Source organism: Vicugna pacos, chromosome 6 (assembly GCF_048564905.1).
Source record: "Vicugna pacos chromosome 6, VicPac4, whole genome shotgun sequence".
NCBI lineage: Eukaryota > Metazoa > Chordata > Mammalia > Artiodactyla > Camelidae > Vicugna > Vicugna pacos.
The window spans coordinates 90,445,975-90,513,385 of record NC_132992.1 but is presented as its reverse complement, the minus strand read 5'-3'; the positions used below and the strand labels follow the sequence as shown (position 1 = coordinate 90,513,385).

General features: G+C 45.8%; 1 long non-coding RNA gene across 1 annotated transcript; it reads left to right on the top strand.

Moving 5' to 3' along the window:
* The first annotated feature begins 13,951 nt into the window (after positions 1-13,951).
* On the top strand, positions 13,952-27,048 carry LOC140697198 (uncharacterized). Its single transcript, XR_012074048.1, has 4 exons — positions 13,952-14,021; positions 16,104-16,205; positions 18,379-18,513; positions 25,640-27,048. It is a non-coding gene; the product is annotated as an uncharacterized lncRNA (long non-coding RNA).
* Positions 27,049-67,411: the final 40,363 nt, after the last annotated feature.

Sequence of the window (67,411 nt, the reverse complement as noted above, 5' to 3'; positions counted from 1 at the left end):
TGCCCGAGTTCATAGCTCAGTCCCGCCGCTTATGAGCTGTGGCCCTTGGTTCAGTCACTTAACTTGGTTGTGCCTTATTCTGCATCTGTAAAAATGGGGATAACTGCAGTGCCTGCCTGCTATGGACTGAGTATTTGTGTCCTCATGTTCATAAATTGAAGCCCTACCCCCACAGTGTGGTGGTATTAGGAAGTGAGACCTTTAGGAGGTTATTAGGTTTACAGGAGGTCATGAGGATGCTTTCACGATGGAATTAGTGTCCTTATGAGAAGAAACACCAGAGAGTTTCCTCGTTTCCTCTCTCCGTGTACACAAAGAAGGTATCACGTGAGCACAGAGCAGGGTGGTGGTCCCCTACGAGCCAGTCCAAGCTACCCTGAACCTTCCCTGGCCAACACTGTGATCTTGGACTTCCAGCCTCCAGAACTGTGCGAAAAAAACCTTTCTGTGGCTTAAGCCCCTAGCCTATAGTATGTTTGTTACGGCAGCCAGAGCAGACTAAGACACTGCCTCATCGAGTTCTGATGCAGATTCAGTGAATAACTATTTGTAAATGTACCTGCATATCTAGTGAACCAACCACCTGGAAAATCCTGAGCGCCAGTAACTGGGCATTCTGTCCCCTTTCTCAGTGAGGACCAGAGCTCAGACTCTCACTAGAGTCTGACCATGTGTAGCAGTAAAGATAGCCCATGGGACCATCCAGTTCTCTCTGAATTTCACGTTCCACCGTATTTCCAGGCACAACGTCACAAAGATGTGCTAGAGTGGAAATCAGCTTCGCTCTATGGCAACACCTACAAGGTGCACTGTAATGTGACAATTTCACTTGCCGTGGATGGTCATTTCTGGGGCTGGCTACAAAACCAATTATCGTCACCTAGCAATTCACTCAACCATGGGCAATGAAAACAAACTGAAAAGTTGTTATGGACACTTTCTGTTACATTGTTTGACATCCTTTGAACTCAGTAGTTTGATGGTTTTGCTCTCCTCTGCAGGATTCCAAGTTCTCTTGTGTCTGTTTCCTCTGAGGACTCTCGTGGTTCTGATTCCTTGGTGGTTTGTGATTTTAGATTGTGAGTTCATCTTTGTGGGTTCCCCCCTGGGTGAGTCTGGTGACTTCTGGCTGTAAAAACATCCTTCAGAACACTCTTGTGGCTGCTTCTGTGGGACCCCAGCATCTTCAGTTGGTCTAGAGAGGGAGTGCAGACCTGGGTCCCACACATGCTTGGCCCTAATGCTTTTTCCCACCCGAGGCCCAGAGCGGCCACACACTTCTTCACTGCCTCTGAGTGGGTAAAGTGTCTCTTGTCTTATTTTTGCAGACAGAGCAACTCTTCAAAAGCTGGGCTTTAGGCAGAGGGTTCTGTTCTAGGTGCCTAGCCTCACATGGACTGATGCGAGAACTCTGGTCTAGTCAAGAACTCTAGTTCTAGGTTCTGTTTCTGGGCCTGCAACCCATGAGATGTGGGGTCAGTTCTCACTGCTCTGGCTTTGATTCCTTTTGCTTTCCAGGATTTCCTTCTTTTGAGTTTAGACACACACACACACAAGGTGTATATAACTACGTACCATAGAGCTATATACTATATAATTATACAACTACTATATACATATGTATGTATGTATATACAACTGTATGGTTGTACACTATGTATACAATTATATATATAAGACTGTAATAGTAATATAGTTATATATACAAGTGTATATAACAAGAATACTGTTATATACACACGTTTTATATATGTAGTCATATAGGGGTGTACAACAATATAAAAAGAGAAGCATTTGCAACATTTTATTCATTTGGAAGTCTTATCCCTGGTTTCTCAGACTCAGCTTTGGGAAATAAATGTCTCATTTGATGTCAGTATAGTTCTCTTGTATTTGAATCATGTAACTTGTTGCATTTCCCTTTTTGCCACAACTGCCGGGAAGCTCCGTGTACATTTAACGTTCAATCACAGCATCCCTATTAGTTTGAGATTTAAAAAAAATTCTTCCTTCCATACTATTTTTGAGTTTCTATTTTGACAGCCTTATTCTATATGTGATCTTATTGTAACCTCCTCAATACTTTTTAGAAGATGGTGAGGTAGATAATTAAATAAATAAATAGATAATTTCCTCCACCCCATGAAGCCATCCCAAGACCCTCTGCTGAAACTAGTCTGCTTTTCTCCAGACTCCTGCCGTGTCCGAACCTCTTCATCTATGATTGGTCATGACTGCCTTGTGATGGTTCTGGTATTGCAAACTTCACTGTTTTCAAAATCTTGTGTATTGTTCTTTATCTTCTTATGAACTTGGAAACTTTTATACAGTAAAAAGAATATGGAATTTAGAATTGGATACATCTGAGAGTGAGTAGGAATCTCAGCTCTGCCTGTTGCCGGCTAAACACTTGGGGTCTCTAGCCCCTGAGCCTCAGTTTCCTAACCTGTAACGCGGGGACAAGATCTCTACACCGAAGAGCTGTCATCAGGGTCAAACAGGAAAAGGTAGGCAAGGCACCTGGAACAAGGAAGATGCCCAACAAAATTTCACTTGCTTTCCTTTTCCAGGTGTGACTCACGTTTGCAGCAAGCCCGCGGGCCCACCCTGACCACTCCAGGCGCTTTGCCCCCTGTCTTCCCCCGCCCACCGCGTGCCCACCCTGCAGTCTGCAGGGGCCCCGCCGCCTCGTGCCTGCCTAACCCCGCTGTTGGGGCTGGCCTCCGGGAAGGCTCGCCCGATCCCGCCCCCCAGCATGTGTGCGCCGGGGAGCCTCGCCTGGCACAGTCACGGAGACACCCACTTGGCACAGCCCTGAGCGCCTGGCAGCTGGGCAGGGGGTGGCTGGCATGTGGAGCGGGGGCCCGCTCCGGAGGTGGCGCGCTGATCCGGCCCGGCCTGCCCTCACTCGAGGGAGGGGTTTAGAGGCCTGGCAGATGGGGGTGGCTCACGTCGCACTGCTTCCTCTGTCTTCTAGTCTCCCCCTCCTCCCTCGCCCTCCACTTTCTCTCTGTCTGTCTGTCCTCTCTGAGTCTCCCTCGCCTCTGCCTCCCGCGCAGTTCCTCCACCTCCTTATGCTCTTGAATCTCCGCTCCCTTCCTGGCCCCCTGCAGGGCACATCCGGCGCACTTGCCCCGGGAGATCTTCCTGGGCAAAGAGGCTGTGCTGAACCCGCCGGGTTGTCCTCGGGAACAGTGAGCCTGTCCAGAGGCTTGCTTCCTCCTGGAGAGAACCCCACAGGCTCCTCAAAGACGTGGAACCCCCAACCCTGAGTGGTCTGGTGGTCCTCACACTTTAACTAGCAGAAGCATCATCTGTGGAGCTCGTATTTAAAATACAGATTCCCAGTTCATGCTGCTCAGAGATTCAGAGACAGGAGTTCAGGGGCCTAGAATATGCATTTTAAACATTAATCCCACAAGATTCTGATGCAGAGTTTTTTTGGGCCACATGCGAGATGCCCTGTGTGAGTCAATGAATGTCTCCAGAGCTGACCTTTCCCCGGTCCACATCCCCGGCAGCTCCCACCTCCTGGCTCCTTGTGCACACTCCTTCCAAGGCCCTGCCCGGGACGACGGTCCCTTCACTGCTCAGCCTATTTCCTTCTGTGCAGGCTCGGGTGGCCGAGACCTCCTCACCGCGGGGCTGGGAGGATTGATGACGTGGTGCATGAGGAAGGCAGGCTCTGCAGAGCTTCTGCTCCCAGGCATGAATCAGGAAGCGATGATGAGGTAAACAGACAACCAGATGAACGATGGAAGCCCCAAGCCCACCTCACCCGCCGCACGGCATGCCCCCGATGAAGCCTCCTGCCCCGGGAACGCTGCCAGCACTTCCCAGACATCCAGCCTTTCTCCCTGCTGTCCCCTCCTTCAGGAACACGTGTCCCCTCCCATCCACGTCCTACAAGACCTATGGTTCAAGGTCCCCTCCTGCCCTACCTCCTGGACCTCCTGCACAGACCATGTGGTGTTTCTCACCTGTGGACACATGTGCCCTGGCATAATCCCTTGTGGCTTTTAGCATCACAGGTCCTGGAGGGTGATGAGGTGCGGAAGGAGGCAATGTCCCATTGCGCTCTGTGGAGGGAACACCCACCTGCTGGGGGGACACAGAACCCTGGGGAATCAGCTGCCCGCTCCTCACAGGACTGTGGGAGCAGCAGGGCAGGGAGGAGTCTGAAGCCAGGAACAGGAGCATCAGATGCTTGGTACCTCCTTTGCTGTGGGAGCTACTTCTCTGAGCCCCCTCAGATGGTGGAACTCTTTGGGGCCACCTCCAATCAAGCCACTGCCTTCCTTCTGGGTCCCGACAAGAGCATCCCTCGTGGGTCCTTGGTTTTGGCCTCAGAGGGGCTCTGGAACCAGCGACTTGGGTCGGAATCTCACTCAGCCTCTTTCTATATGTGTGATCGCCCTGTGCTTCAGTTTCCCCGTCTGTAAAGTGTGGGCAATAATGCTACCTCCCTCCTTCGGGAGTTGAGATGATTAGATAAGGGACAGCGTACGAAGTGCGTGGCCTGGTGCTGGGTAAACAGTAAGCACCAGGACATCAGTCAGGATCATTCATACCACGGCTGGGACAGTCTCAGCACCCCAGTGTCTCAGTGTGACGAAGGTTGATTTCTTGCTAATGCCACAGTCCCCTAAAGTGAATGCTGGGCAGCCTTCTATGGAGAGATTCAGGGAGTCCAGCCCCTTCCGTCTTGTTTTGCTCTCATTTTCTAGAACCGTGCTGCCCAATATGGTAGCCGCCAGCAACTATGTAAATTCAAAATAAATGTACAAGTCAATAAAATTAAAAACTCAGTTCCTAGTTGCACTGGCCCCTTTCAAGCGCTCAGCAGCCACCTGTGGCGAATGGCCATTGTATCTGGCAGCACAGACATGGCGTGTTTCCACTGTCGCAGGGAGTTCTGCTGGATAGCGTGGATCCAGCCTCCCTGGGTGTGTCTGCCGGTGCACGGAGAGTCCCGGGCATGCGTCCTGCTGGGCCAGGCCTGGGGGCGGTGGATATCGCTTCTACCCCATCCCCTTGGCCAGAAAGCGACGGCACAGCCCTGCCCTGACTTCAGGGGAGGCTGTGGAGGCTTCAGCGTGGCATTCAAATCCCTCACACCTGGATTCACTGTATCTGCCCCACTGCATCTTCTTCTGTTCCATTTCCTGCCCTCGCCACACTGGTTTCCAGGCGCTCTCCCAGAAGGGGGAGAAACCCCCTTTCCTGGAATTCCCCAGCTGAATTCTCTTCTCATTAACCTCGCTTCTCATCAGCCTGAAATGAACCACGCGGCTATTCCTGAAAAAATTCCTTGGCCTGAAGAAAGCCAAGTGCCAACTGACTCCACCCTGGTTTTCTAAACCAGCCAGTGTGGCAAGGGCCCTAGGCTTGGAGAGGGGAGGGGCCCCTTCTCCCTCACCCCGATCTCTAGCTGCTGCCCAACACAGGAAGGGTGGGAGGGACGCTGGGGAGAGACCACAGAGCCCTCCGGCTTGCCCTGCTTGGTGCTGGGGGCTCTGCTGGGCACTGGGGGGGTTGACTTGACCTGCGCGTGATCTCTGCCTCCAGAGGGTTCAGGGCTGCGCAAGGAGTGATGTGGGAGAACCCGGCACAGATGAGCATCAGAGTCAGGGCTCTCAGAAAGATCAGAACAGCACAGAATCTCCACACACATCCCCTGGGGTCTCGGGAGCCTTGCTGGGTGATGGTTAGATGCTCTGACTTTGGCGCTTTTAGATTATTGGTCATCTCAGATTTTCCCAAGGGGTGACCACAAGTCAGCTTGGCAGATGCTTAGTTCTCTTTGCTCTTGGGTTCTGAGAGTCCTTCCTCTTCTGCTTCGCCCAGACTCGCAGCCTTGTGTCTGTCGGCCTCCCTCTGCCTGGGTTTTAGCATCCCAGGTAGCTTCTCACATGTTTTCCCTCTAATGAATGCAGAGCGCTTTATTTATTTATTTATTTATTTAGTCAGAAGGCGCCCAAGCATTTAGCAGTTACCAATGATCAACAGTACATTTTGCAAACAAGTAATAAATTTCAACAGCAATTTGTCTACAAAATTGTGACCTTTTGATGATGTATTTGATTTTCCCTGAGAAGTTGAACTTCTTTGTCATCCAGGTTTGATTCATATTTTAATTTTTTTAAAAGCAAATGGTCTGTATAACACATGGCAACATTGAGCTGATTGCAAGTGCTATTTTGGTTGCAGTCAATATTTTTAATTTATGCCATTCAAGATACAAGGGAGCCCCCCGGCCCACTTCACCGACAGCTGCTAACCCACACATCTCTGCCGCTGACATTTCATACTCCGTAGTTTTCTTAATGTTCTATGGATTTTTTATAAAAAGGAAGGATAATTTATGTCAGTGCCTTTTAGTGATGCACCTTTAAACAAAGATAAAACACGTTCTTGTTTCTCCAGATTCCTCCCTTTCGGCCTGAGTGTTGCAAATCAGTTTCCTACCGAAAAGGTTGTGGGCTCTTTGAATCCCCCAACTGGTGCATTACTTCATGTTAATTACCTCCGGACGAGGGTGGCTCAGAAGCAATCATCTTTGTTTGTTAACACACCCTCGCTCTGCCACCACTCCCCATAAATAAAACATAACTGCGATTACAGTGTCACGTTTGCCGGGACTGCAGACCCTGGTAACTGCTCTAGAAGAATGCACGAAGTGTTCCCCAGCAGCTGGCTTCTACTGCGATGCGGAGTGGTCAGGACTGCTTCTCAATCACCTCATGCCCACCAGGCCCTCCCTGGCCGTGTCTGCAGTTCCCTGAGTGTTCTCATGCTGGGATGTCTGGCAGAAAGCTGACTTTGAAGAGTTAAGCTTGGAAGTACGCAATGGTATTTTCAGCCGCTTGGAAAGGATTTCAGTGGCAAATAGATTGCAAGACTGAGGTCAGGAATTTTGCATGCACGGATGGGGGAATATCTGAAGCGATCCCCAGACAATCATGCATTTATTTATTCATGCCCGTGCTTTGTTCAACACTCATGCAAATGAGCATAAAAGATAAAGAGATGGCTGATAAGAAATGTGTTTAATACATTGGAACAATATGAATAATATGATTAGGGCAAGTGCCACTTTAAACAGAAGTGAGAATGAAAACACTCAAGGCACGGGGTTCTCAAGTTTGATTTGCAAGTTTGACTCTGAGCTTCCTGGCTGGCAAGGAGAAAAGGGATACAAAGAGTATCATCATCAGTGTGAAAAGAACCATTGTGGTGCTTCAGGGCAGGCAGAGACTTTCCTGGCACTTTAATTTGAAAGCGGTTTCTCTAATGAATCCTCATAGGGAGTTGTGTTTCTCAATGTGTGGTCCCCTGCCCACTAGCGGGAGGTAAGGGGCTCCTGGAAAGTCACAAACTCACTAGAAGTGCACGTTCTGAGTCCAGTCCTTCTTAGTGAATGATGCACAGTCCTATTTATTTTTGTTGTTATGTGAGGCTGATGTTTCCTTAGTAGTAGCTCACTGAGTTATCAAAAGTTAGCAAACATAGTTCTTATAAATTAAATCTAGTGCATTACTGGAGTTTACTAAGAACTTTATTTTAAACTTCCATCAGGGAGTCTAATTTCCTGCCAATACTGCAAAATTCCTGTAGATCAAATGCATAGATAAAAATGTGAAGTTTCTCTAACTTGGGGGAAGGAAACTTTGTTATTAGGGAGTTATCAATGTGTCTTGAATTCACGTGGTCTTCACTGGTTTCTAGTCTCACAATGCTAAGTAGATTGGTAGAATAGCTTTTAGGTTTTCATTTTGTTAATTTTTTTTTCTTGGTAATTGTTTTGGAAAATGGAAATAGGTAGGGTAATGGACTTTAAGATCATTTGCTCCACCTAAGTGAGCCTCAGACAAAACAGTTGAGAATCACTTATAAAAGGGACCATGATAGGCAACAACAGTGTACCTACAGCAATGTAATTTATGAAGAAGGTATAATAATCCCAAATGCGTATTTAATAATAAAACTTTAAACCGTGTGTAAAAAACCCTGAAAAAATTAAGAGGAGAAACAGACACATCTACAATTGCAATTGGAGATTTCGATACTCTTCTCTTGATACTTGATGGAAAAAAGGATGTAGAAGACATTACTACCAACCAACACCAGCAACTCACTTGACCTAATTGACATTTATAGAACGCTTGAACAGCAGAAGCAAAGCACACATTATTTTTAAGAATGTAAGGAACATTCACCAAGACAGATGGTATTCTGGGCTGTAAAAACAAGTCTTAATAAATTTAAGTGGTTAGAAATCATACTAATATGTTCTCTGATTGCAACAGGATTATACCGGAAATCAATAACAAAAGAGATCAGGAAAATTCCCAAAATATTTGGAGAGAAAATATCACACTTCTTAATGATTCATGCACCAAAGAAGAAATCACAAGGAAATTTAAAAAATATTTTGAACTGAATAAACATGTAATCAAAACATAAAAACTTGTGGGACTCAGCTAAAGCAGTGCTTAAAGAGAAATTTATAGCATTAAGTGTTAATATAAGAAAATAAGTTCTCAAGTCAGTGGTTTAGTCATCCATTTTAAGATACTAGGGAAAAAATAGAGCAAACTAAACCCAAAATAGTCAGGAAAAAAGGAATAAAGATTAGAGCAGAAAGCACTGAAATAGAAAACAAAACAAAAAATAGAGACAATTAATAAAACCAAAATCTAGTTCTTTGTGAGATCATTATAAAATTGGTAAGTCTCTAGCTAGACCGATCAGGAAAAAGAGAGAAGACACAAATTATCAATATCAAGAATGAAAAAGCAGGCATCACTACATGTTCAATGGATATTAAAGCAATAATAAGCAAATACTATGAACATCTTTATGCCAGCGTGTTCCACAACTTACTTGAAGTGAACAAGTTCCTTACAATACAAATCACCAAAACTCACTCAAGAAGAAACAGAAAGCTTGAATAGCTCTATATTTGATAAAGAAATTGAATTTGTAGTTAAAAACTTTCCCATAAAAATAAAATAAACCAACACAAAACCCTCCAGGCTTAGCTGGCTTCACTGGTGAATTCTATCTGCTATTCAAGAAAAAAATAATATTAATTGTACACCAACTCTTGCTGCAAATAGAAGAGGAAGGGATAATATAGCTCATTTAATGAGGCTAGCATTGCCCTGATACCCAAACCATACAAAGATATTACAAGAAATGACAACTACAGACTAATATTCTTCATGGATATAAATCTTAAGCAAAGTTTTAGCCAGTTGAATCCAGCAATATATAAAATGATAATACATCATGAACGAGTGGGTTTTATACCAGGAATTAAAATATCAGTTAATGTAATTTGCTGTGTTAGCAGACTAGAAAATAAAACCATATGATTATCTCAATGGATGCAGAAGATGTATTTGACAAAATTCAACACTAGTAATGATGAAAAACTCTTAGCACACTAGTTATAGAAAGAAACTTTCTAAGTCTACAAAAGCTTATAGCTAATATTTTACTTAACGGTAAAAAAAATGAATGCTTTCCATCTCCAGTTGGGAGCTAGGCAGTGATGTCTGCATTTACCACTTCTATTCATCATTGTATGTGAGGTTCTAGACAATAACATAAGGAAAGAAAAAGAAATAAAGGGCATATAAACTGAAAGGAAGAAGTAAAACTGTCTTTCTTCCCAGATGGCATTATCTTCCACATAGAAAATCCCAAAGAATCTACAAAAATCTACTGATAAGTGAATTTGATGAAGTTGCAGAATACAAGGCCATTATGCAAAAGTCAATGGTACTTCTATAAATAGCAATGAATAAATATTTAAATTTTAAAAAGCAATACAAACATACCTTGTTTTAATGTGTTTCACTTTATTGCGCTCTACAGATACTGTATTTTTCACAAATCGAAGGTTTGTGGCAACCCTGCACTGAGCAAGTCTATAGGTGCCATTTTTCCAACACATTTGCTCACTTCCAGTCTCTGTGTCACATTCTGGTATTTCTTACGTATTTTGAACTTTTTCACTGTTATTAAATTTGCTATGGTGATCTGTGATCAGTGATCTTCAGTGTTATACTATGACTTGATGGTTCAGATGATGGTTAGTATTTTTCAGCAATAAATATTTTTAAATTAAAGTGTGTACTTTTTAAAGACATAATGCTATTTCACACAAGACTACAGTATAGTATAAACACAACTTTCATGTGCATTGGTAACCCCCAAAATTCACATGACTCACTTTATTGCAATGTTCACTTTATTGTGGTGGTCTGGATCTGGACCCACAGTATCTTCTGAGGTATTCCTGTACAATTTACAATCATGTAAAAAAAAAAAAGGTATTTCAAAAACTAAATTAAACAAAAAAAATACGTGTGTATGCACTGAACAGTACAAAACATTGCTGAGAGAAATGAAAGAAGACTGAAATAAATGAAGAAACATACCATGTTCATGGATTGCAAGATTCAATGTCAAGTCTCCCTATATTTATCTATGTATTCAAAACATCTTAATTGAAATTCTAGCAGGATTTCTAAAATAGAAATCAACAAACTGATTTTAAAATTTATGTAGAAATACTAAGGACCCAAAATAGCCTAGATAATAAAAATAATAAAATCGGAGCACTCACATGACCCATATCAAGACTTACTGTAAAGTTTAATAATCAAGACTATTGATATTGCCATAAAGGTAGATTTATAGGTCCATGGAATAGAATATAGAGTTCAAAAATAGAACATACATACCTGTTCACTTTGACTATGGTCTCAAGTAAATGTGCATAGGTCAGAAAATGAATCTTAAGCCTTATTTCCCACCTCAAAATTAACACAAAATGGATCACAGGCTTAATGTAAGAGCTAAAATGATAAACTTCTAAAAAAAATAGGAGAAAATCTTCGTGACTTTATATTAATTAGGCAAAGATTTGAAAAATAACACAAAGCATACAAACTAAAAAACCTAAAAAAATCAGTGGACTTCAAATTTAAAAGATTTGCTATTCAAAAGATTCCATTAAGGAAATGAAAAGGCAAGACACAGATTGGGAGGTAATATCTGCAGAACACACATCTAATAACTAACTGGCAGTCAGAAAAAAGAAATTTCACAGAGATGACACGTTCAGAAGGGGTGACTGCAGAACGTTTAAGGAAAGGACATTTACAAAATTGCGGGCAGAGCTAAATGAAACCAACAAGGGCTGGTGAGTGCCCCAGGACTGGCACCAGTGGTGAGCTATCCCAGCCAGGCCTGAGAGGACAAGGGGACGTGGACCTGGGGAGAGGGCCAGATAGACAGGGGCTGTGGCCTTTGGCAGAAGAACCAATGTACCAAAGTGAGGCCTTTGCATGTGCTGTTCCCCCTGCTCAAAATGCCCTTCCCATTTCCCCCCAGGCTCGCCCTTCTCAATGCTCTCTCGTCTGGGAGGTGCTCTGCTCTGTAGTCATAGTCCATTTGGGGTCCCTCTAACAGTGTGGGTCACAGCTATTCTCCACTCACTCACAAGAGCCAGTGTCAAATTCACAGCATAATTTTTTTTAAAAGCACAAAAGTTTTTATCATTTTTTAAAAAAGAAATCTGATATGGAACCCTAACAGCTAAAACAGATAGCAGTGTGATTTATTAGTAGACATTTAAAAAATATATTATATATACTTAAATATATATGTATGTGTGTGTGTGTGTGTGTGGTATTTACCAATCATAACTCTGCAGTGTGAGTGGGAATGAGAGAGTTCTGGACACCATGTCACACGGCCTCCTTCCAAGACTGAAGTTGGAATTGACCTTTTCTTTCTTCAGCTGGGACTCAGCTTGATGGAGGTGCTCTAATGGCCAGGAGGTGCAGGAGGAGGACCTGGCTAATGTTTGCTGAAGGTTGTTGGGGTGGGGCTGCTGGAAGAGTAGTGATGGTGCAGATCCCTGCAGGATGAGTGGGACTTGCCGAGAGAAGACAGGGGATGGGGTAGCATGGATAAAGGCACGGAGACCTCAAGGACATGGCACTGTCAGAGCGCTGCCCAGTGCTCATGTGGGCTGGAGTGCAGGTGAACGTGGGACAAGACGGCAGACAAGGGAGCAGTCGGATTGTGCAGGACTCTGACACTTCTCCTGGGCGATGGGGTTCATGATCTTGATAGAGAGCCATTGGCTGGCTCTTGAAAGCACATGGATCTGGGTCTGGTGTCCCGGGATTGCCATGAAGACAGGATTTCTTTGGGAATCTCAGTGTGCATTCCTTTGATGGCAGCTCCGAGAACCTCTTTGCCATGTGGGCGACCCCAGGTGGAGGTTAATTAAGGTGCATCAAGCTGCCTGGTGGTGTGATGCTTGGGAAAGTGGGGAGCATTTTATAGACACGGCCCTGAGGCTCTGAATCCGTAACCTACAGAACTGTCTTGAAAGGAGTCTGTGAAAGGCAAAACCTGGAGGTGCCGAGGGAAAAACAGGACCTCTGAGCTGAGTTAATTACCGCCTTGTAATGTGGCAAGAAATAGGGCCCCGAGGTCCAATTCCACCCTCGGTAACATTTGGACATTTTATGGAAGATGCCGTAGTTTACGACAATACACAAAACAGGTAATTGTTTAGCAAAATGTGCCTGTCAGAACTCAGTGACCTCTGTGAATCATATTCTGCTCTTGGTGTCTTCTTATGGTAATGAAATGCACTTGTGTTCTTTCCCTTGAACTCTACTTGTTCTCCCAGAATAACTGGCAAAATGAATGGCTGGGGAGGTTTTGCTTTTTGTATGCTGCGTGCCGGGAAAATGCTTAATCAGGTTTTCAGAGAAATTTCCAAAGTTTGGGATAAATAAAATGAGGATGGTGAGACCTCTGAAAGATCTCCAGGGCTTGGTCGAAGACTTCCACAATCGTAAGCACCTTGAGGGCAAGTGATGTTTCGAGATGCTGAAGAGCACTGGGGTAGGGGCCTGGAGGGGCTGTGACCCCAGGGCCGTGTGTGCTATACCTCTATTCAGGTATTTATATTTTGTACCTAGAGGTGTGCAATGAATAGTACCAGAGAAAACAATTAGTAAGGGAGGAATCCAGGGTAGGAAGATAAGGAAAAAGCGAAATGCCAGTCCACGAGATGCTGGAGTGTGTCCTTACTTTGCTAGAAATTTGGCTCTGAGCTTCTTAGCTGCCAAAGCGGAGATGGCAAAACAAGCCATCCACAGTTTACAGTGTCACCCCAGGTTAAGATCAAAAGTAAGAAAGAGTTGCTCAGAGACCCAATACTAAAATGCCATTTCAGCAAATACCGTTCAGTGGGGACAGCCTGGGAAAGCCAGAAAAGCCTGAGCTCTCTGGACTCAGATCTGCGTTCAAATCCCTGCTGTGACGCTCTGTGGCCCTAGACAAGTTTCCCTTCACTTCTCTGAGCCTCTGTGGCCTCACTTCCACCATTCAAGGTGTTAGATTTTGCTCTTTTCTTGCTGTGACAGCTAAAACCCCTGTCTCATGACTTGGAGACTCTGTTCTCCCCAAGTCAACAGCTGTTGAGCCCCTACCACAGGCAGGCACTGTGTGAGGCAGTGGAGGTAGGTAAGAGCCATCCCTGCCTTCCAGGGCCTCATGCTTTAGTTCGAGTTCCCAGTAGTGTGAGGGCCAGGGAGCATGGGAGACAGAATGGGTGACTCCGACGGTGCGTGGCGCAAGATGCTTCTCCGAGGAGGTGAAATCTGACAGTGAGAAAGAGAGATGGGGGAGGGAGGGGGGAGAGAGAGAGATTGGTATTGTAGAGGAATGAAAAGTGTTTGGCCTGGCTAAACAATTTGGTAGGCATGGAGGAGTAGAGATGAGGTCTGGAGGCGGGAGCAGGTTGGGGGGAACCTGGAGAGCCTGGGGGCCCTTGCTCACAGTATTGGTGGGAAATGGTAAAGCCGTTCCCCGGGGAGGGTTAATGATGTTACACAGGAAGTGTCACAGGAAGCTGTTGTGCTATGGAGCACCCGTGTCCTGTTTGGACTCCAACCAGGAAGTGGTTTACCCTACCTCAGGTGCCTGAATGTGCCCCTCCCATCACTGCAGAGGGTGGGGCACCGAGGGCACAGATGCAGCCAGGACAAGGGACGTTAGGAACATTCCAGTTAGTGAGGCTGACCTGCAAGATCTAGTGGCCAAGGCCACAGCCAGATGCTTGTTAGAAATGAAAACTCTTTTTTGTAAATAAGTTCATTTGTATCATTATTTAGACTCCACATATAAGTGATGTCATATGATATTTATCTTTTCTGACTTACTTCACTTAGTATGACGATCTCTAGGTCCATCCACATTGCTGCAAATGGAATTATTTCATTCTTTTTTTTTACAGCTGAGTAGTATTCCAATGTATAAATATACCAAGTCTTCTTTATCCCGTCATTTGTTGATGGACATTTAGTTTGCTTCCATGACTTGGCTGTTGTAAATAGTGCTGCTGTGAATAGTTAGGTGCATGTATGTTTTTGAATTAAATTTTTCGTCTATTCCAGATATTTGCCCAGGAGTGGGGTTGCTGGATCATACGGTAACTATTTTTTGTTTTTAAAGGAACCTCCATACTGTCCTCCATAGAGGCTGCACCAATTTTCATTCCCACCAGCAGTGTAGGAGGGTTCCCTTTTCTCCACACCTTCTCCAGCATTTACTATTTATAGACTTTTTGATGATGGTTATTCTGATTGTTGTGGGGTCACTGCAGTTTGGATTTGTATTTCTCTAATAATTAGTGATGTTAAGCATTTTTTTCAGATGCATGTTGGCCATCTGTCTGTCTTCTTTGGAGAAATGTCTATTTAGGTCTTCTGCCCATTTTTTGATTGAGTTGTTTCACAGATATGAAAAACAAACTTACAGTTACCAAAGGGAATGGGAGGATAAATTAGGAATTTGGGATTAACAGATACCTACTACTATATATAAAATAGATAAACAACAAGGGCCTACTGTATAACACGGGGAACTATATTCAATATATTGTAATAAGCTGTAATGGAAAAGAATCTGAAAAAGAATGTGTGTGTGTGTGTGTGTGTGTGTAACTGAATCACTTTGCTGTACACCTGAAACTAACACAGCAGTGTAAATCAACTATGCTTCAATTGAAAAAAACAAGAAATTAGCAAAAAATCATCACCCTCTAATATGGTTTCCCGTCTGGAAAGGCAAGCAGTGGGGGAAAAAGGCATGAAAAATCTAAGGAAAAAAATCTCATTAAAAGAGTTCCTTAGGGGGAAAAAAAAAGAGATACAAATTCTTGGGCTCCATCTCGACCTAAGAACCCAAGTCTAGGATGTCAGTGATCTGCCAGGAGACGCTGGGAGTTGAGAAGCTGGTATAGAGCATGTTTGTGGGCAGGTAGAGCTCCTGCGGAAACCAACTGAAGACTGGAATCGTAAGGAAGTGCCTTAAGCACGTGTGAGACAGAAGGCCCTGGACACTGCTGGCGGCTGGCCAGCCAGACCGGGGCCCTGGGAAGTGAGAGCCTCTTGGAAGAAGGGTATGAGTGGAGGGGCTCCCTGGTTTCCCAGTGCAGGCTTGACATTGGTCCCTGGGGGCGCTTGGGACACATGGGTTCCGGCTCGCTGGGAGACGGGCGGGAGCTGCTGAGACTTCCGTCCCAAGTCCGCATGCCACCAGGCGCTTCTCAGGACTGACCATAATGAACATTACTCCACGTGTACGTGCGGTGAATTTTCTCTGGTGTCTGCAGACACTGTTGATAGAGAAAAAACACAAATTCATCGAGAGAGTTTACTGAATTCTTTGTGTGTTTTTTCAGTCACGCTAAGGATAAGACGGGGCAGGTATTATTTTGTCGGGCTTTGTGAGGTTTTTGGACATTATCAAGGGGTTCTCATCCTCAGCAGGGTTGGGAACCAGTGACCCTCCAGTTCACTGTGAGGGTCATGATGTTGGGTGGTTTCTGGTCCAGCGTTTGCACACACATCTTTATGACATTTTCATCAAGATCAGGTTAGGAATCCCCCAGCGAATATTAGGTAGAAGTCTTTTGATGCCAATGACAAAACCCAACACAACTGGGTTTGAACAAAATGGGAATTTCTTGTCTCCGGTAACTGAGATATCCTATTTAGGCCTTCAGGTGTGGCTGGATCCATGGCCTCAGGCATCAGTCAAGTTCCCCACCCTTGTGCACCTCATGGTTCTGCTGGCCACTTCTTGACTTCACCCAGCAGGTAAGATGGTACTTACCTCCACAACATCCCCCAAGTTTAGCAATCCAGGCAGAAGTCCATGATTGGCCTCAGGTGGCTCATGTATCTCTCCCTTAACAAACTGCTGTGACTAGGGGTGAGGTACTCTGGCAGCCTGACCCCTCTGATGGATGGGGGCACAGGACCCATGACTAATTTTCTAACAGTACTAAATGGGGTTGGGGAGTCTTCCCAAGGAATGCCAAGGCGGGGTGGGGCAGGTGCTACGCAGACACAGCGTCAGCCGGCCCTGTGTACTCAGAGGTCCGGAGGGGGCTCTAGGTGAGCAGGATGCCCTGCAGGATTCTGGCTCGGTGAGACCCATTTCCACAAAGTGTTACACGTCCAATGTCCGGCCCCAGGAGGTTCCCCACGGAGGTGAGGGTGGTGACCCCAGGGCTGCGGCTGGGCAGGGCGCAGGGCTCCAGGGGATGGGACGCCGCCTTCCTAGAGCCAGAGCCAAAGGCATGCTTGGTCCCAAAGGTCCCCTGGTCCAACCCACTCACATCTCGTGACAAGATGCTGACCTGCAGCCTGTATCCTGTGTATGGGATGCTCGGGGCTGGGGTGGGCGGGAGAGGTGACAGGACCTTGACTGGACAGTGGCCTTGAGATCCAGATGCCTGGTCCAGTTACTGGCAACCCATTGGGTTGCCAGCTCTCCACCTCCCAGCCATGTGCAGACTCCCCTGGGGGGCCCTCCCAGCAGCTCCAAGCCTTGTGGCACTCATTCTTCCCACCTTCACACTGGGGCTACAGAGACAGTGACACCAGCCCGGGCTCTCCTGGAGCCCAGGTGGGGACGGCTCCCACCTCCTGGTGGTCTCACCAGCCACGCCTCATTAGGGAACCTCTCCCCATCTCACGATGTTGCCAGAGCATTCCACCCCCTAGGACCACACAGGGACACCCACACCACAGCTGGCCCAGACTGCGGTCTATCAGCCCACAACCCACCCCGCCCCCGGCTGGGCTTATCTTCCACAGCCGTGGAGCAGCGCAGGGGGGCCTGGGCAGGACCCCGAGTCCCTGGGTGGGAAATTATGCTGTCTTCTGTCTGCCTAATCAAAAGCACAGTTCTTTGGAAGGGAGGAGAATGCAATTCCATGATTGGTTTCAATTAAAGATTTGCTACTATTTGATTAAGATGTATTATTGATTTGGGATTGTTCCAAGCAAGCCCAGGCTCGCCTCCTGAGGGGAGGGGTTTGGGAATTGATCGGCGCCAGAAGGGCTGGGAGCTCCGGGGGCCAGCTGCTCCCTGGCCTGCTCTCCTCCACAAACTCGGTTGTCACCACATCGCTGCTCTGGCCAAAGTCAGGTTGCTGGTCAAGCAGGGGCGATGCTGGCCAGCCTCACTGGAGTCCCTTCCTGATCTGGGGCTGCTGACAGACGCCCCCAGGCCGGGCCTCCTGCCCTGGGCTCCAGCCTCCCCAGGCCCCAGTGCCAGCTGCTCCGTGACCGCATCATCCTTCCTCCCGCCTCCTCTCTGAGATCCCTTCATCCTCGTTCCCCTCTCTGGAGCACCTTTCCTGTCTGTCTCTGGTTATTCCTCCTTGTTCTTAAGCTTTCAGGTAGAGTGTAAGCCCCACCCCTCTGCAACACCCGCCCCCCCGGCCCGTGTGTGGTCTCTCCTCTCTGTGGCCCCAGGATGCCGCCCAAGTCTGGGATATCTGGGAGCATGGAGGGGACACAGCTCTAGCCTGCCCTTCTGGAACCAGAGGTGGTTAGTCAGGGAGGAGGGACCTTCACCAGCCCGGAGACCCTGTGGAAGGGCTGCCTCAGATGAGAGGGGCTGGCGTCCGGGTCTGTGCTGAGCCCTGAGGTGGCAGTGCAGGTGAGGGCGCCCTGTCTGTGAGTCCTGTGTCCTCACTGCCTAGGGCTTTGGAGACACCCAGCAATGGGTGCAACACTGAAGGAGCCTCCTGCCCTCCAGAGCTTCAGTTTCCTAATCTGCAAAGGGAAGGCGGTGACTAGACCCCTCCTCCAGGGTGGCTAGGAGGTGTGTTAACGGACAGTCAACAGCCTGGCCCCACGGGGAGCATGACAAAGCATTGCAGGCCGAGTGCCCTGGAATCCAGCTCCCTCCAAGTCCAAGCTCTGCTCTCGGAGGCCATGTCTGCTATCTGACGGTTCACCATCACACTCTCCGCAGGCAACTGGCGTTTCTATCCTGGCATCCACAGAGGGAGCTGCATGTGCCAAGGTGTGGAGAGGAGCAGGCTGGTACATTAAGAGACCTTCAAGGCTTTCAGCCTCCTGGGAGCACAGGGAAACCGTGTGGGTGGAGGTGAGCCACACCCGTCCAGAGAAGTCCTTATGCCCCAAGTCCTTATGGCCTCATGCTGCATGGGGGTGGGGGCATAAGGGGAGGGGGTATGGTTTTGTGAGATGACCAAAGTCTACCAAGAAACACCCTTCCTCTCCCACCACGTGGTGTTAGGACTCAGGTGAGGCGGCTCACGGAAGAACTACATTTCCCAGAAGCCCCTGCATCTGGGTGTAGCCAGGTGACACAGTATGGAAGGCGTGGGTCTCTGAGTCACCACCGGCAGGCAAAGCACCTGCGTAACCAGGAGCACTGGCATTGGCCCCTTAGCTACGTGAGAAATAAAGAGCTATTATGTTAGACCTCTGAAATCCTGATTTTTATTTCTAACAGCAGTTGTCATTGCCTTGGGGAAGCAGTGGGTCTGTTGAGGGCAGGAGAAATGCTGGGAGCTGGGCTGCAGGCTGATGGAGAGAGGGCTGAGGGTGTGTAGGAGGTCAGGGGTAAGACCACAGCTCCTGGGCTGCACACTTGGAGGTGGTCCTGGCTGGCTGGAAGGTGGGACCGTTAACTGAACCAGGGGAAGAGGGCAACTTGGGGTGGGTAGGGCTCAGGTGGCAAGTTTGATCCTGGCCACGCTGAGTTTGAGGCACTGGTGGACTGTCCAGTGGAGCTGCCTAAGAAGCAGTAAATTATCTGAAGCTCAGATGAGAGGCTGGCAGAGCTGAGAGCAGATGGGAGGTTGATACAAGAAGTCCAGCCTTCGCTGAAATGCCATGGCCTTGCTCTTGGAGGTGTTGAGAGGGTGTTGGTGGGCCTTGAGCTGGGAGAGCCATGGTTGGATTGGCGTGTGTAGTAGCCAAGAGGAGGCTGGAGCGGAAGGGTGAGCCTAGGGGCAGGGAGGCCCAGAAGGGTGCGGCTGCAAGAGATGATGTGGAAGAGGACGGAGGTGGGAGAGATGGACGGAAAATCCATTCTGAATATCAGGCTTTGTGGGCTGGGGCGGGGGCTGCGGGGAAGGGGTCAGGGTGGAGAGGAAGACTTCGGGCTCACAGACCACTGGGTTTTAATCCCTTGGAGGAGGCCTTTCCTCAGAGCCCATTCTAATACCCTCTAGGTGTTTATTTAATATGGGTTTTTCAGGCATCCTGGCAGAGCACAGCTGTTTGTATATGTCATACTTAGAGCAATTTATTCCTCCCTCCAAATCATAGAAGTTTGCTCATTTCACTTTGGGAGAGCAGAGCATTGGCATTTTGTGACTCTAATGGGTAATTATTCTCTCGCAACTGATGGGAGCCATATTTTCTGAACGAAAAAAGCAGTGCTCCCAGGCTCTGTCCATTGAAAACAGCTCCGAGAGCTCGGCTGCGGGTTTTAGCCTCCACCCCTTGGCTATTAATTTGTCTGGCTACATATTGATTTTCCGTCCTGTGGTTTGGGGGCTGGGTTGAGTTTGAGATACAGGAGGTGCTCTCTTGTCTCCTCTGTCACCTCCAACCCTCAGGTGGGGAGGGGGCCTGGAAAGTCATCGATGGGACCCCAGCCACCTTCCTGCCGACAGTGAATTTCTTCATCCAGAAAACTCTCTGTTGCCTATCCTGTGCTTGACACTGCAGGGTAAGCCCCACCTGCAGGAGCTGACCTCCTTGGCTGGAGGAGCAGGTTTTGGGTGTGGGTGATGAATTTCTTCTTTAGGTGGCTGGGGTTTCCCACAGCCTCCTACCATGGGGTGCCTGGAAGTTGGAGCCCCCCTGTTGTGGTGGCAACAGGACCCCATGTGACCTTCTCCAGTTGCCTAAGCACTCTGTGCCTCAGTGTTCTCATCTGTCAAATGGAGCCACGCATCCCAACCTCCACAGGGCTACTTGCCATGGCCTTCTAGCTGGCTCTCTGCCCACTCTCTCCTTATATCAAGCCAGGCTTTGAGCTGGCTACTCTAGGCTCTTTTGGTTTTGGCAACTGCCTGTCACTTCTCTGTCTTCAAGCCCCCGAATCCCCACCTCTATCACAGCAGACTTCTCACCACTTCCTGGGCTCATCCCTGGACCTCTTCTTGGCAGAGTTGCCATTTTACATTTATTTGTATGCTTTTGATAAATACCTGTCCCCACAGGAGACTTTAAACACCATGAGGACAGCTTTTAATTTCCACTGCACGCCCAGCGGCCAGCACGGGGCTCGGCACCCAGCAGGCTCTCCAGAGGCAGGACTGAACGACCGGCCAACTAACGGATGAACCAACACTCCTGACTTTCTCTCCTCCTTGTACCTGCTTTGGTTTCAAGGCTTTTCTGGGTCACAGAACTCTCTGAGAACTTGACTGCAGCCGTCCGGGAAGATGCACAATCACACATGGGGACTTTAGTCCCCTCTGAAGCCGTCCACAGACCCCAGGTCAAGGGCTCTGGTCTAAAAGCTCCCAGGCTCTCTGGGTTCAACCCCTGTTGACATCCTTCACGACCTTTGAGTTCCTGCTCATTTTGGAGGAGGAGGGAGCATGGCCAGGGCCCTGCAGGATGATATCCTAATAGAGGAGCAGTAGGCAGAGGAAAGAGCAGATGGGAGGGGAGAGGAGATCACAAGAAAGGAGAAAGCTGAGGCTCCTTCCAGTGTGAAAGGCTGGAGGTGGGCAGCGAGAGAGGCTTCCTGGGAGATGTGGGCTGTGCCTTTGCTTGGAAACAAAGGGCTGAATGAGTCTTGCCCTGGACTTCACTTTGGGTTTCACTCTGAGCCTGAGTTTTAAAACCATCCCCTCCTGGCGCCGAATTCAGAGGGCCGAGTCTTGGAGGTTTTACATTAGAAAGGAGCCTCAGACATCATTCGGCTGAGCTGCTCTGGAGCAGGCACAGACTGTGTGGTCCATGGATGGGATGGGGCCCGCCGGGGGCACAGAATGAGGCTGAGAAAGCAAGCAGCCCACGTTCTGTTCCCTCCAGCGGGAGGAGCTTCTGTGAGCACCAGTGTCCGAGTGTTCAGATGGACTGGTGGATGCCAAGGTGCACTGCAGAGGCCATTCAGCTGGAATTCTCTGAGCGGCCTGGCTTTGCCCAGTGGGGTGTGAATTGTGACTGGAGTCAGGCAGGATCCACTGGGTCCAGGTAGACGTGGGCAATAATACTGGTTAGGATCTCAACCTGGGGGTTTAGCAGGACTGTCTCATGGATGGGCGGACCATGACCAAACCCACAGTCCAGAATGAGAACTTCCTACAGTTCTGACGGGCCCCAAAGGGGCTGAGGGGCTCCACTCTGACCTCCTGCCTGTCTTCACTGAGGGCCTGGTGAGTCCTGCTACCCGAGGGCTGGGGAGACTGCTCTGGGCCCATCAGGATCAGTTCTGTGGCTTTGGCCTCCAGCTGAGGGGCTGGGTCTGCCCTTGGACCTCAGCTTTGCAGCCCCTGCTTCCTTGCACACCACGGTATCTCAGCACGGAGGCTGGAGGGGCTGAGTGATGCTGCAGCTCCCTGCCTCCTGGAGCCGAAGGCCCTGGCCCATAAGTCTGGAGCTTCGCTCCTGCTGCGCTGGCAGCAGTGGCTTCTAAACCCTTCCTTGACTGGGAGGGGCATTTATTTCATTTCCTGCTGGGAGTTCCGTCTGGAAACTCATTCCCCACTGAGTACAAACAAGGCTACCATGCCACTTCCTGTGTAACACCCTGAAATGTCCCCCCGGGAGCAGCAACCCAGGGGCAGCTCAGGGCCAGTGCTGTTTCATCACTTCACGGGCAACGCTATAAAATATCCTGTAAACTACAGCCGCGTCTGAGTGCTTTGAGCAGCTACGACTGGCCTTGGAGAGCACTGAGGGCTGGAGTGCATTTCAGGTGTGCCCCACAGGGGCAAGGCAAGGCAAGGCTCGCAGTGGGAAGAGGCAGGCACCTGGGGGAGACAGGATGTTGTGCAGACATCTGGATGCGTCTGGCTCTGGCTGGGAGGTGGAGTGGCTAACAGCCGGGTGTCCTTCCCTGATTGAAATCATGTGGAGTCTTGCTTGGCTCCTCTTGGGAAATGCTGTCCTAGTTTGACTGTGGGTCTCCCTCTCCACCCCCGCCGGCTTCCTTCCAAGAAGCCTGTTTTGTAACAGTTGGCCCTGGCTCTCCTGTTCTCACCCGGAGAGGAGAATGTCATCCTTGAAACCGGGCCTCATAAACCTGTAGCAGAGACAGGACATGATTTTAACTGGAGCACTGAGCATGGAGGGAGGGCGGGGAGGCTGCGCTGGTGACAGCAAGATCCACTTTCCCTAGAGAGAAGTCAGTTCATCGGGAGACGGGAAAATGTGCCTAGAGGAAGAAATTCTTCAACTCAGCTGCCACTTCTGGTGACGGCAAAGGCCACTGTTGGCATCTCCCTTGTTCTTGGTGTGAACACACTCTTGTGGGAGACATGTGACAAGTCCTTTTTCCCTCCCAAGAACTTCCTATGCAAATGGAGCCATGATCATAGTCAAAAGCTCCCCGAATAAGGAGCTACTTTGGGAGGAGGCAGAGGATGGTTTCACAGCGCTCATGTCTTTGATACCCTCCCCTGCCCAAAAACACAGGCTGCTCCCCACTCCGCCATCCAGCTGTGACTCCCAGCCTTGGCTCTGTCTTAGGAAAATGAGTAAGGACTTTTCCCTCTGATTATGAGTAAAGGAGGTAGGACTCCGATGTTACCGGAGCTCTGTCTTCCTCTGTCACTCCCAGAAACACCCAGAGTGCAGTGACCATTGTGACCACGAGGCTTCCGGGATGATGGATCTAAGAGATTCTTGGACCCTGCCCTTTGGCTGGGGATGAGAGAGGTGTCTGAGTCACGGCCTCATTATTGTGATTTTATTTTGTCTTTCTGCGGAAAAGAAGAATGGAAGTGGAGAATGCACTGAGCTGAGAGCCAGGAGATGGGACTTCCCTACCACCTGGAGTGACGTGGCTCCTGGGGTCTCTGTTTCTCATTTTCGTGGGGATGAGGCCCATGACCCCTTGCCTCTCAGGATGGCTATCAGGGTAAAAGGAAGAGATCACTACGTGGGGCATCCTCTCGAGCAGTGGGTCTCAGCTATCCCTGGGGATCAGCACCCCTGTGCTTCTTTTTAAGTGCTGATTCAGAAATCCAGACTCTTCCTTCATCATTGGCCCTTTCAGATGGCAAGGCGTGCGGAAAGCTCTGAGGTCTAAGCCTGTCATTTCTCAGAGGGAAGTGAGGCACAGAGAGGTGAGGGCTGTGATTGAAGGGACCCGACTCTGTGAGGCAGACAGACCAAGCCTGGGGTAAGAACCATTACATCTGATTCTAGTCTGTTTGGGGACCACACACCCACTCATCTCCTGCATCTTCATGGGCTCACACAGGAGCAGGGGAGGTACCCGCAGTGCTAAGCTCTGAGCCAGCCTCTTTCTAAAGGGCATTTTGTTGAACATCGTCAGCAACCCTGTGGAAAAGGGCCTGGTGTTATCCCACTTCACAAAGGAGAAAAGTAGGACTCAGACAGAACAAGTGGCTTACAGACCCGTGAGTGCAGGGCTGGGATCCAGAACCAGGTCTTTCAGCCTCTGACTCCCTGGGAGTAAAACATGAGGAAGCAGCCGTTCCCAGCATCTTTCCCTACAGCCCTGGTACTGTCTGCTGGTGCCAGGTTCATTTCCGTGACCCCAGTTCCCCCACTGTGTTCTGATGATTCTATGGGGATGAACTCATTCCTGGCTGCTGGTGTTGAGCGGGGAGCTTGGTGTGGGGTTGTCAGTGAGGCAGAGGGCTCCCGTCTGGTGTCACTGCCAGTGGCTTCCTCCCCGGCAGGGTGGATGCTGCAGCCAGGCTGACCATCCCCACACTGTCTGGGTTCCAGGTAGCCTGAAACCCTAGACTTAGAACCAGAAGGCCAGGCGGGCAGCTCCTGATGCTCCTGATGGTTCCTCTGCTCATCTCCATCCGCCCTGGGCTCAGACCCACCCACCCTTTAACGGGTGCCCCAGCCCACCCCAGCGGGCCAGTTGCCAAGACTGAGTGCACGGTCTCTGCACCTGCCTCTCCCAGACAAGGCTCCTGCTTCAAGCAGCTCCGATGGGTAGCCCATTCGCCTCTGCACACACTCTTCCCATGATGGGGAACTTCCTACTTTTCAAGGTGGTCAGTGACACTTCCAGCCACTTTATATTGTTACAGTGTTCTCATTTGCAGTTTTTTATATGCCTTATATATAAATATTTATAAATCATTTATATAAAATTATATATGCTCATATATAAATTTAAAATTATATATCATATATAAAATATAAGTTATTAGCTATATATGCTCTATATGGCCTTATATGTTATATATATTAATATATACACTTAGATATTTTATGTATTTTATATACTTTTATAATTTTAAATGCCTGAATCCCAGCTCCACTCCCTACTAGCTGTGGGTCTCTGGGCAAATTACTTAACCTTTCTGAGCTTATGGAAGTTACTGACACAGTAAGTATAACATAAGATTTTTTAAATAACAACTGAAAGCATCTTTTTATAATTATTTTGATAAAAATTGACCAAGTCTTATTGTGACACTCCCTTAGTAAAACATTACTGTGATTGTCAGTGGTCGCTGTTAGCCCGTCACGCCCTGCTCAGTGTCAGCACGAGGCGCACAATAGGAGATAAACACGTGGTCTCTGCTCTGTTGTCCCCCAGTAACGCAGGGGCCTGCAAGCCCCTGCTCCCTTTCCTAGTCTGGGTGCTAAGAACGTTTTCTTTAATTTTGGCAGCTTTTTAGGTAGAAAGAAGCATCTCCCTCCACGTGGCAAAGGAGTTATTTCGAGAACTCTCCACAGGCTTAGCTTTATGCTGAATGGGCTCCAGGCATTGCTTTGTCTCTGGGAGAAGGACAGGGAGCAAAGGGGGCGACTGCCTAGCATTTACTGAGCCCCTCCAGGAATGAAGACACAGGAAGCGGGAGAGAAGCCGAGGAGACCAGAGGCAGGGCCAGAGACGGGAGGGCAGCCTGGGCGGCTCCAAGCCAAGGGAAGGCCCTTTCCCATTTCAGGCCTGGGCCACCCTCCGCAGCTGTCCTTGCCCGGCTCTGTCGTAACTGCCTCCTCTTCCCCCGTGTTGTACTTCTGTTATGTCTTGAAACCTCCCTGCGTCCGGTGAGGCTGATGTTACTATCTCCATTTTCCAGATTAGGACACGGAGGCCGTCGGAGGTAAACTGATTCACATTCAGTCAAACAACCAGGAAGGGGTTGAGCCTGGATTTGAACTTGAGCCTGTCCCGTGGTGGAAGAGACCAAGAAAGAAGGAAAAGAAAGATTATCACAGGGAAGAGAGGCCTGGAGAGGTAAGGATGGAATCAAATGGAGGTAAAGCCAGAGACAGAGGCAGAGAAAAACCCAGGGAAGAGAGAAGACACAGAGAGACAATGGAGCCTCAGGGAGAGAGATGCCACACCCGCTAGAAAGGACAGGAAGGAGAGGTCGGAGAGCGCGGAGGGGAGGCCTGAGCAGCACAGGGCCCGAGAAGCGGTCCTCCCAGAGAAAGGCCTGCAATCTCACGTCAGCCCCGGCCTGCTCCTCTGCATGGACCCTTGTCTTTTTCAAGGACCCCCGAGCTCCATGTCCTGGGCCTCCCAGAGGGGATTTTGCTGGGAAATGGAACTGGAGGGGCAGCCAGGGCAGCGGAGGCCTGGGCAGCTGGACCCAGAGCTGCACATGGGAACCTACCTTCCCGCCCCCAACTTCACAGCATCGCAGCCCCTCGGCTGAAACTGACCAGGGCATCCACCGAAGGGCCATCTGGAGGGGATGGGACAATGACGCACGTTCAGCCAGGCCTAGGTGCCCAGGGTGAATCCGAATGAATGGCCAACCGACAAGAAAAGCCGCCAAACCCAAAACATCCTCTCTCCCTACCACCCTCAAGCCGCACGTCAGAACGCTGCACTTGGTCACGGACACAAGGGGAAGTCTTACCTCGCGCTGCTGGAAGTTGGGCGAGACGTGCCAAATCAGCAGCCTCCCCTTCCCCTCTTGGGCCTCCCTGGTGGACAGACAGGCCTGGATTCAGAGGGACCTTGGTCCTCATTTGTCGCCTCTCAGCTCTGTGACCTTCACAGGCAGGAGGTGTGACTCTTGGTGCCTAGGTGTCCTCCTTGGCAGCAGTGGACTTTTGCCTTAAAGGGCTGTCACCAGGTTCAGTAAGGTAGCAGGGGTCAAGGCACTCGGCATGTTGGAGGCCCACGGCCTGCGTTGGGTTTTGCTCTTTCTCTCGTTCTCAGTGTCTTCATCTGTAAAATGGGTCAGCGTGACTGCAAGGCTCCTCAGCTCCTTTTGACTCTGACACGAACTGACGTGATTGATGCCAGAGGGTTTGCTGGGCCAATTCAGCTGGTGGCGCTTGGGCGCTGTCTTCTCCCCCACACAGATTTATTGTCCTGTATCTCTGCCCATCCAAATTCGACTTCTTTAGCACAGAGAAGCTGGGAGGGGCTCAGGATTTTCGGCCCCAGGGGATTTGGGGATGGATGGAAAGATGTAAAGAGGAGATGTAATTTCCCCAGGAATTCACTCAAAGAAGCATTTCTGCAGGGTTTACACCTGGGCTCCTGATTCTTAACAACTATGTCCCAGGCGGGGCACACAACAGCCCGCCCTGCCCCTCACATTCTCACGTACCCATGCACACGCCACACACACGAGTGATGCATGTTTAGCCACACTCCTAGTCTGACAAATGTACACACTCACGCCAGCGCACGCCCACACACACTCGCACACATCCCCATGTGCGCACACACACGATGTGAAAGAGAAAGCGTGTCTCATTTTCACTGGCCTTGGGAGATGGATGGGCAGGAGTTTTTGTTTATCCTGGAAGGGGCTCGAGTTAGCGAATTCCCCTTTCCGTGAGCAGCCCGGGCACTCGAAGCCCACGTGCTGGGAGGAAAGGCCGCTGGATTAGTCTCTGATCCTCTAACAGGGGTAAAGGGGAGGGACATGGAGGGCAAGTTCCAACAGCGAGCGCGGGTGCGAGCGTGCGTTCCCGCGAGCTGGGTGGCTGGGCTTGGGCAGGGCTCAGGCAGAGGCAGCACACCCCTGGAGGTCTTTGTTGATCGTTTCCACTTTGGGAAACACTGTGCTTAAGGCTGATTTTATAAGCTCAGGTTTCTCTTCCTTTTACTGTTGGTCGTGCTTCCAAGGCAGTGTGCCAGAGAGACTCTCATCCCTCATGGGGAGACAGCCTGGACGCCAGCATCAAAATCCTACTCAGAATATCTGAGCGTGACTGACAGCTCCCCTGCCAGCAGCACCACGCCTAGCAGTGACGACAGTGGCCACACACAGGGTCTCTCTCTTCTGGGCCTGCAGTGAGGTGGCCACAAACCTGGATGTCAGAACGAGCCTGATCCTTCACTCAAATCCTGGGCAAGTTAGTTAATTCTGTGTCTCAGTTTCCTCCTCTGACAAGCAGGCATGGTGGTGTTAGAGCCACCTGCGTGAGAAGGTGGTGTCGACCACGCAAGAGAATGAATGGATGGTGCTTAGTGAAGTACCTGGTACGTGGCCAACCCTAGGAAGTGTTGGCTGTTTTACATGCCTAGTTCCGTGAGAAACCGTCCCCTGGCATCCTCTCTAAGAGATGCTGCAGAGGGCGCCCTCATTATCCCCGGGAAGATGGTGTGAGTCTGGTGCCTTGTTCAAGACTCTTCAACTAGTTGGTGGAGGAGCAGGGACTGGAGTTTACCGAAGCCAGTAAGGTCCCCTGGGGAGGGGAGCTGGCTTCCCTTTCTGCAGGGTCTCAGCTGGGAGTACTCGCTATCTCCACGCTGCTGGCCAAGGGGGAGACACTGCTCTGCTAACTTCATATGAATGGACGGCGGGTGCTGAGGGGCCGCTTCCAGCTGAGAGTGGCAGTAGGGAGCTCCCCGTGGCAGGAGGTAATCAATGACTAGGTGGATTCACTCGTTTGAAAGGGATGGTCCTACAGTGCCACTCGAGCTGCGAGTGTAGCGGTGTGTGGTGAGGACGCAGGAGAGAGCGCCAGCTAACTGAATCTGCAAAGCGGTGTGAGGGTAATGTGCTTATGCAAAACCAGTGGACCAAAAATACAGACTAAGAAAACCCAAAGGCCGCACGATTAGTAATAAGGAACAACCATGCTATTTTCTCTCTCTCTCTCTCTTTTTTATTCCTTAACTGTGCCGTGAAGGGTTTCTTCTTATCCATCAGCAGGAAGGGCCCTTGACAGTCAGACCTCTGCAGGGCCTGGCCCTGCCTCGGACTGGAGCCCAACCCAACCCCCCCTTGGACTGGTCTGGAACCCAGGCTGGTCTGGCTGGATTTCCAGCCTGCACATCGGAAACTTCCTCTGATGCTGAGAGATCTAGGATCCTGTAAGAACCAAATGCGATAACGTGGCTGTGAGGGCGCACGCAGCAGCTGCTGCCGCCGGCTTCCTGTGTCCACGCGCCGTGTTAAACGGCGGGGACTCACAGGAAATCAGTGAACGAACTAACCCAACAACATACTGATGACCCAGCTAGCTGGACAGTGGAGCCTGCCGCCTCGCTGGGGAGGGCCCTCCGCTGAGAAGTCCCAGAATCAATCTGAAATGACCCTCAGGTGAGTTGCTGAGAAGGCGGGGAGGACGTTGCCCTGAGAGCCTGTATGGCGTTGGATGGGGGGCGCTGACTTTGCTGGGAGGTCCTGAAGGCTGGGAGTTGGAGGAGGAGCAACAGTGAGAAGCAGTGGGACAGTGTCTGACATCAGGGGCCCAGGCGTCACCGCTGGTGACCCACTCTCCCAGCCCCGCCCCAGGCTCCAGCTTCCAGATCCATTCCTGGGGACCCTGGTGACAGCCCACCCCCCTACCCCACTGCTCTCCTGTCTCTATCTCAGTCTCTCCCTGGACACACTGTGGCCCCAGAGTCTTTTTTTTCCCTGAAGTGAAGAGGTGATGGTGTCCTTTCTCTGCTTACAACCTCTCACCGCTGTTCCCGTATTCTTGGCTCCGAGAAGCAGACCCTGACCCGGCCTGGCCAACATGCAGACCCCAGACACTGGGGCATTTAAAGCATTATTTTTACAGTAAAACAAGCACAGGGGTAGAATGGAGCTGGATGCAGTTTTATGGGATGGTGGCTGTGCCTCACTCTGGGCTACATCCTGCAATCCTGGGGGCCCGCCTTCCTCTGCCCTGGAAAGGACTCAGGCGGACAAGTCCGGAAGTGCTTTCCTGCCTTCTCCATCTGCAGACACACCTCTGCTTTCCCCCTGCAGAAGCCCAGACCTTCCCTACGCAGTGAAGGCTGCCGTGAGGACCCCAGCCCCGCTGTGCCCAGCAGAGCCCTCCCCACACCTGGCATCTCAGTTTATTTGATCCCTGCCACCGCCGGAACATGGCCTCTTGAGGCTGGGACCACAGACTGTCCTTCTCCACATCCCCTTAGCCCGGCCCAGGGCTGGCCCAGCAAAGGGCTTGGGGAGGGGGCTGGTCGACTGTAGCGGGTTAGCCGCTGTGGGGTCTAGGGCCCCACTGTCTGCCGCAGCCCCTCCTTCTAATGGCAGGGCTCCCACCGAAGTGTCGCTCACAGGCCTGGATAATCCACAAGAAAACAGGGATCTCATTTCAGAGTGCTCTTGGGCTGTTGGCCCTCTCCCTGGAGGCAGAGGAGGAGGAGGAGGGCAGAGAGCATGGGCTCAGGACCCCAGAGCTGTGGGTTCAAATCCCTCTCCTCCACTAAATAGCCATGTGATGGTGAGAAAGCTCTTCCTACTCTGTGAAATGGGAGTAATTACAGCCCCCTATAAAGTGACCATGTGCAAGCTGACTGCTCCCTGCCCCGCGGTGCCCAGGAAATGGCCACTGTTTTTGCCGCAGCTCTCCAGTTGCCGGTGGGCAGGAGAGGGCAATGGCAGGCGGCCTTCTCGGAGCTCTGCCTCCCCACTCACGGGAAGATGCTTCTGAGTAGGACACCAGACCAGCTCTGGCTCAGGCTACATCTCCAACATATTGTACTTTAACTTCAGAAAACATGCAAAAATCACCTGCCCTGTTGGTGTCACACACTTCTTCATCAGCTACTTCCACCCCCTACCCCCACCCAAAGAAACACACTGACCAATGGGAAACTGTGACAGGTCGTTAAACTGGAGATTTCAATGCAAGCATCCCGGTCTAAGGGCTATCGCCCTCCCAGGCAGAGTCCCAGAAGACGACGCACATTTTCAAAGGGAAATTGGTCAGAGCTGTAAAACTCTTCACTCGCCTTGAGAGTCAAAGGTGGGTTCTGGTGGAATAAAGGGAGAGATTTGGGGGGAAGATTCCCTGGTAGGAGCTCCCTCCCCCCACCACATGGAGGGACCCGAGGATCTGGTGGAGGGCGCTTCAGGTCTGTCCCCTGCAGAGCAGACACAGGGACCTGCTGTCCGGCTCCTTGTCGTAGACAAGTAGAGCTTGTCTGGTAGCTCTGGGAGGAGCCAAGCCGAGACGCTGCGGTGGTATCGCCCTGTACTCCCAGAGACCAGAGCCAAGGATGCACTCATGTTCCACAGACCCGGGGTGGGGGGCCGCGCACAGCATGGTCCAGCCTTGAGTGGCCGGCTGTTGCCCAAGACAGCAGCCTGGGCAGCTGAAGCAGACTCAGTGGGGAGAAACTGGTACACCCTGGATTCCCTGGGCCGGGGAAGGGACGTGACCAGTAGCAGAGAGATGTACCAGGGCTGGTCAAGGGACTGCCGGAGGGGTGACTTCTGCAGGAAGTGGCAGGAGCTGGCTTTGCATGTGTTCAGGACCAAGAGAGCAAGAAGCCAGCCAACGAAGGACAGTGTCAAGCAGGTAAGAACTTTCGCACTCTGTTTCTTCCCCATCCTGCAACTGTCTCATGTGACAAAGTCCAGATCCTGGAGGGAGGGGTCCGAAGCAGGAAGCCGCACATGGGGGACCGGGGACGTGGGTGAGAGGGAAGAGAGTGGCAGAGGGGAGCAGGTCCAGGGCGGAGACCAGAGTTAACTTTACATCTCATCTGAAGTTTTGGTTCTGACAAGGCACTTTCAATTGCTAAAGTGACACAGCGTTTGTGACTTAGAGTGACAGTAGCATTTTTACTACCTGAGTGACCTGCAAAATTATGAGCCTTCTGAGGATCGTCCAGGGGCAGGAGGAGAGCTCTTCCCACTGAATACATTCTAAAGGGGCGACAGGAGGCAAAACAAAGCGATCCCGTGGTTGCACCCCGTGAATCTCGCTTGTCTGGTGTATCAGCTCGTAAAGAAACTGCAGGCGAGGAGGCAGCCCTGCCACTGACTCCATGTGGCCTTGAAGGTCCCTTCCCCTCTCTGTGCCTGCATTTCCCTGGCTGACAGCTGAGGCCGATCTCCCTCGTCCGGAGGGCTCCAGCCCCCACCTTGGCGTGGATCACTTCCGTTTCAGCATCTGACTTTGGGAGGAGAGAATAATCAAGGCCGTGGAGAGGTACCTGTCGCGTCTCCAGCTGGGTCCTGACCAGGCCCAAGCAAGCAGGCGCTGGTCCCCCGCCCACCGCGTCGGCTAAGGGAGAGCATCTTGGTCAGAGGCAGGATTCCTTTCAGACCAAGGGACACCAGGGCAGCAGCTACTCTGAGGAAGGACGTTAACACAGTGACCAAAATAGCTTCCTGCCTTGAGCACTTACCACAGGGGTTTAAAGCTGTCCTTAGAACAGCGCCGGCAGGTGGGGTCCACGGTGGTCCATTTTACAGTTGGGGACACTGAGGCCTGCAGAGGTTTATTGCCTTACCCAAGGTCCTGTGGCCAGTAAAAGGTGGCAGGGGGTTTGAGCCCAGGTGTGCTCAGGGGTAAGACCGGTGCTCCCAACCACTTCCTATCAGCAGGTGGGTGTAATTAACCGAGCATCTGAAATACAGTGGAATGAAGGTGGGGGGGCATTTGCTTTTGTCTTGAGCCCAGACCCTCCCCCCCGCCCCGGGTAGATGGGGTTTCTTTGAACCCTGGAGCCAGGTGCTGGACATAAGCAGGCCTCCAGCCCGCTCGATGCACTTACTGGTCAGCTATTAGGAGCCAGATCCTTTCCTAGGCTCTGTGGTCCTGGGGGCTGGGTGGAATCACTTCGGTTTCCCACCAAGAACCTTAGTCTTCAGAATTCATCCCTGTCCTTAGAAGCTTCCACTTAGTGAGATATTTGTTCAGTGTTTATTAAGAAAACATTTATTGGGGTTTTATAACAGCCTTACTGCTCTTAATGAAAACCAAGTTGGATTTTATTTATGCCCATTTCACAGACGGGGCAACCAGGTGTGGGGAGGGAAATTGCCCAGGCTGAGCTGGAGCCACACTCAGCCACCCGTGTCTCCGCAGCACCAGCGGTGCCTATGTGAAGTTTGTTGTTTTCTCCTCATTTTAGTAGTACATAACCTTCTGAAGGGACTCGTTGTTCATGAATTTTGGCCGGCCGCCCGAGTGCTGTATGGGATTCGTTTAAACTCGGGCTCTGGCAAATTTGATTTTTACTGAAAATTACCCATTTTTTAACATTTAAAATGTTATCAAGCCATGTGGCCATTGCCGTCTTGGGCAGAAAACATCTTGGATGAATTTGCATTTTTAATTCTTGGCATTTTTATTTTGCTTCAGTTCCCAAAGAGCATTTTTTCTCTTCCTTAAAAAAAAATTCAAGAAAGAAGACAGCCCGCAACAGGGCCAGGGCGCCCAGAGAACATAATCATGATAGTAATGTGTGTTCCCTCACTGTTAATGGCACCAAATTTTACCATGTGCTCCAGAGGCAGCGCCTGCCTGCCATTCTCCAAACTCAATGTCTCCTTAACAGTGGGGAGATAATTGTGCCTTAATGGGCCAGCTCCTCCCAAAGGTGGCTGCCTGGCAAATGTTGGGGGGGTAGGGGTGGGGGGAGGGCATGGGGAGGCAGCTCCTCGGGGCCTGCATTATTTACCAGCGAACTGCTCTTGCCTCACCTTTGTCCAGAGCTCTCACAGGGCTGGAGGAGTTGGGCTGAAGGGTGTCAGAACAGACAGAGCTTTAGAGACCAGTGGGCCATGTTCCAGATGAGAAAACTGACATTCAGGGAAGGAAAAAGGAATAAAGGTTCTTTATTCAATATTCAGTGGTAGTTTCTTGAGCACCTATTATGTGCCAAGTAGCAGAGAACTTAGACACGGCTCCGCCCCAAGCAGGGTGGGGGACAGCCAGGTTCACGGAGTACTTGAAGGCAGGGTGACAGGGCCAGGAGGGTGGACACACAGGGGTTATGTGAGCTCAGTGGTGAGGCTTCCTCCACACACCCGCCCCCCGGCCCCGATCGCCCTCACCATGAATCTTCCCAGTCCTGAAGGCAGGTATTTGATTTTACAGATGAGGAAGCCCAGGTGTGGGGGCGGGTATTATGCTCAGTTTATGGTTAAGAAAGCAATGCTTGGATTTGGGTTGGGGGTGGCCTGCTCCAGCACCCCCACTGCAGGGAATACAGTGATGAAGAATGCAGCCCTGCCTCAAAGGAACTGACCGTCTGGCCAGGGGACCAGAAGACAACACATTCATAAGGAAGATGATTTCACATTCAATCAGTGCCCCAAGCAAAATCCAGCAGGACCACATGAAAGAGAGTGACCCCATGAGATGTGGAAGCTGCCAGAAAGGCCTAGAAATGAACTCTGTGTATCTTAAGGACAGAACGGCCCCCAGAGGAAGGCCAGGGTGGATGCGGACTAAACTTGGCTCCCTGCTTGGGCTCCATCTTTCCTCGCTGTGTGACTGTGGGTCAGTTACTCAACCTCTCTGGGCTCTGTTTTCCATGTCTACATAATGGAGTAGCAATCGTATCTAGCACTCAAGACTGTTGTGCCGATTAAAGAAATTAGAGCCACACATAGACTATGTTACATGCACACATGCATAACGCATTTAGCCAAGAGCCGGACAGCCCAAGCCCTCAGTGCGCGCCGGGCGGGATCCTGCCTTACCGCCCGGAGCCAGTGTACAAACCTCACGCAGCCTCAATCCTTCTCTCTCTCCAGCGACTATGACTTGTGGGGCCATGCAGCCTGCTTCGCGAAGTGAGGAAGCCACATTTGAATTTGTTAAAAAAAAAAAAAACAAAAAAAAACAAACCCCCAAACAAAAAACAACAAAAGCCCCAAAGCAAACAAACACTGCGCGCCACGGCCGCTGTTTCCTTCCGCCGGCGCCTTCCGCAATATGGTGCGGTGGGCCGCGAAAGCTTGGCCACAGATGGCACGCTTGGGACCAGCCCTGTTTTCTAAATACCCGCTTCCTCAGTGTAAATGATAATACTCAGACACATGGTGCCGCTTGGCTCCCAGGAGGCGCCGGCACCGGCGCTTTTCTTGGCCTGGCGCCCTGGGTCCGGCTTTCTCCCTCCAGATGGCGGGCAGGAGAATCCTTCAAGATGAGGGATGCAGATGCGGACGCTTGGGTGAGAGAGGGGCGGTCCCTCGGACGCTCGCGGGGCCACCGTTTACGACATGCTCTCCCACCTGGGGCCTCGTCGCATCACCTGGGAGGTGGAGGCGCGGGCAGGACCACCGACGGGGGAAGCTCCATATGACACCAAAGTGAGGCTGGGACTCGAACCCATCTCCTTCGCGGCTGCGTCCTTGAACTTTGTCTCCCTCACAGGAAGAGTGCGCAGTCTTGGGTGGATTCCACGAGTGCCCCTCTCAAAGGCAGCAAGGAGCGGGTGCGGGGAGACGGAGGGGTGAACATCTCACACCCCAAGGAAGAAGTCAGCTTTTGCACCTCCCGGCCTACAGCAGTGGGGCAGAGTTGAACGAAGGCCAGCTTGGCATCCCTACGCCCTTGACCTTGGATTCCTGCCTTCCCTCTTACTGGTGACGTCACTTGCTGAGCCGCTACAAAGCCCACTGTCTTCGTCTGTAAAGTGGATGTACCAAGGAGCCCGAGGGGCAAGGGGACGCATTGTCTGCAGGGAATTTCAACAAACAAATAAACCCCACTCCAAATGGAATTGGCTTTTAATTATCACTCCGCACTGACAATTCCAAATAATGTCGATGATAGAATACTCCTCCCTGAAATGTTCTTTTGTTGGTCTACGTTTTTCAACAATTGTTGCCTTTAATGGTGAGTCTAAATACTAACTCTTTAAGCTTCAAGTTCACACTTTTTTTATTACTTGCCCTTCAATATATATTGTCTTCTATATGAAAGTTACACTGTCGACACCTAAGATGCGATGCATGGACTCGACTACTTGTATTTGTTTGGAGGATGGTTTCCTAACAGCAGGGCACAAATCGGGCTTACTCTGGGTACCGTTCGTACCACACTATATACTCCCACAATTGAACGTATTTGAAATAGAACGACAGCATCGTAAATGGAAAGACAAAGAAACAGAGCTTGAGTTATTTGAATTAAATTACATAACGTATGGAAAGTCCTTGCCCAAGGGCAGCACCTGGCACTTGGCAGTTGCTTAATAAATCTGAGTTACCTTTTATCTGAAAATATGGGCCCTTCAGCTGTCAAAATAACATCTTAGAGGGATTGTGGTTCAATCCCAGCTCTTCTACCTGTTGGTGTATCATCTAAGTCCATGCAGTCTAGTTTCCTGCTCTGGAAGATGGGGACCATAATATCTATTCCAGTGGGAAGCCATGAGCTCCCTCCACAAAGCACCTGGTTGGAGCTATGAGTTCCTTCTCCTTGGGATCTGATCCCACTCAGTAGGTAAACCGAGGCCCCATCCCCACTCCTGGGCTTAATCCTTTTGGATCTTCACCTACTCTTGGCTCCCCAAGATTGGCTCTTCTGGAGGATGTAGAGTTGACTCTCTAGAGTAGTCTGGGGTCTTTCTTGCAAGAAACAGGAACTTACTTGGGTACCCTAAGCAAAGGGAGCTTTGGTGGGAGATCACAGTGGGGGGTGTTTCAGTCCAACATCCCCACACACCCTTTCCCCCTGCATACAATTTGACCTCATATCACTTCCACCCAAATTTTGTTGACTAGAAGTGTTCATAGGACCCTCACTTAACTGCAAAGGAGGCTGGAAAATGAGGCGCTCAGGATGTGGACATGAGATTAAACGGCATCTAGCCAGTCTCTGCCACAGATTATTTGCCCATAATCATAAGCCACCCCCAAATTATACTCTATGTATTCCATATTGCAGAATGCTTATCAGTGGTGAGAAAGGACTGGTAGTTGAGATCAGGAATGAAGGGACAAAGACCTTATAAAAACCATGGGAGAGTGAATGCTTGCAAGTGAGGGTCACTGTTGGCACAACTCTCTACATCTGAGGTAAAAAATAAAAATATTTGTTGGAATTAAAAGCAAAACTTCTCCAGAGATGGATAAATGATCAACCAGACACAATTGAGAAATGAACAATGACTTAGAAGACTGAACTGATTAAGTTTTGCAGAATTAAGGCCACAGAATTGGAGCTACAAAGTATTAAAGACATGGAAAATATAAAGGAGAACTTAAGAAAATGTGAAGACAGAATGAAGCCCTTCAGCATATGACTAACAGAAGGGTAAATACATCAGAGGTGGCAAATATGAAAGAGATAGCAATTATGAGAGAAATAAAGAGACATAGAAGATAGAATGAGGAGATTTCAACACAAATCTAATAGAATGTAGATCATTAAAAGAGAAAATGTAAAAGAGAATTTAAGAGTCAGAGAAGATAGAAAATGAACCTCCATCAAGGTCAAGAGAGAGAGAGACCGGGGTAAAAGACTGCAAGGTGATATTTGAAACAAAAATAGCTAAAAATTTCTCAGAAGTGCAGAAAGACCCATTAAGCTCCACACTTAGAGACTTTATAGTGAAACTGCAGACTTTGAAGACAGAGGAAATCCTCAAGGCCACCAGAGAATAAAACAGAGATTACTTTCAGCAGAACACCAACAAATGCCAGAAAGAAATGGAGTAATATTCCTTGAAGCTGAGAGAAAGTAACTGTGAACCTATAATTCTATACCCAACCAAACTAATTTAAGGGCCAGGATGACCAAGATATTTTTAGGTAAACCAGAACATAGAATAGAAACTACATACAGATGCTCTGTAATATCATTACGAAATGAATTACTTAAACAGGGAAAAATGAGAAGGCAAGAATATACAGCAGGGAAGATACAGCCTCATCAGAAATTCTGTTGGGGACAGTGGACAGTGACGTGCCAAAGAATCAAACTGGACTCCTCTCTCATGCCATGCCAAAACAGACGTTCCAAATAGATTAAAAACTTACATGTGAGACCGGAAAAACCATAAAGCTTCTAGAGGAAAACCTAGGTGGTATCCTCTTTGATATTAATCTTAGTAGTAAATTTTGGATATGTCTCCTCAGGCAATGGAAGAAAAATTAAAAATAAACAAATGGGACTACATAACGCTAAAACTCTTTCGCACAGACAAGGAAACTATCAATGAAACGAAAAGGCTGCCTGCTGGATAGGAGAAGATACTTGCAAATGATATATCCAATAAGGGATTAATATCCAAAACACACAGGGAACTCATACAAGTCAACATGAAAAAACCAAACAACCTGATTAAAATATGGGCAGAGGACCTGAATAGATGTTTTTCCAAAGAAGACATGCACGTGGCCAACAGGCACCTGAAAAGATGCTCAACATCACTAAGGATCAGGGAAATGCACATTGAAACCACAATGAGACATCACCTCACATTGACGAATGGCTTTTATCAAAAAAAAAAAAAACAACAAATAACAGGTGTTGGCAAGGATCTGGAGAAAAGGGAACCCTCATGCACTGTTAGCACTGTTAGAAGAAGTGTAAATTGATGTAGCCAGTATTGGAAACAGTATGGAGATTCCTTAAACAATTGAGAAAGAACTACCATATGACCCAACAATTCTACTCCTGGGTATTTATCTGAAGAAAATGAAAATGCTAAATAGAAAAGACACACGCACCCCTACGTTCATTGTAGCATTATTGACAACAGCCAAGATATGGAAGCAAGCTAAGTGCTCATCAATAGATTAATGGAGAAAGAAGATGTGGTATAAATACACAATGGACCATTATTCAGCCATAGAAAAGAATGAAGTCTTGCCATTTGTGACAATATGGATAGACCTAGAGGGTATTAGGCTAAATGAAATGAGTCAGAGAAAGACGAATACTGTAGATTTCACTAATATGTAGAATCTAAAATAACAAAACAAATGAACAAACATAATAAAAGAGAAACAGAATTTTAGATACAGAGAACAAATAGGTGGCTACCAGAGGGGAGGGAGATGGGGGGAGGAGAGAAAGAGGTGTGTGAGATAACATCCAGTTGCAAAATAAATGAGTCATGGATATGAAATGCACAGTATGGGGAATATAGTCAATAACTATGCGGTATCTTTGTATGGTGACATGTCAGAACTAGATTTATTGTGGTGATCACTTTGAAATGTATGGAAATATCAATCACTATGCTATGTAACAGGAACTGAATAGTGTTGTAGGTCAATTACACTTTAAAAACAAACAAACAAACAAACTCATAGAAAAAGAGATCAGGTCTGTGGTTGCCAGAGGTGAGGGATTGAAAGGAGGGGTAATTGGATGAATGTGGTCAAAAGGTACAAACTTCCACCTGTAAGATAATTAAGTACTAGGGATGCAATGTACAACATTATAAATGTAATTAACACTGCTCTGTGTTACATATGACCGTTGTTAAGAAAGTAAATCTTGAGTTCTCATCATAAGGAAAACTTTTTTTTTTCTGTTTAATTTTGTATCTATATGAGATAATGGAGTGTTCATTCAACTTATTAAAAGTTAAAGTAATTTCTTCTGTTTCTGTTTACATTTTGGAGGCTACTAGGAAATTTAAAATTAAGTCTGTTGCTCATATTCCATTTCTATTGGGTAGCGCTGCCTTAGAGTAATACCCTCCGCTGGTGCTGCACACTCTGACATTTTTATATTCCTTTGTGTCTAGTTTATTTTTTTAAAAGTGTAGGTTTTGATCTACAAATTTAATTTTTCATATGTAAAAATGCAATTCCAGATAAACTGACTTCTTAGACCCTGGGTATTGTGCTAAGCCAGATGAGGAAACTGAGGCAGAGAGGCATCAGGAACCATGCTCAAGATCACACACCAGTAGGTGCTAAAGTCTGGGGCCAGCATCTGTGTCCAGGTGTTCACCACTTTCTACCATGGCCTCACCTTTCAGTGCTCTGTTTGGGTTTAGTTGAGGTTATGTGGGAAAAGAAAAAAAGAAAAAAAATATTCCAGAAGGAAGGAGTGGGATGCAAAATTAACAGTACTAAAATTTCAGAGTAAATACCAGAATGATGGAATGCGTAACTTCTGAACCAGTAGCAGAAAACAAAAGAAATATGGATCAGTCTAATGAAAGAAATAAAAGGAGAAAAAAAGAACAGCGCACCCTCATCCCATATTGTCTCCTGTAAGTCATCAGTGCAATTGGATTCATTACCTAATTAAGCTTGTCTAAATCCACAGTGCTCTCCAAATTCATCAGAATCTGTCAAATATTTGATGATTAAAATTCTCCGAGGGATGTGATATTTATTTTTATCTTTTACTTTTGAAATAACCTCAAACTTATACTTCTGTAAGTGTGCAAGATCGTATAAAGAGCACCCCCCTGGACCATCTGAGAATAGGTTACTGATGCTATGTCCCATCTCTGATGAATATTTCAGGGTGTATTTCCTAAAGGAAAAAGAAAGATATGTTTGCACGTAACCACAACTATCAGAGTCAGACAATCATCCCATTCATTTTTCCCCCAGTGGTCCCAGTACTGTCCTATATAGCAAAAGGATTCATGAGCATGTGTTCTACTTAGTTGTCATGTCTCTTATTTTCTTAAAACTAAAACAGTTTCTCAGTGTTTCCTTGGCTTTCCATGACCTTGACACTTTAGAAGATTATAGACCAATTATTTTGTAGAATGTTTACCAATTTGGATCCGTCTGATGTTTCTTGATGATTAGATTCAGGATAAGCATCTTTGTCAGGACTGTCACATAAGTGATGCTCTGTTCCTCTGTTTGCACACTGCACTAGTTTACTTGGGCTGCCATTACAAACTACCACAGACTGAAACAAAAGACATTTATTTCTCACAGTTCTAAAGGCTAGAAGTCCAGGATTAAGGTTCTATCCAGTTTGGTTTCTGGTAAGATTTCTTCCTGTCTTTCAGATGGCCACTTCTTCCTCACTGTGTCCTCACAAGGTGGAGAGAGAGAGCTCTGGTGTCTCTTCCTTTTCTTGTAAAGACACCAGCCTATTGAATTAGGGCATCACCTTTATGGTCTCATGTAACTTTGATCACTTTCTTACAGGTCCTATCTCCCAACATAGGGGCTAGGGCTTCAACATGTGAATTTTGGAGGGGACATAAATTTAATCCATAGCATCCAGCTTCAACATTCCCCCCCTAGACTATTGCACTAGCCTCTTACCTGACTTCGCTCCCTCTCTCCTTTACCCAGCAGTCCATGACACGTACTGCCAGGAGGGGTATGACTTTGACGTGTCCCGTTACTGGCTTTGTAAACTTATCACTGGTGCTGTCTGTCAAGTTTCTCCACTGTATAGTCCCTCTTTCTTCTTTTGTAAATAATAAGTACTTTTTGGGGGGAGGGAGAAAGTACTTGGCAAGTATGTAAATATCACACTCTTCGTCAGATATTTATTACAAATTTTATCATTTACTGATGTTTCTTGACTAAATTTAAGTATTACTATGATGACTGCCAAACAGTGATTTTTGAATTTGATCATTCTTTGCACATTTATTAGTTGGTGTGCTACTTTAAAGAAAAACTTCCCTCTCTCCCCGTTTTTTAAAAAGTCACAGCAGAACAGACTCATGGGTTCCATTTTGTTCAGTGGATATAATCTTTCAGTAATATTATTTTATTGATTCTCAACTGTCTGCTATGTGGTGTTTCCATGAAGGAATAATTGGTACTTGACTAATTCTTCTACTTTAAACAATTAGAACACTAGGCAAAGCATACAAAACAATAGTTTCCGATGTTTGACAACAGGCAGAGCAGGACTGTGATCATTGGAAGAAATGAAACGTATAATACACGTGCTATAATGACCCCAGATTTCTTCATGGAGGAATTTTATGATCCTGATGCAGGAAAAGGGGGCTCAAGTAGAGCAAAGCAGAGTTGGTGAGGTAAGGTCACAAAAATCAGAGTTTAAGGATGACTGAGATGGTTAGAGTTAGTGGAACAGAGTGCCAGAAAGAGGGTAGCTGCATAAAGAGCAATCTTGAGAAATCTTCAGAAGTCTCATGAGTCTTTGACTGAACACTGATCCTCACATTCCCAAGGCGAGACCCTGTGAGGCTGGGCAAAGAAAACCATGGGAGAAAAAACAGTTATTGCAGAGCGGTGAGCCAAAAGCCTATCAGAACTCACACAGAGTTGAGAATCATTCACATTTCAACCAATTAGAGTGGACAGACCTTTTTCAATAGGAAGGAATTTAGCAGAGGGCCCAGAAAGGACTACATGGGCCACAGCATAAGATCAGCTCCAGACCCACTGTGGCAAGGCTTTCTGACAGCCTTCAAAAGTGTAATGCTGATCTGGAAGTAAATTAACTGCCTGCCAGAACAAAGCTCAACACCCTTTGATGAAGGAAAACGAAATCCAGCCAGTCTACAATGTAATAGCCAGAATGTCCAGCATCCAGTAAAAAAATTACTAGACATGTGAAAAAGCAGGAAAAATGTGGGCCATAACCTGGAGGAAAAAAATTAGTAAAGACAGATTCAAAGTGACAGAAGTAATGGAATTAACAGGCAAGACTATATATGAGGTTCTATAAATATGTTAAAGAATTTAAAAGAAACATGAACATAATGAGAAGAGAAATGGAAACTATAAAAAAGAAGCAAATGGGTCTTCTAGAACTGAAAAGTATAATCTATGAATTAAAAAAATTCATTGGATCAGCTTAAAAGTATATTGGAAACCACAGAATAAAAGATTGAAGATATAGTCACATAAACTATCCAAAATGAAGAACAGAAAGTATAAGGCTGAAAAAATGAACAGAGCCTCAGGCACCTGTTCACAGTAGCACGCAGTCTAATATCGACGTAAACTGGAGTCTCAGAAAGAGAGGAGGGAGATGTCGGGGCAGAAAAAAATATTCGTGGAAATAATAGTCAAAATTTCCCCAAATTTGGTGAAAAATATAAAACCAAATATCCATGAATCTCAATGAACCTCAAACAAGATAAATTAAAACTGCATCAAGACACTTTACAGTCCAATTTCTTAAAACCAGTGACAAAGAGAAAAATCTTAAAAGCCTTCAGAGGAAGAGGATGTATTACATATGGAAAACAGATTTAGAAAATGGCCTCTGGCTTCTCTCAGAAATAACACAAGCCAGGTGATACTATAATGACATCTGTAGTGTTGAAAGGAAAAAAAAAGAAATCCTCACAAAAACCTGCCACCTGGAATTTTATATCTAGCACAAATATCCTTCAAAAGTGAAGAGTAAAAAAAAGACGTTTTTCAGGCAGAGGAAAACTGAGAAAGTTTGTCACCAGCAGACCTGTTCTAACTACAATAATGTTAAACCAAGTTGTTCAGGCTGAAGAGAAATGAGTCTATGTGAAAATGCACATCTACAGAAAAGAAGAAAGAGTTTCAGAAATGTCAAATGTATAGATACATGGAAAGACATTTGTTCTCATTTATATTTTTAAGAAAAGGGAATTGGATGTTTAAATAAAAATGACAGTACACTGTGGGGCTTGTAACATGTATAGGAGTGAAATGTATGGCAGCAACAGCACAGAAGACACGGGCAGGAAATGGAAGTACACTGTTGTAAGGTTCTTACGTTACACGTAAGGTTACATGATACGACCTGCAGGTAAGACTGTGATAGGCTAAGTAAGCATGTTGTAAAACTCTAGAGAAACCAATAAAAGTAAATCAAAGAGCTGTAGCTAATAAGCCTATGGGACAAACATGAAAGGAATAGCAATATAGTGAATTTAAATCCAACCACATCATTAACTATGTGAATTGTAAGTGGACTAAACATTCCAATTAATAGATATTTTATAGTGTATTAAAAATAGCATCCAACTATATGCTGTGTACAAGAAATGCACTTTAAGTATAAAGAAATATATAGGCAAAAATCAAAGGATGTAAAAGGTGTTACAGTGCAAAGACTAGTGCCAAGAAAGCTGGAAGAGCTATATCAATATCAGACAAAGTAGACTTTGATAAAAGGGATATTACCAAAGATAAGGGGGACATTGGCAAATTATAAATGGCCAATTCATTTAGAAGACCTAACAGTTTTAAATGTGTGCAGAACTTCCAAGTACATGAATAAAAAATGGACAGAACTGAAATGAGAAATAGACCAGTCTGTAACTTTAGTTGAAGATTTTGAACACTCTTCTCTCAGTAATTAATAGAACAGAAAATAAATCAGTAAGCAAAAAAAGACTTGAACAACATCATCAACATACTTGACCTAATTGACATCTGTAGACTACTCTACATAACTAGAAAGAAGAAAATACATTCTTTAAAAGTGAATCATTCATTATGACAGCCCATGTGCTGCACCATAAAATAAGTCTCAGCAAGTCTAAAAAGATTGCAATCAATACAGGTTATTCTCTGACCACAATGACACTAAATGAGAACATAATTATAAAATAAACCTGGAAAATACCCAAATATTTGGAAATGAAACTGTACACTTGTAAATAACCTATGGATCACAGAAAAATCATAAAGGAAATCTTAGACAATATTTTGCAAGGAAATAAAATAAAAGCAAACATCAAAATTTGTGATGTTCATGTTTGGGGGAGGGAATTTTTGTTAATCTTTGTATTTGAAAAGAAGGGAGATTTAAAATAAATACTCTGAGTTTCCATCTTAAGAAATTAGACAAAGAGGGGTAATTAAAATCCAAAAAATATAGAGAAGGAAAATAAAAAGTGCAGCAATCAATGAAATAGCAAATGGTAACAAAACAAAACAAAACAAAAGAAATCAATGAAACCCAAAGTTCATTCTTCAAAAATTGTGATAGTTTGATAAATTTCTGGATTGATTCATCAATGAGTTCATCTGTGAGTGTTTACCAATACAGTATCAGAAATAAAATAGAGGATATCACTACAGATTCTACAGACATGAAATGACACTAAGGAACTATCATGAAAACCTTTATTCCAATAATTACAATCAATTAGATAGAGTGGACAAATTCCTTGAAAGACACAACTTTCAAAATAGACACAGGAAACAATAGAAAACATTAATAACCTTGTATCTATTAAAATTGAATTAATGATTGCAGACCTTCCCACAGAGGAACTTTATGCCCAGATGGTTTAACTGATGACTTCTATCAAACATCTAATGAAATAATAATACCAATATTATGTTAAGTTTTTCAGAAAATAAAGGAAAAGGTAACTTATCTTAATTCATTCTGTGATAGTATGATACAAAGACAATATAAGAAAAGTACAAATTTATCCAATGAGTACTGAGGGGAAGTCCATAACAACATATCAAATCAAACCCAGAACTATTAACAGGATACTCTTAATATGCAAGTTTGATTTGACATTCAAATCACAATCTTACCAGTAAAAAGTTGGAAAATCATAGGTTATCTCTGTAGTTGCATAAAAATCACATGACAATATTTGACATGCAAAGATTATGAAAACTATAAGAAAATTAGGAATAGAAGGAAGCTTCCTCAACATGATAAAAAGTATCTATGAGAAACGTACAGCTAACATCATACTTAATAGTAAGACTAAGTGCTTTTCTTCTGAATCAGGAAAAGTCAAAGATGATGATTCTCACTACTTCCTTTCACTGCCTAGAGGTCCTAGCCAATGCAATAAAGGAAGAAAAGGAAGTAAAAGGCATAAATACTGGAAACAAACAAATAAAAAGGCATTTTTATTTACAGGTGACATAATTACGTGCATAGAAAATCTTAAGGAATCTTCAGAAATGCTATGAGGTGAATAATGTTGCAAAGTTTCTAGATACAAGGTCAATACATAAAAGTCTACAATATTTCTATGTACTAGCTAGATATGGAAGCAACCCAAGTGCCTAACAATAGATGAATGGATAAAGACGTGGTGTATATATACAGAATAGAATATTACTCAGCCATGAAAAGAATGAAAGTGCCATTTGTAGCAACATGGAGGGACTTAGAAAACATTATACTTAGTGAAATAAGTCAGAAAAAGACATAGTGTATGATATCACTTATGTGTGGAATCTAAAAAATAATACAAATAAATGTATATGCAAAACAGAAACTGACTCAAAGATATAGCAAACAAACTGGTCTACCCAAGGAGGTAAGCAGGGGGGGAGGGGAAAATAGGTAGTATTGGATCAAAAGGTACAAACTACTATGTATAAAATAGATAAGCAACAAAGATATCTTGTATAGCACAGAGAATTACAGCCGTTAACCTGCAGTAACTTTTAATGGAGTATAACCTGTAAAAATACTGAATCACTATGTTGTACACCTGAAACTAATACTGTAAATCAACTATACTTCCATAAAAAATGTTTGGAAAATAAAGACAAGAGAATAATTAGAAACAAATATTTAGGAATAAGTTTAACAAAAATGATACTGAAAACCACAAAACATTTCTGGAGGAAATTAAGGAAGACCTAAATATACGGAGAGATATACTTAATGATGGGGAGATACATTGCAAGACACAGCGTTGTTAAGATCTCTGAAAGGCTTTTTCCTTAACACTTCTGACATTAAATGTGTGTGTGTTTTCCATAACAATTCTCCAATTCTCTGACACCAGCTGTGTGTCCAACGCTTCAATTCAACGCTGACCCCAACTCCTAGAGTGAGTGCAGACCCCACAGGTCAAAGGCCCAGTATCATAAGATTGCTTTTACTGCAGAAGCCAGCTGCCAAAGGAGTTCCCGCAGCACCTTCATTTCTGCCGGGCCATCTACAGGTTTGGGTCTTCCCACGACCTTCCTCAGGTTTGATAATCTGCGAAAATGGCTCATAGAACTCAGAAAAACCCTTTACTTCTATTTACTGGTTTATTATAAAGGATACAATCAGGAACGATCAAGAGGAAGAGACGCGGAGGGCAAATCGTGGGGGAGGGGTGCGGACTTGCCTGCGCACCGCCCTCCAGCACACGGATGTGTTCGCCGACCTGGAAGCTCTCCAAATCTTTTTGTTCAAGAGTTTTTATAGAGCTCACTCTTCAGCGTTCCCCTCCTTTCATTTCCAGGGGTTAGAAGTCAGTGAGTGGGGCTGAAATTTCCAACCCTCTAATCACTTAGACCAACCAGTCCCAATCCACCCTATGTTACCTCATTAGCATAAACTTTGAAGTGATCAAAACGAGATTGTTATGAATAACGAAAGACACTCCTATCACTTGGGAAATTCCAATAATTTTAGGAGCCCTGTGCCGGGAACCAGGGACAAAAACTCAATGTATTTCTCATTGCACCACAATATAAATTCTATCCAAAGAATTAATAGATTTAATGTAATTCTAAATCAATGTATCAGTATGTTTCTGGGACAAATTGACAAACATGATAAAACTTATATGGAAATACAAAAGACCTAGTGTAGACAGAACAATTTTCAAAAAGGAGAACAAATTCGGAGGGCCTGTACAACCCAATTTTGACATTTATAATATAAAACTACAATGTTCAAGTCAGTGTAAGAGTAAAGATACAGATTAATGGCGTGCAATCAGACATATTTGATCTTTGACTTCTAACGAAGGGGCAAAAGTCATTTCATGGAGAGAGGATAATCTTTTCAGCAAGTGATTCTGGAACAACTGGTTCCACGCACAAAAAAATAAGGCTTGACTCCATCTCACAACATTTATAAAAGTGAACTCCAATTAGATTATATGCTTCAGCACAAAGACTGAAATTATAAACTTCTGAAGAAAACATAGGACATGCATTTCTGATGTTGGCGTAGGCATTAGGTACTTAGGACACAACAGCATAAATCATAAAATAAAATTTGATAAAATGGACTTCAGCAAAATTAAAAACTGCTGCTCTTCAAAGACACCATTAAGAAAATGGAAAGCATGTTACAACTGACAGGAAATATTTGCAATACAAATATTTGGCAAAGAACTTATATCTAGAAAGATTCTTAAAGCTGAGTAATAAGATAGAAAACTCAATCAATCTGTGTGAAAATCTGAACAAGTACTACATAAAAAAAGCTACATGATTGACCAGTAAGGTCCTGAAAAGATGCTTCACACCATTAGCCATTAGGAAATTCAGATTAAAACCACAATGAGATGTCTATATACATTACAGAATGGCTAAAATAAAAAATGCCGAGCATGGCAAATATTGGTGAGAATATGGAATAATAGAGACTGTGAATGTGAAATGGGTACAATCATTTTGGAAAACAGTGCAAATATTTATTATAAAGTTAAATATAATCATCCCAGAACCCAGGAATTCCAATCATAGGTATTACCTTAGAGAAATGAATATATGTATACATATTCACATGAAGACATGTATATAAATATTCAAACAAGCTAAATTCATGATATCCAGAAACTAGAAACAATATAAATGTCCATCGAAAAGTGACTGGATAAACCAATTGTATTATTCTTATATTAGAAAATTACCAATACTAAAAATGAACAAATTCCTGATATGCAAAGCAATATGGATAAATCTCAAATATTTTATGTTAGCCAAAGAAAGCAGACATCAAAAAATACGTACTGTATGATTCCATTTTTATGAAGCTCTAACAAAGACAAAATTAACCGATAGTTACAAAAATTAGATCAGTGGTTGCCTCTGGGGAGGGATGAATTAAGAAAGGATGTGGGAGAATTATGGGGGTGATGGTTAAATTCTGTATTTTGATTAAAGTGGTGGCCACATGCTTGTATATATTTATGTATTTGTCAAAACTCATTGAACTATAGTTATAGTAGGTCCCTTTTATTGCATGTAAATTATATCAGAATAGATTTGAGTAAAACTTAAAAAAAAATTCCCAAATTGGTCAGTGTGTGCCTCTTCAAGTTGGTCTCTGCTCTTATATGTTCTGATTGTTCCTTGAGCATTTCCTCATTTTCTGGCACAAGACGTTCCAGGTACATGCTGTACTTTTCCCCGTCTCACCCCTAGAATCAAGCAGTTGTCTAAGGAGCCCTTGTTCCTTTGAACGGAGATTAGTTTTAGAAACCAAGATCTGGTGCTGAGCGTGCTCACTGTTACTGGGTGTCACTGCTCTCGGGTCCGCCAAGGGATACGTGCAAACACATGTTCATGTCTATAGTGATATCTATCTCTCTATGTTGAAAACCATGAATTCAGAGCACACTTCCACGTTCTAAGCCCGTCTGATTCATGCCAGGTCTTCACTCTCCTGGCTTCCCTTTGAGAGTTCTGAAGCTGATAACTTAATTAGCTATTTCACCTTTATGTACCATCGACTATTAAGTTCTCACTCTTGATATAAATCAGAATCCTCTTAGCCAGAAAGTCACGTCAATATACCGTACATTTTCCTGGCGTTCTTTTATCCAGAGCGTTACTCTCTGCTATTGATTTCTATGTTGGTCATGATTTCTTGGTTTTCAAATTCTGACTAACATGAGCAACAAGTGTATTTATCAGAAGGCTGACTGGCTCACAGAATCTAAAGGAAAGCTGAAGAATCAAAATTGGGAGCAATAAGGAACTAGAGAAATTTCAGGGATGTAAGAGGCAGAACCAAATCACCTTCTGGTCAGAAGCCAGTCGCCACTGGTCTCCCTCTTTATGTTCCTCCACTTGACAGGGACCCCCTCCCCCAGGTGAGGGTCTGATAGCCTGTCTTGGGTCACACACCCTTTTCTTTGTCCATGAAGTCAGGGCACAGCTGAAGGAAGGAAGAGGAGGAGCAGCTGCTTGGCGGGCAAAATAATAAAGGCGCTAGCAACGTGAACTCTGTTTCTTGCTTTACCCAGTGCTTGGGATGCCCTTTGAGTTGCTGGTTGAGTCTCAACTTCAAGGTCTCACCTCAAATTCCATTTCCTCTTCAGTGCCCCTGCCTAAAGCCCGCCTTCTTCACGCTCCCTCTTTTAGCGCCTTCTGTGTACTTCCTCCGAAATAGTCATCTCCTCCTGTCTTGTTGTTTTACCTCTGTACAGAGGCCCTGCCTGGTGAGAATGCAAAGTCTCACGCCTGTCTGGTCCATCTACACGTTCCTACAACCCAGACCCACGTCTGGCCTCTAGCAGATCATCAGTGGATGGCTGTGGAATAACTGAATGAGCAAGTACCCAGGGTCACGTGGCTCATGAGTGGTGCAACTGGGCTTCCTACCCAGGGGGGGTCTCACCCCAAAGCCTGTCTTTCCTCACCGCATGCGGACTCCCGGCTACTGAAAGGACAGACTGAAAAAAAGAAAAAGCCACAAGAACAGGACAGACCAAATTCTCTCTTTCTAGGAGATAATACGTATATAATTTGAAAGCAAGTGACATGGCTGACTCTTGCTGGAAGGGTTAAAACAAAAACTGGCAAAGGGAGCCAGTTAAACTTGTTTTTTTTTTTTTTTTCCTTTTTTTTTTTTTTTTGCAAGAGGCCTAAGTTTGCAGTCTGCAGAGCTATCTGGGGCTGGCGGGAGAGCGGTGAAAAGAAACCAGAGAAGCTTGCTGACAAAAGACTGAAATCCCGGTATCTCTTTTGTTTTCACCCAAGTCTGTGGCCACTGACATTCCTCTTTTACACCACGGGTGGATAATAAGCCCCCTTCTCAGGAATCGAAATGCTCTTATACATTTTAATGTGACCTTAGCGAGTGCTTTTCAGAAATCACAGGCCCATCTGACTACACTTGAGGTTGAATTGAGCTAATGGTATTCACCTCATCTTTAGATGCAAAATTGGAAGATAAAAAGACCTTGATGTGAAAAGAAGGAGGGGGGATGTGAGGGGAGTAGGGGGTGGATGGGTTGCGGGGGGCGGGAGGGGGGAAGCAGATGAGAGATACTGCTTAAAAATCTCGTGATTGCGCCTTGATAACGAAATGTCTCTTCTTTCTAAAATTCCCCGTGGGCTCGGAGATGTCCTTACGCTTTTATTTTTAATGATAGAATCTTTTTATTCTTGGGCCAGGGAAATTTGAATGTGGCTGCATGTGTGGCCAGGAGATACATTGACCTTTAGCAAATCTTAGTTTTTAAAAAATCAGATGGAACAGTTATTGCAATATTCCAGCCCTGGAAGATGAAAAAGAGAGAGAGAGAAAGCAAGCTTTCTTCCTCTGTAATCAGACATGGATTAAATTTATTAAAGATGCTGTGTCTCCTTTTAAATGACTTGCAACCACCTTTCTGAATTATACGGAGCTCGTTGGAGACATGGCACCCTTCTGATTTTGTCTTAAGATCACAGAGAAAAGTCTTCTGAAATGGGAGGAAACTTGGTTCCTTTTTGTTGCTCTTTGGCTGAAATGTGGTTCTCACACAAGTACCAAATGCATTCAGGGCCCTAAGGAGGTATGGGGGGAGTGCAGAGGAGGAACGAGAGGTGAAGGTGCAGGGTGTGGTCAGGCAAAAAGCTGAGAAGGGGCCCCTGCAACTCAAATAAAATGCATGTCCCCCCGAGACAGGCTTATTTCCAGTTTTGACGTGCTCGCCGCTGTCAGAAAGACCCGGACGATGCTCCCCGCCACTGAGGCTCGGCGGATGGCGGCCCGTTGGGCAATCCATCACCATGCACACCTGGTCTGCCCAGAGGAGACAGGAGGAGGGAGGGGCAGGCTGAGTGGGTCGGGAGGGCGGGAGGGAATGGCAGAGTGGGTTGACATGTGAGGGTCTGACTCTCTCAGACAGGACCTCAGGCCCCGGGGCGCCTCCATCCTAGGGGTGTACATAATTTATCAACGTGGAAAGGGTGACAGATTGGGACAGTCTGGCCTTTTGACTTTGCAACTTCTTTCTGTATTTATAGAATTGGACGCTTGGGCCTTCAGGCCACAGCATTCTGCCTTTAAAATTGGGCGTGCTGACTCAGGTACAGGTGGTGAATGGAATTATTATTATGATTCAGTTTTCTTTTTTTTTTTTTTAAGATACGAAGATCTTGTTTGCTCACACTCTTTGTAACCATTAAGTTGCTTTGGGGAAACACTTCTTTTTGAGGGCGTCAGCCCTGTGTGTGCCTTCATAAAGGCTGTACTTGTAAAAGGGAAATTCTGAAGTCTGTTTTCGGTTCAATCACATTTCTTACGTGGATCCCTGCTTGGGAAGAGAAGGCGGCGGTCCAGGGCCACTGGGTCAATCTTGGTAGAAGGTTTTACCCTAAGACCCCTGAAAGCCAGAATTTATGATTTCAAAATTCACCCAACCTTGGTGCAGTGCTGTTTCATAGCTGAGATAAAGGTAAGAAAAACCATAGTTTTAATTTTCCCTTAGCTTGAAATTCATTCATTTCTAAGGACATTCCAGGCTCAGAGATGGTATTGCCTTAGACGTCAGGGTAATTAATATATCTGTTGAGTGAATGGATAAATGAATAAATGAATAAGTGAGGGAGGTGTAGGGAGAGCGGAAGTCACGCTGGCAGTGTGCATTTCAGTAAATGTCAAAAATGAAAGTGTGAGTAACTTTCTGAACGACTGAATTTTAGACGGAGGGGCAAGCGAGCTGGGCGGTGTAGGTAGTTCTTAGACCAGGTTTTAGATGACTGAGTGAGCACGTGGTACAGGCTGGGGGACCGTCTCCTGTCTCCACAACAAAGCCCAGCTGGGTGGGTGGGTGGCAGGTGATCGGTGCCAACACTTTCCTACCAGGGAGGGGACTGAATCTCAAGGTCAAGTTGCTTTAGCGCTCCTGCAAACGACGCCCGAAGCAAGGTCTGTCTGACTCTGGATCGAGTGCCTGCTTCTCTGTTCTGGGGTGTTCTGCTGTCCCCTTTGGAGCCTTTATCCTCGGGGTGTGGCCCTGGCGGAGGGACGGGCTGGCTCCCTGCCTGAACAGCGCACCTGTAGAGCTCAGCTCCCGGCGCGGCGCTGGGAATCTCCATAAACGAGAGGTCCCACCCCTGGCCTCCAGGGCCTGAGAGCTTTCTTTCCATTGCGTTCAGAGAGCCCCAGGGGAACTGGCACCGCTCCCCTAGCCTTGTCCTGACCAGTCCTCAGAAATGCGGTCTTGGATGAGCAGAGGCTGGGGAGGGGCCCTTGGTCAATCCCTTGGACCCAGGCCGCCTCTCCCGAAGAGTTCTTTGGGTTGGGATGCTTTCACCAGGGGCCTCTGAGACACTGGCCTGGGTCCACCTGACCTGGCCTGGCCACCTTGGTGAGGCGGGGGGGGGGCGGCGGGGGGACACACTTGGCTGCGTCATCTGCGGGGGCTGACTTCTCCCACTGCAGGAATGTGCTGACAGTTCTGATTTTAGCGTCCCCCAAATCTTCATCGGCAATTCACAATTTAACTAGGTGCCAAGGCTCAGAAGAATGATTGGTCCTTCGTGCACCCTGGCTATTTCTAAATCAGACTTACTAGAGTCGCCTTTGGGGAAAAATAGGACAGCGGGGGCCGTAGCAAATGCACTTGGGCTTCTGAATCAGCGGACTCATGACCGGCTGTTTGACTTGGGCAACTGACTGCCCCTTTCTGAACCTTAGTTTTCTCTCTCTAACGAAGACGCTAAAGAGGCTGGTGCTGCAGTGTCCTTTGAGGAGTAGAGACCCTTATGCGAAAGGCGGGACGTGTAGTAAAAATGTGTGGCTATTTTTATTCGTGGAATTCTGTGCCTAATAATGAAAAAGAAGGAAGAAACAGGAGAACGAAGAGGAGAAAATGAAAACAGAAAACATTTCCTGAGTTCTCGCTGTGCCTCTGCCTACGCTCTCAGCCCTTTACAAAACGATCCTGTAAAGTCCTTAAATGATCTTGTAAATCCTGAAGTTACTGTTGTCCCCACTTTCCGGTTAAAGGAATGAGCTTAGCGGGGTGAGGAGATTTCCTCGCGGTCACACCCTTGGTAAACGGTGGAGCTGGATTTCAACTGGCTGCCCCGGAGTCTCCATCTATGGGTGATGTGAGTTCACCATGGAGAGGACACTTTGCCTAGGACCTTACCCTGGGTCCGGGGACCCAGTGGACACCAGGCGTGGCATCTTAGAAGCTCATGGAACTGCCCCCCCCAGCGGAATGCTGCTGGGGCCTTTAATGACTTGTGTGGGCGGGTGGGTGCCAGGACAGCTAGCCGGCAGCCAAGAGGTGTTAACGCGCCCTCGGAGGGATTTGACTATCAAACATGCGCACGCTGGGGAGACAGCTTCAAACTTAGGCTGCAATGAATGAAGGCTCTCTCTGTATTTTGCCATAAATATTTGGAGCGGAAATTGCCTTTGAAGATAAAGAGTTGGACTAGAAGCAAAGCCCACCTTGGCCCCCTTTCCTGGGGCGGTGGGCGGTGAGGAGCAAGAGAGGGGAGCCTCTAGGTAGACAGAGCGACTGATGGGATTTGGGGGGGTGGGGAGAAGCACTGCAGACCTTGGCCTTCAGCGAATGGGGGAGCAGCCCCAAGGGACTGAAATGACCGTCCGGGGAAAAGTTTGGACTTTGGAGGATCGGCTGGACTCCTGGAGGGACCATTCACTAGCTCTGTCTTTGGGCAAGTCACTCGACCTCTCTGAACGTTCTTTTATCTCATCTGTAAAATGGGAACAAAATAAACCTCCCCAGGTAGAGGTCAGGTTTAACTAAGCTACATAAACTATTCAGTGGTTTCATACATTTTTTAAGAATGGCTTTCTTGAGATATGATTCACATAGCATACAATTCATTTATGTAATGTTTACAGTTGAATGGCTTTTTGTATGTTCAGAGGTATCCACAACCATCATCCCAGTAGATTTTAGAACATTTTCATCACTTCTAAAAGAACCCTAGCCCCTGGCAACCACTGATCTATTTTCTATCTTTATAGATTTCCCTCTTCTGGACTTTCTCACACAAAAGGAATCATATATGTGCTTTTTTGTGACTGGTTTCTTTCACTAATGTAACGTTTTCAAAGTTCATCCATGTTGTAGTATGTTTCAGTATGAAATCCAGCCTTTGTATGGCTGAATAGTATTCCATTGTGTAGACAGACTACATTTTATTTATTCATTCATCAGTTGATGGACATTTGGGTTGCTTCCATCTTTTGGCTCTTGTGAATAATGCTGCTATGAACATTTGTGTGCAGGTTTTTGTGGATATATGTTTTCATGTCTCTTGGGTGTAGGAATGGAATTCTGGGTCATATGAGAAACAGCCAGACTGTTTTCGAAAGTGGTTGCACCATTTTACATTCCCACCATCTGTGCATGACGATCCTTCATGTGGTTTTCAGATAAGTCTTTCTGTGCCCCACAACATCTGACAACCCAAATCAGAAATCCACAAAGCTCTCCAAAGCCCACAGCTTCATAGCGTGAGCTCAGCTGGAGCCTCCTGCCATGTCTCCCTGCTTCCCTCTCCTCACAGTCTTCCTCTTTGATCAACCTTCCTTACTCACAGTTTTCTCTCAAAAGGAGAAAATTGTGCTTTCCGTTTCTGGGCTCTCCAAACCTGCCTGTCCACCTGGCTTGGTCCTTCCCAGACTCCCACTGTGACTTCTATGTCTCTGTGGGGCTGTGGCCTCCTTGGAGAAGGACCTTTGAGTTCTTCCTTGCTCTCTTCCTGCAGGAGCCCATGTTGCCTGGTGTGGTGGACAACGTCGGCATTTGGGCTCAGAATGACCAGGATTTGAACCCTGGAGCAGGAAATTTACAGCTGCGGGACACCAGGCAAGTTCATCTCCATCCTGCCCCACTCACCCCCCACCCCCACCAGCATCTGCCTCCCAAACCAAATAGCTACGACAAAAAAAGGGGTAATTACACCTTTCCTGCTCTGTTGGGTAGTAAATATCTGTTGAATATGTAAATAAACAAATAAGGCAGTATGCAATGGGTAACAAATGTGAGGCTTACTTACTCCCTGGGCAGCTGAGGTAACCCAGGCCTGTGCGTTCCATGAAACTGTTTCCTTTATTCCCGCAACAGCTGTCTCGTGGATACGATCCATACATAAAACCCATTTTACAGGTGTCAAAACCGAGGCTCCAAGAACTTCAGTTGTCAAGGCTGTTCACATCTACCGGAAGAATTTAGAAAAATGTAGGCCAGATTAAGCTATATTTAAGATCTGTAAAGGCCACATTTCCCCCAAAATGTCTCTAGAACTTGAGACACTGTGAATAAAAAGACTTTTAGGCCAAATGAGCTTCAGAGACACTTTGCAGGGGCAGCCTCTCCTGGGACTCTTCCCATCGCTCCCTGTGGACACTGCTGTGCAGAGGGGTGGTGGGTGACACCAAGAAGGCTTCTGAGTGGACTTTCAAAACAGTCCCCGTGGCTTCTTGTTTAAGTGAGGGGAGTGGTCTCGGTGAGGAAGAGATGACTTGTTTTGGGGTGGAGATTGGACAGGGGTCTTTCTGGCAATGTGACCCCTGCAATTCTAGCACCCCCTGGACTGGGCGGGACAGACGGTCCTCTGTCTGAGCCTGCAGCTCCTCATCTGCAGGGAAGGGACAGCCGGAGAGGAGCCAGCTGGCCTGCTGGTCGACCTTCCCTCCTTCTCTTTGACTTCAGAGCTGAGACTTCAGGGGCCTCCAGATTGCTGAAGCTTCACCCAAAGCCTCTCTCCCTCCAAGCAGCTATACCAGCCCCTCACTGCCTGGAAGCCCAGGCCGACAGCAGTGGTTTTCTCCTGATTTCATGTCCCCCTCTCCTCCCATCGCATCTCACCTTGGAATCAAACAGAGCACTGAACAGCGAGAGCAAGGATTCTGAACCCCTTGCCTCAGCGAGGCTCCTTCCTGGTCCCCAAGAAGAAACTGTGGCTCAGCCAGGTACGAGGGACCCCTTAGGAACGACAGCAGGGGAGAAGCAGCCCTTGTCAACACCTCTTATGTGCCAGGTACACACACAAGTGGTGACTCGGTCCATTCAAGGATTCTTGTCACATTCAAAGGATGAGGGTGCTGAGCGAGGTTCAGGGACACGGAGGGACCAATGCAAGGTCGTGCCGTGATGGCCGCTGGTCTGCTAAGCCCGTGCCTTTCCCACGACCCTGCACACCACGAAGGGACGGGGCTTCCTCAACCCAGCCCTTCACTCTGCGGACAGGGACACGGCTCTGAGGACGGGCAGGGAGCTGAGGTCCTTCTCAGTGAGTACAGGTGTCCGTTTGTCCCTTGAAACAAGAGAAATGTCTCCGCGGACCTGCAGGTTAGACGCACGTCTCCAGCGCGAAGGTGCTGCGTCGCCTGCTTCACGGCGGCACCCACACGGCCCACGTGGCTGGTGGCTTCCGTTCCCCGGTGGGCTGATCAGTCAGTGCCTTGCGAAGGCACGGAAGTGTTTCCACCTCTGTCACTGCTGGTGGGATAATTATCACTGAGGACATCTTTATTTCTCACCCACTCACAAGACACCATGGGGCCAATCATTACTATTACGGTAAAATATCCACAATGTCCTCTTTATCACTTTGACTATTCTTAAGTAGCCAGTTCGTCACCCTAAATACCTTCACACTGTTGTGTAACTGCCACCACTATCTCTGCCCAAAACTTCATCAGCCCCAGCAGAAACTCGGCACCCATGAATAACAGCTACCCTCCACCCCCACCCTGGCCCCAGGGCCAGTTCTCATTTCGAAAATGCCTCCCTCCCCTCCCCTCCCCCCTTATCCCTCTTGGGGAATATTTTTAGCTAAACACCACAGCACACATCCAACCAGGCTGAGCACAGGAAGCTGCCCAGGTTATTCTGGTCTCTGAAACCTAATTAGGGAAAAAGGAAAACTACAAAACAAGGATTCTAGAGGAGAGAACCTGGGCGGCTTGAAGTTACCTTCCTCCTGGAGGGCGGGGTCCGCCTGAGGTGATGGAAACCTGGATGGAGGTTTGTTTTTGAAATGTCTGGGCTAGGCTTGGCCTCTTGGCTCTCCTGGACGTGGCTGGCCTGCCTGTCTCCCTTCGCCACGCAGACCGTGAACTATTTTCTTTCTCTGTTCCAGCTGCCTCGTGGGCCTGACAACCAGCTCCCGCTCCCATGAGCTGGACACGGATGTGGGGTGGTGGGAGGTGGAGCTGTGGGGCAGGTTACTTTGTTGGTCTTGATCCTAGGCTGCAGTTTGGCCAAAAACAAAGAAGAAGAAGAAAAAAGACTTAAAACACCGATCTCTGGCCTCAGATATTGACAAAGGAGAAATGAAAATACTGGGGAGCTTGAAGCCAGAACTTCATTTGAGCTTACAACTTTCTAGCTGTGTTGTCTCAGACTTCAAACCTTTGCGACTCAGTTTCCAACTTGGTAAGACAAAATAACTCAAGTATCTTATCCAACACTTCTTACTTCTGTAGCAGGAACACGACGTCATGGTCTTTGGAAAGTCTTTGCCTTTCTTGTCCACCTGAAAACTCCTATTCATCCTGCAAACCCCAGCGGACATAGTCCTTTCTCTGTGAGGCCAACCCAGAGGATTCCAGAAGAAGAATCACTCCCATCTTTGTTCTATTTTAGTATCTCACACAGTTTTCTGTATTGCTCACAGCCTTCTTCTATAATTGATACTTTTACACCTCTGCTGGGCTAAGCTCTTTGAGGGTGGACGCTTTGCTGATTCATTTTTGAGTCCAGGATACAAAATATGCTTGATAAATGTAAGATCCTATGCTTGATAAATGTAAGATACAAAATATGCTTGATAAATGTAAGATCCTCTGGTGGCTGAGGTCCACATCCCCTCCACTGGGATGTGTGGGAATAGAATGTGAATATAGAGTGTGGGTTACTTGGCAGGGACCACGAGAGCTGAAGGAGGCCCTCCTGTTCTCCGTGAGCAAGACTCATCCCCATGCACCGGAAGCTCCCCATAGATGCTCAGAGCCTTACTCTTTGAGGGACCCTTGAGGGAAGGTCCAGGGTCCTGACTGGTTTCTGGTTGCTGTGGGCTGGGGCCTGTCCTCTCCCAGAACGTGGGGGGCCACCACAGGCCATTGGAACAGGGGTGGCAGGACAGTCCAGCCGGTGAGCCCAGCCCCTCCAGAGGTCAGCTCCCAGCACTCTCTCACTCCTGTTTAGTACTTGGCTTGGCCCAACCTCTCTGATCTGCGTGCAAAAAATCATTATTTGCTTAAAAATACGTGAAGTGCTCCCATAATTTCAATTGGTTTAATTTAAATTTTAAACGACGGATCTTCAACCTCTAATCACTTGGAAACTGAAGTGCTTTTCACCAAACGTGAAGTGCATTAGGGTTGGGAATGATTACGTGGAGTTCAGGGTGAAAGGGATGAGAGAGAGGAGAGGGAGGAAGGCAGGCTCAGGACGAAGGGGCAGAGGGAAAGAGAAGGCAGCCGCTCGGAATCAAGTTGGAAAAACCTCCCCGTGGGCGGAGCTGCTGTCGGGGCAAAATTCAGCCTTTTAGAAGATCTAAGCTGAGATGAGAAAATGCCGCCCAGAGCTCCGTGTGATTCAAGTTCACACTGCATTTTTTCATATTGAACAGACCTTACATGTACGGTGAAATTTAAAATCACTTCTGGTTCGATTTGCTGATTGCAAACTTCTGATCAGCCCTGTGAACTTGAACGCTGTGTGTGTGTGTCCCTGTGGACCTTGGCACGTGCCTGGTCTGCCTCTGGGGACCCCAGCCACTGGCCACAGAGCAGTTTGGACAGCTGGACAGAAGGGTGAGCTGATGGGTTAAGATTCAGAAATATAAGCTCAGTGCTCAGGGCTGGAGGAGCGTGGCTCTAACGTAAGGTGTCAGGGCCGTGTGTGCGCGCGTGTGTGTGTGTCTGTGTGTGTGCATGTGTGTGTTGAGGGTGGGCTGCTGGAAACACCTGGCTGCAGCTGGCCAGGCCGGGCATTGCTGGGAAACGTGAGAACCCCAATGTGGCTTCAGGGCACCGTGGAACCCGGAAGCTCCCTCCGCAGAGGCCCCAAGCCAGGGATGGGGGTCAGGCAGCTGGGGTGTGTGGGCTGCCTGCCCACAGCTGCTGCCCCGTCTCCCTGCCGTTTCTTTCTCTCTGCATAGCAGTGTTGAAAGAGCAAGAGAGACTAGGCTTGATTTCCATAAGCCTGGCTTCTGTTTTCACTTTGGCCGGTTTCCTCCAGGTGTAAGTTGGGGCTGGTTACTTCAGCTTTCTGAGCGTTGTTTTGCCCTTTGGTAACTAGGAAATCGGCACTTTGTGCTGCCTTGATTTTAGGGACAGGGTTTCCCCAGACTCCCTTCTGGGTCCTGAATTGACCCTGCACTTGCTCAAACTTTCTCATCCTTCAGGAACGTATAATCCAAGAATTCTCTGTCCTAGTGTTTATCTGGGCCCCAGCACCTGCCACAGGGCCAGGACCTGAGCACAGATCAGATTAGAGGCTCCTGGATAGATGCCATACAGGAAAGGCCATGTGGTTTAGACCAGGCAGATCTAGGTTTGATTCCAGGTTCTGCCATTTATAGCTGGAGCCTCAATTTCCTCTGCTGTAAAAATGGAATCAGCCTCATGCCACCCCCAAGGTAACTTTCAGGTGGGTTATGACCTACATGGGAAAAGAGCAATTTTAACACATTTACAAGAAAATATAATTGAATATCTTTATGCCTTTGGAGGTATAGAAGAACTTTCAAAACAAACTCAGAAGAAAAGCCAAAGGAAAATATTGATATATTTGACCACCTTAAAGTTAAAATCTTCTGTTCAATGAAAGTTACCCTAAAAGAAGTGAAAAGACAGGCTACACACTGGAAGGAGATATTTACCATACATCTAACAAACAAAGGGTCTGTATCCAGAATATAGGAAGAACTTACTTCTACAGATCAAAATCAGAAAAGAAAACAAAATAAATAGATAATCAGGCAAAAGATCTGAACTGACAATTCACAGAAGAGAAACCATGTGAGGCTCTGAACATACAGAGATATTCTCAACCTTCTTAGTAACCAGGGGAATGTGAGTTAAAACCATATGTAGTAGATCAGCAAAAATATATAATAAATAAAAATAAATAATAAAAAAAATAAATAAAATAAATAAATAAAAATAAAAAAAAATAATAAAAAAAAATAATAAAAAAAAAGCCAGAGGAAGATAATAGCCAGGCAGTGGCTGGAGCTGACCCTGGCAGGGCTGGCCTCCTGCGCTGACAACCTGTCCGGCCACCTGTCACTGCCACCCCAGAGCAATGTCCCTTTGCAGACTCTAGGAGAGGCCAGACCCCACACCCTTCAGCTGCCACTCCTTCTGTCACTTTCTGTGGCTTTAATTTGCTATTTTTCTCTCCCAGTTCTTGAGATGGAAGTTTGGATCAGTCTTTCAGCATTTCTTCTGATATTACACATTTACGGTTATACCAATTTAACCTCTCAGCGTGTCTTCTGAGCATCATATAAGGTGGTTATCATTTAGTCGAAACAGTTTCTAATTTTTGTTGTTTTTTTTTTGTTTGACACAGTGTATTTCTCAGAAGTTTTCCTCTTAATTCTCCAGAATTCTTAATTTCCAAAAATATTCTGCTTATTTTGCTCTCGAGGCCTTGCTGAATTCCACTCTGGTCAGAGAACAAGCTCTGTGGGATTTTAATCCTTACAGACGTGCCCAAACTCGCTTTATGGCTCAGCACATGGTCAGATTTGGTAAATGTTTAAAAGGTATACCAGCAGTTGTTGGGTGCTGTGCTTTATGAAAGTCAATTAAGTCAAAGTGGTTAATCAGGTTAAAACTTCTAAATCTTTGCTAATGTTTTTGGTCCACTTGTATCAGTTACTGAAATATGTGTTGTAATCTTTCATTATGATTGTGGTTTTGTCTATTTCTCCTTTTAGTTCTGTCAGTTTTTGCTTTATATATTGTGAGGCTATGTTATTAAGTGCATACACATTTAGATTTAAAATATACTTCTGATAAACTTGACTTTGTATTTTATAAAAGGCCCCTTTCATATTTAGTCACATTTCTTCCCTGATGTGTACGTTGTCTTATACTGATGTCATTATACCAGCTTTCTCATGGTTAGTGTTTGTACTGAGATATTTTGCTATTTTTTTAAATCAACTTTTTTTTTACATTCAACCTTCCTGTATCCTGGTATTTTAAGCATGTATCATCTAAACAGCATAGGATTTGATCACTCTTTTTTCCCCTTAAATTCTGTCTGACAATCTTTGTCCATCTACATTTAATGTAATGACTGAATCAGATATAGATATTCTGATCTATGTCATTTTTTCTCCTCTCTTGCCTTCTTTTGGGTTCACTGAAGCTTTTATTATTATTATTCTTTCCTCCACTTCTTAGTATTTGTATATCCTTTTGCTGTTTTTTTAATGATAACCCTAGAATAGTGATTCTCAAAGTGTTTGGTCTCAGAATGCCTTAACACTTAAAAATTGTTGAGAACTTTAAAATTGTTTTATGCAGCTGGGTTACACCTATTGATATTTAATTGTATTATAATTTACAATTAAGAAAAATGTAAAATATTTATTAAAAGTTATAATAATTATTACTAGTTGATAGAAATAACTTCTATTCTTTGAATAGCTTTGAATTTGAACAGATCTTTCACTGGTGCATAATTTCCAGGCATAATACTATGGGAATCGGTCATTTGGAAAATATTACTTCATTGGATTATGGAAGCCTTCCAAATGTTGATTATTTAAGATAAAAAATTACGTTTGTTTATATCGTCATTGATCTTATCAGAAAAGTCTTTAAATATTAGGGAGCCATTAAGCTCATGAAGGCCAACACAAATTTTCCAAAAATTCTAATTTTTCTTTCAAAGCTCATTGATAACATATACTGTAAGTTGCTTTCCTTAAAGTGACACATTCACTGTGTCAATTTTTGAGAGGATGCCGGCCCAATATCCAAGTTGGAATAACCATAGTTTGTCTGTCAGCTGGTCCTTCCAGTAAAAATGGTACTACATTAAAAAGTGGCTAGTTTACCTCCTGACTTAATAACTCAAGTGCTTTTCCTTGAGATAACTTTTTATTTCAGGATGCCGCAGCTCCACTTTATGGCCATGTTCCATTTTTGTCATACAGTATATTAAAAATGTGTAGTTAAGTGTAATGATTTAATAAGAATTAATATTTTTTAAAAAAACTGTTTCATCAAGGATAGTCAAATGAAATTGGTTCCTTTCTCTTTTCCTCCTTCAAGTGCATGACAGCGAAGATGGCAGTGACTAGTAGTGTGGTTTTATGGCGTGGCCGTGATTTGTAGTTTCACCCACTGTAATTTTGCATCATCAGGGCAAATGTCAACAGAATAAAAAGAGTCAAATAATGTCTTAATATCACTATGAAAGTAGTTTTGATCTTGCGGATTCTTCTGGGACTCCTGAGAGTCTATGAACCACATTTTGAGAACTGCTGCACAGCGATCACAACAGGCATCTTTGATTTTTTTTTTTTAAAGACTAGTACAAAAAAGTACTCACTTCACTTGTTGGATAATGCAAGCTCCTTACAGTGCTTCCACTTCATGTACTCCTACTAATGTCATAGTTTTCATCTATTATATTTATCTACCTCTTCCATACCCACAAGTCATTTTTATTATTTTTATATAGTTGATACTCATTTGTCTACACATTCACCTTTCTGTCATCTTTTCATTCCTTCCTGCATTTCCAAGCCTCTCTCTGAAGAAGACCTTTCAGCATTTCCTTTTGTGTGGGTCTGCTGGTGTGAATTTTCTCACCCTGAAAATGTATTTCTCCCAATCTGAAAACACCTTTATTTCATCTTTATTGTTGAAGGCTATTTTTGCTGGGGAATTCTAGGCAAATATTATTTTCAGTACTTTGTAGATAACATTCTGTTGTCTTCTGTTACCACCGTTTGTGTCAAGAAGTCAGACGTCAGTATTATTCTTGCTCTTGTAAAGGTCTTTCTTCTTTCTTCCTCTTCTGTCTGATTTTGAGATTTTTCTCTTTGTCACTGGTTCTCAATAGCATTAGTATAATGCCTAGGAATGGTTCCCTTTGTATTTATTTTGCTTGGTGGTTCATAGTGCCTCTTGAATCTTTCTAAATATAATTGACCACTTTTATATCTTTAATCTCTTGAAATATTGTTTGTGTCTCACGCTTTGTCCTGTTCTTTTGGGACTCCAATTACACGTATGTTAGACCTTTTTGCAGTATCTCATATGTATCTTATACTTTTCCCCATCTTCATGTCTCTGCATGGACCACTATAGATATTTTCTTCTGAGGTATCTTACAGTTTACTGACTGTTTAATCAGATGTATCTCACTTCCTATTAAACTCATTCACTGAATTTTTAATTTCAGTTATTCTATTTTTCAGTCCTTGAGTTTATATTTGATTTATCATTATAGATTCTGGTTCTCTGGTGTAGTTCTCAATTTTTATTTTATTTCCTTGAACATAATAAGCTAGTTATTTTGAAAGTCTGGGTCTGATAACTCTGTTATCTGAAAGTTTCCATATTATGTGATTTCCCTTTGTTTTCAGACATATTATTTTGTTTCCTTTCATGCCTGGTTTTGATTGAGGACTGAAATGTTGTAGAGATAAACTGAGGACTAGGTTTGTATGTTGAATCCTAACACAGGCCAGCTAGGAGGTCTAGGAGTGCCAGATCTCTTGAATCCAACTAGTATTGGAGAAATTTTAAATTGGGCTTCCATCGCTTTGAAGGACAGCATATTTCTGGTTTGCCCTTATGCCTAGAATGTATCCTTTTAGAATCAGCTAAAAAACAAAACCCAATCAATTCCTCCACAAAAGGCAAGAAAGAAAAGAAAGAGAAACATGGGGAAAGTGAATACCACTTGGTGTTGGTAGTTTTGTAAATCCCCTTTACTAATGGTCCCTGAGCTTGACTTTTGTCCCTCTAGTTTTATGAACTTGTCAAAACTTCAGACTCTCAGCCTCCTCGTCCAGAATCAGTGAGCACCTTTAGGGGAAAAACTGTCCCAATGCTGAGCTTGCCTCATTGAGTTTCCTTCTTTCCTGGATTGTGGTTTTAATTCTTCATTGTCTTGATAACTCTCCAGTGCCTTCAGGCATTTAATTTTTAATTTAAAAGTTTATCCAGATTTTCTAGGTTTTGCAGTGGGTATGTTGGTCCTAATTACCTAGTCTGCCATTGCCAAAAACGTGGCAATCTGGTACAACTACTTTCAATTTGTCAGTACCTAGGGGAGTTGAAGATATTTGCATTCCATGACCCAGAAATTCCACACTTCAGAATGTTTACCTTAGAGAGAAACTTTTGCAAATGTAAACAGTTTTTATAACAGCAGTGCCAACCGACAGGAGAATGGATAAATATATTGTGGCATAGCCTTACGAAAAATAATACCCACAGTAAAAATTAATGAACATGTGTCAAAATGGACAAACCTCATGAACACAACATTGAGTAAAAATGTTATGTGGGAAAAAATGTGTGTGCAGTGATACTTACTACATTGGTGGTAAAACACATGGGAATAGGAAGTTACAATAGACACCAGATTAGTCATTTTCTTTTTTTCTGGTGGGGGAGTGTAGATTTGTGATTAGGGAAGGGCACATAGATTCTTCAGTTTTGTTGATAATATTTTACTTTTCAAACTAGGTGGTGGGTGTTTCTTGTGTTTTGAAGTCTTTTGGGCAATCTTGTCTCAAATTGGTTAGTCGCTTATGTTTATTTAAATAGTTGATTTATTTTTATTGTTTCTGTTACCTTAGTTTGTGATTTTTCTTTTTCCACCTTTTCCATGATTTTCTTGTCTTCTTTCTTGCATTTTGATTGGTTTTTTCCAAACTTATTCACTTGTTCTTTTTCCTTATTTCATTTTTACTCTTCCTCCATTGCTTTGAAATTTATTCTTTTTTTCCTATTGTTTTTCCAATTGTCCTGGACACTTTACCACACATATTTAACTTGGCAACATCCTAAATTAAACAATATCTTGAACTCCTTTGAATAATAAAAGGATCTTAGAATACCCAGAATGAAATCACCACCTTCCCAACTTACATATTACTGTTGTCTGATATCTTGATTCTGTTACTTTCTAAAACTTTATAAATAAGATTATCATTTTTTTAGACACACATTGCTTTGCAAGTTTTCATACACGTTTACCAGCCTTTTTGCTCATTATTGCTCCTTGCATCTCACACTGTCTTTTTTTGGATCATTTTCGTTCCTTCCGTAGGGGAGGTCTGCGGGTTTGCCTCCAACCACGTTTATCCAAATGTATCTTTGTTTCATTTTTGCTATTTCTGGGAACACAGTTTTGGGAAGTGCATGCTTATGAATCGTCAATAAATGCAACTCCACTCTCAGAAGTCTCTCTTCTATGACTTCTGGCTGCGTGGTTGGAACTGAAAAGTTTGCTCGCAGCCTTTCTGTGTCATTTATTTGAAGATGATCTCTTCTTTTTGTGGCTACTTTTAAAATATTATTTTTGTTGTTGGTATTTTAAAGATTCACTATAGGATGGGTGAGAAGATTTAAGATATTTAATCTTACTTGGAAAATGTTGATTTCTGAATTTTGGACTTTCATCTCCCATCTGTTCTAGAAAATTCTCAGCTATCATCTTTTCAAATATGAGCTTTCTTCTAATATCTGTACACTCTCCTCTGGGACTCTGATTATGTATGTATTAGAGTTTCTCATTCTGTTCTACATAACTCTTATATTTTCCTTTATATTTTCTACTTCCTTGTTTCCTAATACACCATTTTGGTAATTCAGTCAGACTCTTGGGTTGACAAACTTTACTTTTAGTTGTGTATAATCAACCACCTATTGAGGTTTTTCAAAATGAATTAAAATGTTTATTTTTAGAAGATCTAATCATTTTTCAGACCTCTTGGACATTGCTGATAACCTTTGGTTGACTGTTCATCTTTGTGACTCCAGTTGTGCTTCCTTTATACCTTTCAGACACTGTTGTTATATATTAGGTATCAGACTATTCAATATCTGCAGTCTTTGGGCATTTGAAGTTCATTCTCACTGCCATTCATGGAGACTTGCCTCCTCCTGTTTCTGTGAACTTTCATTGTGAGGTCATGCTTAGTCCTTGAATTGGTGGGACACCTGCGAGCCTAAACTGGGAATGCTTTCCTCTGGAGATGTCTATCTGCTTCTGCTGTGAGTCAGGGCCACCGAAGACCTGTAGACAGGTGTGCCACCTTTGAGCATCCCAGCTCTGCAGGACTCCCAGCCCAGCTCCTCCACCTTGCTCTTGGCCTTAGGATCACGATCCCGGTTGCAATGCTGTGAGTGGTGCTCACCCTCAAGGTGGGCAAATTCAGCAATGTGTCAAAAGTGAATGCTTCTCAGGATAGTCTTTTACTTTTTGATGTGAGCGGGTGCCTTGGGGGACATGGTCTGCCATACTTCCAGAGTGAAAGTTATCCTAGTAGTTGGTACCAACCTCTTTACTTCTTTAGCTCTCATGACTACTGCTTAACAAAGGTGATCATACTGTCCACCTCGAAGTATTATGATGAGGATTAGAAAGCCTAGAAAGCCTCTAGCAGATGCTAAATAAACGATCACCAATAACAATGATGATGGTGACTAAATATTTGCTGAGCTTTTTTTGGGTGGGGGTAGGTAATTAGGTTTATTTATTTATTTATTTATTCTTATTTTTTCAAATCAAAGTGTAGTCGATTTACAATGTTAGTTTCAGGTGTACAGCAAAGTGATTTGGTTATATATATATATATGTATTTTCAGTTTCTTTGCTATTACAGCTCATTACAAGAAATTATTTA